At 43.5% G+C, this 72,089-nt stretch overlaps 1 protein-coding gene across 1 annotated transcript; it reads right to left on the minus strand.

Moving 5' to 3' along the window:
- Positions 1 to 36,242: 36,242 nt before the first annotated feature.
- Positions 36,243 to 44,485, minus strand: LOC147718776 (uncharacterized). The gene is made up of 2 exons (XM_086966779.1): positions 43,808 to 44,485; positions 36,243 to 36,963 (listed from the first exon to the last, which is right to left on the minus strand). The coding sequence occupies exons 1-2, from the start codon at positions 44,414 to 44,416 to the stop codon at positions 36,943 to 36,945; spliced, it is 630 nt and encodes a 209-aa protein (XP_086822905.1). The 5' UTR covers positions 44,417 to 44,485; the 3' UTR covers positions 36,243 to 36,942.
- Positions 44,486 to 72,089: the final 27,604 nt, after the last annotated feature.

Here is a 72,089-nt window from a genome sequence, read left to right on the forward strand (position 1 = left end):
CACAGCAATTTATATATCCATTGAACTGAAAATTATTCAGCAGATGGTAATAAATACACTGTTAATTCATACAACAAACAGAAAGAATCATCATTCTTTCTGTTTGTTGTATGAATTAACAGTGTATTTGCAATTGATATACTTTAAAATTGTAGTGCGTTTTTGGTAAACTAGTGGGATTTCCACCAGAAGTTGTTCTCAGAGAGCAGCCACGCCCTGGTGGCTTGGATGTATGCATTCCATGGCGTGGCACTCTGCCAGGCTTGGGGCGCTGCCAACCCGAGGTCAGCAGGGCAGCACGCCCCTTCCCCCTCAGCAATGCATATGACGAGATCACATGTAAGGACTGCACATGTGATAGCAGACCCCCCCTCCCAGCAGATAAACCATTCAGGAGCGTAGCTTCCGTGGATGCTGCAGGTGCAGTGGCACCAGGCCCAGGGCCTCTCTGCACTCTGATTATTACTATATTTCACTTTTCGAACAGCGGCCATGGGTCTCTTTCCGTCCTTGCGGTGGGGTTCATGACACACTGGCTAGCCACTGAACCCAGTGTGATATTGCATGTTTTACTGGTGACTCTGGCCCTTGAAGAGCTCTGATTTAGAGTATTGACATATCCATGTTAGAGGCCTATTCTACCAGAGGAGCAATGGCATCTAAAGCCTTCTCCTTAGGGGCAAGACTAGAGGACATCACAAATGCTGCAGATTGGTCTACAGACTCGAATTTTAAAAGGTTTTACTTTAAGCCGGTGCTAAGAAGTAAGTAAGGCGTTTTTTGAACTGATTTATGGTGATAAAGTGATGAAAGGTAAATGTTTCCTGTTCCTGACCTACATTTTACGATTCTCAGAATATGGCTCATCCGTCCCTTGTATCCTCAGGTTCAGATGCATCCAAATCGGACCAGTAGTAATATCTCTGTGGCATGACTCGTGCGAAGAAAGAGGGTGATCAGCATGGAGAGAGGACTGTTACATTACCAGAGGCATCCTGATTAGACATTGAAAAAACTACTATGGAACTCTTATTGGTTATGTTACAATACCATTCCCAGAGACTTCTAGGTCTGTTTGTTTTTTTGATCTTCGCTTTAATGTTGAAGCTTGAAGAAATATTGTTTTAATGAAAAAAATGCTGCTGTTGAATAAAGCGAAGAGAGAAACGCATTATCCTCCACGTCCTTAATAGAATTGGAACTTTCCTACAGAAGAGTTAGGAACAAGTCTCATTACGCAAGTTAGGCCCACTCCTACTTAACGGTCTAAAGTTCACAAATGTTTAAATGTTCCTGAGGTATTTTGACAGACATAGCACAGAATGGTACTCCATTGCCCCATGGAACAAGATGCTGTGACTTGGGAGGCCCTGTTTCGAACTGTCTCATAATCCAAATATGTTCCTTTTAAGTTTACCTACAAATATTACTAATGATAAAGATGATTAGAATCTTTGCAAGACTGGCGTCTTACTTGTTCTTACTCACAAAGCCATCGGATTGTACCATGGCCATATACAGGATAACCAAAAGGCTCCTTGTATTCAGGACACCTCTTTTTCTGCAGAAAATCAGTGCATTCTGGAATTATGAGTTTGAGTTCAGCTCAATTGAACAAATAAAACTAAAGCATCTGAAAAAAATGATTTGTAAATGGAGAACACAGAACTGGAAATCGTGCATACTTGTGACATAGTGCCGTCTGATATTTAGGGTCTCAAATAAGAAACAATTCCATAAGGCCCCTTATGAAGTCACCAACACAATATAATTGTGAATCTTCATTACAATCTCACGACGAAAGGAAGAATAACTATGCCTGATTTCGAGTTTGGAGAACAGAGTTAACTTCATCAGGATTGTAGAGGACAATACCACAGTCTTTAGGAGGGGTCTATGCCCACCAAATTTAGGGTTGTCCACCGCCCCTGTGGGCAACTCTCTACATAGAAAGGAAAGGCTGTCATAGCGGTTCCTGTCTATGCAGAAAATGTTTTGCTGGACAATACTGTCAAACATGATGGTCAGCTGGAAAACATTTCAAATGTTTTTTGTCTTTCAAAAACAAACTCCCAAAGCTGGAGTTTGTTTTTGTAAAACAATAAACTAATGGCCCACAGATGCTGGTAGTTTATCCCAAGGTGTCAGGCTCTTTATGTGCTTTCCTGTCCTTTACAGCCAGGTTTTACCCTAAATTGGGTAGATGATTAAAAGTCTGTACTCCTACGTCCCCAATTCTTTCAGGCTGATAGAGGAATTATTCCATTGAGGAGCCACAAGCAAAGGAATAGGACCATAATTAGTTGTACTGAATATTATTGGAACATAAATGAATAGCTCCAGTAAATCAGAAAAAGACAATGTTGGATTTGGCCATTCACACTCCTGATTTCTGAACTGGTTTTGCTGACTTTTAGGACTCAGCACACTTTACCACTGATAACCAGATCTGTAATGATAGTGCTCTCTCTTCTAAATGTGGTAAAATTGTCTTATGCCAATTGGCATATTTAATTTAATTATACATCCCTAGTAAAGTTGTACTACATGCCCCCTGGGCGTGAAAATTAAATGCTACCAGTGGGCCTGCAGCACATATTATGCTACCCACTTAAGTAGCCCTGTAAACATGTTTCAGGCCTGCCTTTAAAACCTGTGTGTTCCATTTTGACCTGGTAAAATAAACCTTTTGCCACATCCAAATCTTCTTTTTTAATACATATAAGTCACCCCTAGGGTAGGACCTGTACAACCCAGAGGGCAGGCTGCAGTGCAGGATACAGTGTATTTAAAATGTTGGACATATACTTTTTAGTTTTACATGTCCTGGTTGTCAAAAACTCGTAAATTCGTTTTTCACTACTGCAAGGCCTACCTCTTCCTCAGGCTAACATTGGATTACCTTATTACATTTAATACATTATATCTTCTAATTGGGAGTAGATAGACAGGTTGAGTTTGGTGACTAAAGCATTAACTGTAATTACAAGCCGTCTTTAATGGCTAAGTTGATTGGCTGTCACAGTTCTAAACATGCCAATTTTTAGCATTTTCTTGTCCTAACCATTTGGTGCTAGCAGCCTGCTTCTGGGTCACATGACTAGGTGTAGCTGGCAGTTGGCATTTGTTTATTGCTTCCAGACAGTGAGACAAAGAAAAGCTAGGTGTTGATAGGATTAGCCATTCTGAATAAAGAGGGGGAGGAGCTGTCAACTTCCACATTTGCTCATTGAAAAGGTTCTGCCTGAGCACTCTCCCACAGGGTTTGACAATGGTCTTTTGTGACCCCAGACAAGCTTAGGCCAGGAAAGAGGATGCCTGACACCTCAGGGGGATGGAAACCTCTAGAAGTTTGTCCTTCTTTAAAGTGGGCACCAGGTATGGATATTGGACACCATACACCAACTCCTCAATACACTTCTGGACCTGTGGACTCTGCCAGGAAGGTTGACTGCTGTGCTTCTGAAAGGACTTCCAGGACTGCCCGGAAAGACTGCTTCCCTTGTCCATCAATTGTGTGTCCTGGGCTCACTGTGCCACTGAAATCAAGCTATCCTGGCTGAAGAGGGGTGAAACCACGAAACCGGCCCTAGGAGGCTTGTTTCCGGTCCAGGGAGGACCTGGCTTGGCAGTTCAGGCTGGACTGTTCCCATGAGGTACAGGGTCAAGACTTATTTGCATATGTCTAAACAGGGGGGTGGTATGGTGAGCAAAAGAATGATGGATTTAAACCAGATCTCTTGACTGGGGGTGAATGTTTTGATTTGTTCTGCATTTTGTCCATCAATCGTGTGTCTTTTGCTTTCTCGCCCTAATTGCGCCAGGTATGCCCAGACGTGGGTCCTGGATTCACTGTGCCACTGTAATCAAGCTATCCTGGCTGAAGAGGGGTGAAAGCCCGAAACAGGTCCCAGGATGCTTGTTTCTGGTCCAGGGAGGACCTGGCTTGGCTGTTCGGGCTGGACTGTACCTATGAGGCACAGGGTCAGGACTGATTTGCATATGGCCAGGTCTAAACTGGGGTGGCATGGTGAGCAAAAGAATTATGGATTTAACCCAGATTTCTAGACTGGGGGTGAATGTTTTGATTTGTTCTGTATTCCGTCCATCAATTGTGTGTCTTTTGACCTGGTGTGCCACCCTGCTGCCTTCTTGTCTGGTTGAGAAAGGACTGAACCTGCATTTCTAAACCCAGGACCCCAGAGTGACTCCAAGGGCTAGTTGGCTGGCCTCCTGATCAGAAGCCTAGGGGACAGAACAGGCTTTCTAGAAACAGTCCCCATTTTCAAATTTTCATCATATGAATTGAGATCAGTGGAATTGGAAGTATTGACTACTGTTTTGTCCTTTATACCGACAAGTAAAAATTATACTTTTCTAACATAGATTGAGCTTTATAAGCTCTTTAGAACTTTGCGACTGAAGCAGTTTTTTGTGACAACTCGTGTTAATGTATGCCCAGACACTACAGGTCTACAATGATCTTCCACTTTCATTCCACCGGCTAACTTGATGTCAAAGGAACTGTTGACTTTTAAAAATGTGTTCTTGACCAATGTGGAACAAATATTACAACAGCATAAATATATCAAATTCACAATCTCACGAAAATACAGAATGATACCTTGAGCTCCCTAGCAAACCATAGGGGAATAATAATTAACCCAGCTGATAAAGGTGGAAGTATTATTGTGAAAAATAGAACAGACTATGACAAGGAAGAGTTAAGGCAGTTGCAGAATCTGTTGCATTATCTGTGACTACCAAAATATCCTACTGGTGCAATTAAAAAGGAGATTGCTGATTTGACGGTGTCTGGTCCTAATGGACTATGGCTTACCCAGAAAGAATTTGACTATCGCAACAAAAAAGTCTTTACCATCCCGGTGTTTTAGACACTCCTAAAAATCCACAAAGATGATAAACACCCTTCTGGTAGACCTATAGTTGCAGGATGCCAAACTATCTTACAACCTCTGGCAGAATATGTGTTTTTTTAATAAAACCGTTTGTCCTCCTCACTAGGTCTTACACCAGAGATAGCCTGGCAGTCATTACTAAAATAGAAGGATTTTGATTCGATGCCCAGTGTGAGATTCTTGTAACAATGGACAGCAAAAGTCTTTATACAAACATTACCCGGACTGAGGCGTTAACAGTTCACATAAGGTACCTCCAAATTTCTTTGTACGCTGTGCAAAAGATTGCCTTAGAACAAAACTATTCCATCTTTCATGGTGAGTTCTATGCTCAGATAAAAGTAGTCATAATGGAGCAATTCTTGCCCCAGACATTGCTAACCTGTATGTCTCTGTTTTTAAGGACGGCGTCATCTATTATAATAACCCATATGGTGATATGGGGCCTTTTTTGAAGGCCCTCAAAATAGCGCAAATGCCCATCTGCACTAGAGCCCTCTCTATTACTGAGTTTAAAGCTTGTACACACTGCAGGTTTCACTTTACTCCCAACTTAGAAATCTTGGTCACTAATGCACCGCGCGACATAAACCCCCCAAACTTTTACAATAAATCCTACACCTTGACTGCTATTAACTGTTGCTCGCTTCCCAAACATAATTCGGATATTTTCCACTTACTTTTTAATGATCAACCCGATGCAGTCTTTCTCACAGAGACTTGGCTCTGTGAGAGCTCAGGCCCAGATATTGCAGCAGGGTTACCCTCCAACTACGCCATAGTAAGAAAGGATCGAGATGTAAAAATAGGAGGAGGGATAGTTATTATTTTAAAGAAGACTTTCAACTGTAATTTTAAGCATTTAGCCATACCTGCATGCGAAGCTGCTCTATTTAGGCTGACTCTTTCCCCAAATTTTACATTCTCGGGCCTACTTGTTTACCGGCCCCCAGATTCCCCTGCAACTTGGGCTTCAACTCTCGCGGAATTTATTGCTCCATACGCCATGAAAACAGCTAATTTGACCTTGCTAGGCGATATAAATGTACATCTGGAAGATATAAAATGCAAAAATAGCATGTTTTATTTCTGATATGGCTTCCCTTAATTTAGATTTGCTAAAGTCTGGAATGACGCATGTAGCTGGACTGTTTTTGAATCCCATTTTTTCAACTCTCACTACGATTTTCTGCACTCCCGCCTTTCCAATTAGTTGGTCTGACCATTACCAGATCAATTTCATCCTTACATTACCATCAGACAAGGACACCTCGATCAGTTCACGGATGGCAGGGGAATCGAAGAGAAATTGGAAGAAATTAGACATAAACAGACTTAATAATTGTTTGGACGCCCACAAGCCCCCCTTAGAGCATAGTGTAGATCACCTTGCGGGCTCAGTACAAAGATGACTTACAGAGGCCGTTGACATCTGTCTCCCAATGACAAATCAAAAAAGTAACAACCAACGTCCACCAGCGACATGGTACGATGAGTCATTAAAAATAATAAAAACTAATTGCAAGGTCTTGGAAAGGAAATGGAGAAGGGACTACGCCCAAGCATCCAAACAGGTCTATAAAATTGCTTTTAATAAATACCATAAATGTTGCAAACAGGCTTGAGCTAATTTTGTCAATACGACTATTTCCAATGCGACAAATTGCGCTAAAATTCTTTTTAACACATTAAAACAATTAGCGGGATCGGAAACCTCAATGAAGTCCCCTGCACTGACTCAGTCTAAATGTGAGGAACTAGCTTCCTTTTTTATCCATAAAGGAGATCAAATCTATCAAGAGATTGTTTCGGAACAAGAAGTACAGGAGACCTTAATCCATTCTTCACCACTCTTTTCCAACATGTCGCACTCCTCCGCTAAGCAAGCAGAAAATCGAAATGAATCAGACTGTCCCCTAAAAACTTGGCCCAATCTCACAACAGATAGTGTAGCCCTACTTCTAAACAACATTAAATAAGGATCGCCAAAAGATCCTCTACCGGCCACTATTTTCAAACAGTTAAACAACTCAGTGCTATCTGTGATAACACATCTTCTTAATACTTCAATAGATGAATCTGTTATTCCATTGACATGCAACAATACAGCCCCTGCTGAAAAAGGCAAATGCGGACCCAGGGTTATCCAATAACTATTGTCCCATATCACTACTCCCGATACTGTCTAAAATTTTGAAAAAACATATTTACACGCATTTGACTCATTATGTCACACCACCTACTTCATTCCTCACAATCGGGTTTTAGAGCAGGCTTTTCAACCAAGACCACCCTCCTAGGGGTTACGGAAGGCATTCACCACCATCTCGACAATGGAGAAACAGTTGCGCTCATTCTGTTAGATTTGAGTGCCGCGTTCGATACTATATCCCATACTGTACTCATCAATACACTGAGTTCACAGGGTATAGGTGGAGCGGCTTTGAACTGGATAAGAGCTTACCTCTCAAATAGAACCTTTCAAGTTTTCTCTCAGAATGCCTGTTCGAAAGTCCACTCTTTTGCCCATGGTGTGCCACAAGGGTCAATTCTCAGCCCGCTGTTATTCAATTTCTATGTAAGACCACTTGCTGAGTTGGCTGAGAAATCTGGACTGTCCATTTACTCTTATGCAGAGGATTCACAAATCATGTTCTCGTTATCTGCTCATAACACTGCTCCCACCTCTGTACTAAAAACCGGCCTAAATAACATAGCAGCTTAGATACAATCTAGTTTTTTTTAAATTGAATGGAGAGAAAACAGAGATACTGGTACTAGGAAAACAGAAAAAACTATGGAGCCAGCAACATTGGCCGAGAAAAACGGGTGTTCTTCCATCTCCCTCACCGCAAGTACGCAACTTAGGTGTGCTAATTGATGAGACTCTGAGGAAGCATTCCCAGTCAGTTAAAGTCGCAGCCACTTGTTTTACCATCATCAAATGGCTGCGAAAAATCTGCTGGATGCTACCAAAAGCGACCAGAAAAACCATAGTCAATGCCTTGATTACATCAAGGCTAGACTACGGTACTGTGCTTTATGTGGGAGCAAACAAATCTGTAATCCATAGATTACAGGTGGCTCAAAATGCTGCAGTCAGGCTACTATGTAGAGGTCCTAAGACCTCATCTATTTCAACGCACCGACGTTAACTTCACTGGCTGAAAATTGAGAGCCGAGTAAAATTTAAGACACTCACCTGTATGATTAAATTAAATCAGGAATTGCCCCATGTTATCTTCTTGCTCTGGCTAAACCATATATACCATCTCGTAATCTATGATCAGCCACGCAAGGAAGATTTGTCGTCCCCAAATTCAAACTGGTCCGGATTGGTGAAAATCCTTAGTACATTTAGGGCCCGCACTCTGGAATTCACTCCCTGTCACACTCCAAAATGAGACAAATTACATCACCTTCCGCAAGTCACGTAAAACCTGGTTGTTTGATAAATAGAATTCTTTGGTTTCCTGCTGCCTCTACTATTCTGTCTGCGCCGGGAAACCATTTTTGGGTAGCTGTCGCGCAATACAAATTCCAAAAACTAAACTAAGATACATAGATAATATTTTTAAGATTTGGCATGGTTCTGTATCTGAACAAATTGCGTCCCACTATTTACTCAATACACAGGACAGTAACCTTCAATTTACTATTGAACTCAATAACTACTAATGTTCTAGACTTAAGACTTTGGAACGACAACCAAGGTTTTTTAACGATAAGCTGGCTAGAAATACACTTTTAAAATATACAAGCCACCATCCCAGGAATTTGAAAGATAATCTCCCTTTTGGGCAGTTTTTAAGGATTAAACTTAACTGTACCAAAAGGGAGGATTACTTTACTGAAGCAAAAACGATGATGTTTAAATTGATAACAAGAGGCTATCCATAATGTTTAGTAAAGCATTCATTAAAATGGGCTTGGTACTATAACTGTGACACTCTACTTCAAATAAAGGATCGGCAACAATAAAAAATACTGACTTCGGTACAGAGTCCAACATGATAAAAAAAGACCACATTAAAAAATTGACATCCATTGGACATGGCTGATAGCAAGTGGGAAAGACCAATGTTCTCTTTCAAAAAGATTTGAGAGATCACCTGGTTAGGGCTTACAATGATCCAGAACCTATGTCAATACATCAAATGTGGGATATGAAGCCTTTAATGGGGCATTATCCATGTAGAAACTGTGCACCATGTGCTATGTAAGTTTAGTTACAACGTGTACACTGAATGAAAAGTAATCTATTGTACTAAATGCCCATGTTCAATGTATTATATAGGCAAAATGACGCAAGAAGTAAAAATACATACTATTGAACATCAGTCATGTATGTATACGCTGTAAAGTGGTGAATGCAATACTCCGACCACAGCCTTTCCCGCACCCTGGCAGCAATTTAATCATATGCTAGGCCGGACACGCAGCAGGCGTGCCGAAGGCAAGACCGTCCGCGCCAAGACCGCGACAAGGGCAGGAATCTTTGTCCAAATTGACCCTAAATTAGTATACTCATCTACTGCACTGAAAACCGTTAAAAAAAGGGGGATCAGGCAAATGCCTGATAGAACCTGAGAAATTAAAGGGAGCTTGCACATGTCACCACTGCAAATTAGAAATTCCGATTGCAACTGACAAACACAAACTAGTCGTACCTATTAACACTACCCAAATTAAAGGGGGACTAATCAATGCCCGCTCTAAGTGCAAACACAGCCAAGATATCAGAGACATATTAACAGAGCAACAACTAGACTTCCTATTCATTACAGAAACATGGCTAAAAGAGTGGTGCAACCCAGAAATCGCGATAGCCGTACGACCACCGTACACGATCTGTAGAAATGACAGAGAAGACACTAGAGGAGGAGGTCTGGCCATCATCCTCAGAGACACATTTCACTGTACTAACTTGGAAATAGACACGCTAACGGGAGCAGAAAGTCTTGGATTCTGTACCTCGTTAAATGCCTAGGTGTCCTTCTCAGGAGGCCTGATCTATTGACCACTGGGTCTTAGCACCATGTTCACTGGCCCTTTAGGGAACACCCTACGTAACCTCCTACTCTGATATGCAAACTTCACATTATTAGGTGACTTTAACCTACACCTAGAAGACAAGAAAGAGCCAGGCGTAGATAACTTCCTCCAAATAACAAAAATGTTAGGACTAATCCAGATGGTAGATGCCTCTACACATCGAGCGCGCCACTCATTGGATGGGGTCTGCTCTAACTTTACCCTCCTCTCTACCGACCCACCCATCCCCCAAATATGGTCAGACCATAACTTTGTGCCCCTCACATTAAAGATACCTTTGACAAATAATCGGGATAAACAACCAACTTACCTGAAGCCCAGACGTAACTGGAAACAATTAGCAAACAATCCTAAGCTGGCTAATACCACACAAGTATCTGATGCCTACCCTGATAGGGAACTCTGCAGCAGACTCATTTCTCTTCCATAAGTGGATGACTGCTATCAATGATGAACTTATCACACAAGCGGAAATCAGAAAAAAAAATGATAGAAAAGATCCCAGCAATCCCCCTGGTTTACACCTACTCTGAAACAAGCACACCTCCAATGTAAATACCAGGAGTTTAAATGGAGAAGGTGTTATAACACAGCAGAAAAACAAGCGCAAAGAGTTAGCAGAAAACCCTACCATGTTCAGATCAAACTAGCCAAAAAAGAATACTGTTCAAATCGAATACTAGAAAGCAAATCTAGACCAAAAAAATCATTTTTTTGGTCGTACAGTCTTATACCAATCCTAAAGCGCTCCAAAAAGAAATACACCCGTCCCAAATGTTATGTGATCAAATACCACTCTATTTTGAAGAAAAAATGATGAACATTAAAAAAGGACTTCACTACGGACCCTGTCCCGACCAAGTACGCAGTTCCGGAACACGAACCGGAAGCCACCAAACACTCCATGTGTTCATTTAAATCATTGTCACTGGATCAAACTTGAGAAGCAATCCTAGCATGCAAATCAGACTCTCCCTTGGATGCCTGTCCCCCTACAAACCTCCACCGAATTGTAGACACAATTAACCCAGTCATAAACCAGATTGTTAACTCATCCCTAAGCGCAGGGATTATGACTGGAAACTACCAATTGTGACGCTCCTAAAAAAGAAGCCAAACATTGATTCAGCCATACTCTCTAACCTTCCCAGCTTATCACTGCTTCCCGTTTTAGGCAAAATCACAGAAAAATGTGTTCATAAAGAATTATTCAACTTTATAGAGACAGCCAACATCCTCCACCCCCAACAATCCGGGATCCGTCCAAAACACTCCACTGAGTCTGCTCTTTTGGAAATAACCAACATTTTAAAATTGATATAGATAGAGGTAGGAAGGCTGTATTGATCCTACTCGACCTATCGGCCTCGTTTGATACCATAACACACTGCATCCTCCTATCCAATCTCAAATCCAGCGGGATCTCAAATACCGCTTTAGAATGGATAAAATCCTTCCTTTCCAAGCGCAGACAAGTCGTGTCCCTGGAAACTTTCCTATCCGTCGTGCGGAACATCACAACTGTGGTGCCTCAGGGGTCCTCACTGAGCCCATTGTTGTTTAATGTTTATATGACTCCACTTATCTCACTGATTACATCATGCGGGATCGAAGTAATTTCCTACGCAGACGCTACCCAAATTATACTATCTCTGGATCAGAACTCCAAGAATGCAGAACTCAATTTAAAAAAATGTTTGACCAAGGTCCTTCAGTGGATGAAGGACAACCACCTTAGGTGCAACACCAACAAGATGGAGATCCTACCTATAGGGAAAGGAGTCTCATTTCTACCAAGCGAATGGTGGCCAGAGGATACTACACCCCGCTGGAGACAGTGGAAGTAGTGGAAGTGGAAGTAGCAAGAAATCTGGGAGTTCAATTTGACTCCGCACGCAGTGAAGGTAACTGGGACCTGCTTTAGCATTATAAGATCCTTGGGAACATTTTTCGACTTACTCCCTCTCGCAGCAAGGAAATCAGTAGCAGTCGCCTTAATTCTTTCGCGACTGGACTACTGCAACAGCCTCTTGGCAGGAGCCAGCAAAACAATAGTAAAAAGACTCCAAGTGGTCCAACACGCAGCAGCACAGCTTGTTTTAAGACTTCCTCGAAGGTCTTCGGAATCTGCAGCCCTCAAAACCCTCCATTGGCTCCCATTACATAAAGGAATCCTGTTCAAAATCCTAATCACCTTCAGAGCGTCACTTAAGACAGGACCAAAATATCTTTAATCTAGATTCACCCCCTATATCACAAACAGAACTCTCAGGTCCTCATCAGCTAACCTGCTCAAACCTCCCAATTTTAGATGCAAAACTAAATAAGTAAAACAATAGCAGTTTTAGGTTCCAAAGCTTGGAACCTACTGCCTTTGCAACTAAGAATGCAAAAAACTGAGACCTAATACAGAAAGGCTCCAACAATCTGGGTTCCGTCCAAAACACTCCACTGAGTCTGCTCTTTTGGAAATAACCAACATTTTAAAAATTATACAGATAGAGGTAGGAAGGCTGTATTGATCCTACTCAACCTATCGGCCGCGTTCGATACAATATCACACAGCATCCTCCTATCTAGACTCAAATCCAGCGGGATCTCGAATACCGCTTTAGAATGGATAAAATCCTTCCTTTCCAAGCGCAGACAAGTCGTGTCCCTGGGAACTTTCCTATCCGTCGAGCGGAACATCACAACTGTGGTGCCTCAGGGGTCCTCACTGATCCCATTGTTGTTCAATGTTTATATGACTCCACTTAGCTCACTGATTACATCATGCGGGATCGAAGTTATTTCCTATAGACGATACCCAAATGATACTATCTCTGGATCAGAACTCCAAGAATGCAGAACTCAATTTAAAAAAAGTTTGACCAAGGTCCTTCAGTGGATAAAGGACAACCACCTTAGGTGCAACACCAACAAGACGGAGATCCTACCTATAGGGAAAGGAGTCTCATTTCTACGAAGCGAATGATGGCCAGAGGATACTACACCCCCACCGGAGACAGTGGAAGTAGCAAGAAATTTGGGAGTTCAATTTGACTCCGCACGCAGTGAAGGTAACAGGGACCTGCTTCAGCATTATAAGATCCTTGAGAACATTTTTCGACTTACTCCCTCCCGCAGCAAGGAAATCAGTAGCAGTCGCCTTAATTCTTTCGCGACTGGACTACTGCAACAGCCTCTTGGCAGGAGCCAGCAAAACAATAGTAAAAAGACTCCAAGTGGTCCAACACGCAGCAGCACAGCTTGTTTTAAGACTTCCTCGAAGGTCTTCAGAATCTGCAGCCCTCAAAACCCTCCATTGGCTCCCTTTACATAAAGGAATCCTGTTCAAAATCCTAATCACCTTCAGAGCGTCACTTAAGACAGGACCAAAATATCTTTAATCTAGATTCACCCCCTATATCACAAACAGAATTCTAAGGTCCTCAGCAGCTAACCTGCTCAAACCTCCCAATTTTAGATGCAAAACTAAATAAGTAAAACAATAGCAGTTTTAGGTTCCAAAGCTTGGAACCTACTGCCTCTGCAATTAAGAATGCAAAAAACTGAGACCCAATACAGAAAGGCTCTAAAGACTTGGGGCCAGATGCATCATGCAAAGAAGTAGCGATTCCTTAATTGTGATTTTTAAGGAATCGCAAATAAGGACTCGCTATTGGCTATGCATGATGAGGATAACGAAGAAATAAGGAATCGCTAAAAATCGCTAAATACAATAGCGATTCCATGTTAAGGAATCGCAATTGTAAAAAAACTCCTATCTCGCATTTAGCGATCGCGCAAATTGCGATTTCCCAAATAGCGGGACCGTGAAAACTACAGAGTCGCATTGGGAGCAGGCTGATCACATCACAACCAGGAAGTCAATCAGACCATGCTGCCACCTGTGCACAGAGAAACACAGAGGCAGAAGCTGAGTGCAGGGAGTGAGAGCAGAAGAACACAAACTGAAGTCTGCTCACAGGTGGAGACAGCCATGTCCCAAACAGCTACAGAGGAGGGTGCAGTGGGCAGGAAGCGAAAAATCAAGTTCAGTGAGGGTGAACTTGACCACCTCATTGAGGAGGTCGCAAACAACCATGAGAAGCTATTTGGGAAGCTCTCCCTTGAAGTGCCAGAGGCAGACAAGAGAAGGATCTGGAACAGGATCAGAGACAAGGTGAATGCTGTGGGGGTCACACACCGCAGCATAGATGACCTGAAAAAACGCTGGTATGACCTGCGCAGTCGTGCCAAGGAGCGGGTAGCGGAAAGGCGGAAGGAGGCGAAGGGGATTGGAGGAGGAGGCCCAACAGTCCCAGACAACACACCCCAGGAGGACATGGTAGAGGGCACAATTGAGCCAGAAGCAGTGGTTGGAGTAACGGACCTGGACACATCCGGGGCGGCCTGTAGCACACAAGGTAAGATTCATGACTATCAACAGAACAATGTACATACTGATAGTGCCCAAATGTGATTCAACCTGCAAAATAACAGCAAAAATAGTCCAGCACACATTTTACATAGGGACACCAATGCATCATGGGACTTGTAGTCAGTAGAACCCAATTGCCTGTTAGAATCCAACACAGTAAGCCCAAATGCTAACAAAATGCAGTACAGTGATAGATGAGAGACAGTGAGAACATAAATGTATATTTTTATTAAGGTTGCTTAACTCATGCAACAACTTTAAATAACATTGCACTTTTTCACATCACAGATGCAGCTGAAGCAAACACTGTGCCCAACCAAGAGTCTGCGGTGTCAAAACCTGTGACACCACTACCCAAATCCAAGGCGCCAGCAAAACGCAGGGCCACAGTTACACCACTGCAGCCAATGGAGACAGATCAGGAAACATCTACCGCACCTAGTATAAGCCGTCAAAGTGCCAGCAACACAACTACACCGCAGGCACATGTCCGGCCAGGAACAAGACGCAGGCCAAGGACCCATACTTGGGCACAGGAAGTCCCAATCAGTGGGGTGGCATGGAGTCACAGATGGTGCGGGTGCAGCGCGAGCAAGCGAGGCACATGGGAGCCATCAACCTGCAGATGACAAAAATGAACACAAACATTTCTGCAATGGCTGACAGTGTGAGGGAGCTCACAACTGCACTAGTGGAGGCTCACAGAGAATCCAACAACACCCTGCTGGAGGTGGCGCGTGTGATGCAGGAGGGACACACCACACAGAGGAGGAGGCATCACTAGATTGTCACATGCATAGGTGCCTATACCAGGTCAAACAACAAGATCTGCGCAAGCGTGTCACAGCTGTCACGTCGGTCTGTGGGTATGCAGATAGATATGGCCCATTGTTGTGGGGATGTGTACAAGGCACTGGGGCAAATTACAACTGCCGTTGAACTGATGCAGGCTAGCACTGGTGTTGAAGGCGATGTTACAGCGGAAGAGGATAGTGAGGCTTCCAGCCTCAGCAGCATCACTGCGCCGCTCACCACTGTCAGGAGGAGCAGTAGCCGTAGACAGGCACCTCCCGCTGCATCCGGGAATACAGATGCTGAAGCAGGAGAAAGACATTTGGGTCTGAGAGGGAGGAGACGCTAAACCTAATCAGAGGGGTGTAAGACTTCATGGTGACGTAACCATGCACAAGACTATCTTTGTGACTGCATTACAAGTCCTTTGTGTGTCTCTTGTGTCCTTCAGTGCATGGAGTTAATGTGCTAATGGACACCATCTCAGTTTAATTTCACACCCCTACCGTCTGCCGTGGTAATAAATAGTTCACCTTCAAATGCAAATGAGTGTTGTGTGTCATTGTTACATACCTTAGAAATAATGCAGGTGATGTCAGTACGTTTTCTCTGTCCCTCCGCTGAACTACCAAGATGTGCCCGGCGTGGTTGTGCTGGGGGCTGGTTGCCCTCTGTGTCGGATTCCTCAATGGGGATGCCTCTCCTTGTTGCTATGTTGTGCAACATTGCACATGCCGCAATAATCCTGCAGCAGGTTTCCGGTTGGTACAGCATTGCTCCTCCAGTTTTATGCAGGATGCGAAAGCGACTCTTGAGCAATCCAAATGTCCGTTCTATTACATTACGTGTCCTGATGTGGGCTGCATTGTACCTCTGTTGTAGTGGGCTGGCTGGGTTCAGGTATGGAGTCAAGATGTAATGCCTCACCGTGTATGCACTGTCACCTACAGAGTTACAGACAGTATGTTAGTGTCAGGTATGCATTGCCATAACCTAAGTCAGTGATGTGTATAGTATTCAACTTACCTAGCAGGTGTCCATTGCCAAAATCTCCCCTGAGCAGACGTGTGTGCAAGCCACTATGGCGGAAGATGTATGAATCGTGAGTGCTTCCAGGGTATTGTGCTATGAGGTCGGTGACGATGTTCTCAGCATTGCACACTGCTTGGACATTGATTGAATGATATGCTTTCCGGTTGCGAAATACATACTCATTTACGGCAGGGGGACATATGGCTACGTGGGTGCAATCAATGCATCCAATCACGTGTGGGAACTATGCTACTTGGTAGAAATCCTGTTTTGTTTGGCTCAATTCCTGTGGGGTGGTGGGGAAGGTGATGCGGTTGTTGATCACAGTCATCATGGCGGCCAGGAAGGATTTGAAGAACCGCGAGAGGGAGCTCTGTGATACCCCTCCTGCTTCTGCCACTATATCCTGGAAGCTACCTGACGCAAGCAGGTGCAGGCTACATAGCACCTGGACATGAGTAGGGATAGCCTGGGTCCTATGTTTTTGGCGCTGCAATAGTGGGTCCAATTCATCTATTAAGTCTAGTATCATTGCTGCATTCATCCTGTATCATAAATTTGCTCACAAGTCTGTCCTAACAATGTGATGCGCAGCCGGAAGATTCTCTCCTGGATTCTCCTTCTGGCCTGGCCTGCTGCAAGTATCCTCCTCCTCCTCGCAAAAATGTAGAGTCCTGCCATTGTGGGAGGCCACTAGGGCCTCCTGGTTCTGTTTAAATACACCTCTGATGTAAGGCAGGTGAGTGGGAAAAGATTTTTTTTTTACCACCTGATTGTGATTCCCTTTAAACTGCTATTGCAAAATAGCGATTTTTGACAGATTCGCAATTTGCGATTTTTCATGCATAGGATTAGCGATTTTATTGCGAAATCGCTATTTGGATATAGCGATTTTGCAATATGTTTCGCAGAATCATTGGTTTATTGCTACTTGCGATTCGCTAATGGGGTTCGCCCTTGTTTCTGCGAATTCGCAATTTTGCCTTTGCGAATTCGCTTTTTCCTGCGTTTTCACTTCATGCATGCCATTTCTTTATTTTGCAATCGCAATTGGTAATTCGCACCAGTTGCGATTGCATTTTTGGTTGATGCATCTGGCCCTTGGATCTTCGGAGCAACAAACAAACTCTGCTTCTCTCTCATTTAAGACCTTAAGAGCTTCACCTCACCTCAGTATCAGTGCCAGAATGCTCCCTTCGGAGTGACAGCTAGCGCTCTAGAAATACTGCTTTTCATTTAATTTTCATTTTATTTCAGTGGATCACTATGTTAACTTGGCACATGCTCCGAATGAAATAAATTGAAATGGTTTATTTTGGAGGTGGAGGGGATCTATACGCAGACAGATGTGGATCACCCGCTAACAATGAATGAAAATAAATGGATCCTGATGGCTAAAACAGTGGTCAAAGGGCCTAATCAACACATTGAGGGGCACACATTGGCCACACTTTAATGTAATGTAATGTCGGCTGCTTGATGTTTACTGTATAATGTGACTTTCTATATAATGAAACTTGACTTAGATATTTTCTTGATGAAGTATGATATGAGACTATGTGTGTGTTCTATGTAATACAATTTGATTTATATGTTTCCTGATTAAATATGGGCTTTTTGTGTTTTAAGATATCTGAAGCCCTCCTGATCAGAACTAGGTTACCCGAGTGGGTAGATATGTTGAAAAGTGAGTGTTCTTTTGTAGATATTATGAATTATATCTGACGTTATTTTGAAATTCCATGATTGAGTCTCTTTTCTCTGATGTATTTGTTTAGTTCGGTGTGATATGATTCACCTGTGGGTCCTTCTGAGGGTCTTCTCCTGCTTCAGTGGGCTTCCCTGCTTGTTCGGGCTTGCTATGACTCTCCTTCTTGTGGTGAGTTCCTTGAACCTTGCCGGTCCCAACTTTGCTCATTCTTCATTCTCCACGTCAATTGCCGCTATCAACGCTTGTTGGTACTCTAGCCGGACACCCACCCTGTGCTCCTCACCTCCAAAGTGGGATAATTCGTACAGGGTTCATGGTCTTTCTCGGCATCACCTCGTCCTCACAGCTGCAGCAAAAAGGTCACAGTCAGTACTTCTGATTCTTCTGACATCGGTGGGTATGGCTCTTCCGTGCACCCTGGTCACCTCTGAGTGGCATCTCCTCTGCTTGTACTCTTGGATTCCACCAGACTCTTGCATAGTCTTCTCCTTCGGCATCTTCTTCGAAGTCCTCCATTGTAGTCTACGGCTGTTTCTGATGTCACTTCAACCCTTTGCACCTGGCTTCCCTGGTGCAGGTAACCTGGTTCCTGGGTCTTCCAGAGGTGGGTGGCTCTCCAACATTCTGTCCTCCAAAGGGTTTCTTCATGGACCTCTGGGAAACGTCCTTTTTCCTTAAAAGTGCAACTGCGACTTTCCATAAACTTTAATTGGGCATGCAGCTGTGTTTCCACTCTGCACACAGCCTCCCTCTGGTTCCTGGGTGGTGTTATCCCAGCTCCTTTGAGTCCTTTGGTTCAAGTCCCGTTCTTCTTTGCATTACGTATTCCACTGCTTTAGTAAATGGTTCAGTCTTACCTGGAGACCTGTGTATATTTGTGCTACTTCCCTGATTTGTTTGGAGTATTTTCATGTGTATTGTTGATTTCTCTGTCTACGAGATATACCAATGTGTTAGTGATTGTGTTATGTAATAAGTTGACTTATTTTTCATACACACTGTGTGGTTTCTTTCATCTAATCTACACTACTAATCAGGGGCCAGATGTAGGTAGCCAAATACCGGTCGGTAACGGCCGAAAATCGGTAATTTCGGCCGTTACCGACCGGTATTTGGACATTGAGATGTAGGGCACACAAAAACTACCGAATCAGTAAAATTCTCCGAATCAGTAGAATTACCGAATCGGTAGAATTACTGAGTCGGTAAAAATACCGAATCGGTAAATATTCCAAATCGGTAAATTTTCCGAATCGGTAAATATTCCGAATCGGTAAATTTACTGATTTGGAAAATAAGAAATGGAAAAATAAGACTTTTGAGATGTAGGTGACCCCTAAAATACCAAATTTGCTTCAAATTTTGTATTTAAGAGTCGGTAATTAGCATGGATTGAAAGCAGGTGGTAACCAGGTACAGGCTATAAAATAGGGCCCCAAAATGCAACAGTGTAACCAGAATGGCGGCATTCTACTACGTCATAGCAAGGCGGCTATGGCTACAGGCAGCAGGAGAGAGGGAATGGAGAAGGGAGGAGCAGGTCTACAGGCAGAGGATCACACTCTTCCAACTGACTGAGCCAGAGATACTGCAAAGGTACAGGCTACACCCCCAAACCATCCTGGACCTGATTAGGGACCTGCACCCACTCCTGGAGCACCCAACACCAAGGGCGCACGCCGTCCCATCCCATGTGCAGGTGCTCTGTAGCATACACCTGCTTGTATCTGGGAGTTACCAGAGTGTTGTTGCTTCGGTAGGTGGGGTGTCTCAGAGCTGCCTGTCCCGTTTCTTCAGGAAGTTCCTGGATGCCATGATTCAAAGAATCGAGCATTACATCCGCTTCCCAGACACTGATGCGGACCTGCTCAGGACCAAGACTGCCTTTTACCTAATGGCACATTTTTCACACGTGATTGGCTGTATTGATGGAACCCACATCCCAATATACCCACCTGCTGCCACTGAGCACATTTACAGGAACCGGAAGTCATCTCACACAATAAATGTACAAGTAACCTGTGATGCCAAGTACATGATCACAGACATAGTGGCCAGGTACCCGGGAAGTACCCACAACTCCTACATCTTCCAAAACAGTGGGATCTACACCCGCCTGACAGCAGGGGAATTTGGCGAAGGATACCTGCTAGGTAAATTACTGTGTGACATTGCCTTGATAGATAATGCCGACGTATGTATATGTGTGCCTGTGAGTAAATGTTTTCTCATTTCACATTAGGGCAGAGGTCTTCAATCTGTGGGGCGCGACCCCCAGGGGGGTCGTGGAGTCCTGGGAAGGGGGTCGCAGAATCTGTCGGAGCGTGGCTTGCCTTAACCCATAAGTTCAACGAGGGGTGAAAAACATCAAGCCTCATTAACACGCAGAAGGTCTTTTAAATACCTGTGAAATACTCTAGTGCGGTTGTGAGTGTCCCCGGGAAGCTGTCTCAGCCCGGGCTGACACACACGAGGCTTGGGGAGGGGGAGGGAGTCCGAAATCCTTTGAATTGGATAATACATTTTAAATTTAGGATTCCTGAAATGAAAAATGAATGTTCTGTTTTTGTACAGCGTTAAAATGAGGGGAATACATTTGAGAGTTTACAGAAATCAAGGAGATGCATTGAGCTCTTTGAGTATACAAATGTATTCCCCTCATTTTCAAGCTGTAATTTAAAATGCATTATATATATCGAGTGTATGTTGATCCTTGTAATTTTTCATAAAAAAGGAAATTAATTACTTTTGAAAACACGTTTACCTATATACGTTGCGTTCATTGATGTTTAAAGAAACATTTCAAGTTTAGTTATGTGAATGAGATTTCTATGGTATTTTTAGATTAGTTTCATTTACCAGTGGTGCTAGAAGATTAAAATTAATATCTGATGTAAGGTGTTATTTGTAATACATTGACTCCACACCAAGCCAAGTTATTTCACAGCAGTGTGCAACTGCAAGCAGCTTTTCTTTTGATGCACCTCTCAATGGGCTACAAAAAAATTCAGTGCCTTAAACAGAAAAGAGCAGCAGTTTGCTCAATGGACGCATGTACATTATTGTCGTTATAATCCAGTTTTCTCAATTCTGGATTACAATTAAATATAAACGGCAATCTTATCTATAAAATGTAGAAGGTATTTGTTTCTGTCATAGTTGTGAAAACAAATGCAGCCCAATACCAGGTTATTTAGAACAACTGTACAAATAAATGCGTATTCACAAGTATATTACTATAGTGCAGAGGCCAAAATTAAGTTTATGGTAAAACCTTCATGATAAAAGCATTTCATACTGCTTCACAGATTGCTTGTAACATTTACTTTGCACAGGGAAACAACGCTCCTATAGTCAATACATCTCTTCAGTTTTCTTTTACCTACTTCAGAAATTTACCCCATGCGTCCTGGTTTTGGTAAGATAAGCAGGGCTTTAAGTGGGACAGTTCTCACCGGGGCCTCGAAACGGGTCTCTATTGGGCTTTGTTTTGTGCCCTGGCACAGGCGGTTCATTTTTTTCCCGACTGCAGTGACAGCAGGCACACTGATGTGCGCTGCTCACTTCTCACTATTGGAGAAGTTACGGCATGACGTCATGCCAGGTGAGCACATCGATGTGAGCTGCTCACAATACTCACTTCTCACTAGTGGAGAGGTTACAGCATGACATCATGCCAGGTGAGCACATGGATGTACACTGCTCACACTACTCACTTCTCACTAGTGGAGAAATAACGGCATGACGTCATGCCAGGTGAGCGTTGTAGGGGAAGGGAAATCCTTTAAAGAGAGTCATGCTCTCTCTGGATTTCCCTTCTCTTTTCGAGACTCAGGAGCAGCAACATTGTTGTGGTGTTAACAGGGCTTTAAGTGGAAGCTTTTTCAATATTAAATACATCAAGCCAGAGTTGCTGCTTATTTATCTTATGCAACTAACAACCATTGACAAAGCCAATAGTCCTAACTTGTTGTAGGTATGATGTTACTTGTTGTATTATATATCTGGATGAAATGACAGAAACAGCAAAATACAAGTTGGGTGGCACACTATGCTAAGCACAGATTTTTAGCTTGTGTTTTTAAGCCACACCCTTAATTACATTGGCTACAACCCTTTGCGAGACCCCCCCTTCAGTTTTTTCATCCCACTTAAAGCCCTGGAAAGTTTTGTAAAAACCAGCACACATGATTAAAAGACTATTGCATAAAACGTGTAAGCAGATTCTCTGACTCTCGCTCTTCCCCCATTGAACGCAATGAAGTGTGTAATTACTATTCTAACCCCACACGTTTTGATAGTAGGGTAGATTACTTCTACTTTTGGTGCAGGAGGTTGATAAACCATTTGCTATAGCTTGTAACTTGCATTACCATAAGGCAGAGGTCTTCAATCTGTGGGGTGCGACCCCCAGTGGGGTCGTGGAGTCCTGGGAAGGGGGTCGCAGATTCCCCAGCTTCACTTGTGCCTGCAAAAAGACAGCCCTACCTCCCTGGGAAGGCTAATTTAGATCATTATCAGCTGCTTTGCCTTCCTGAATGAAAAAGGCAAATGTGCCTTATCAGGTAATCTGCAAGTGTTAAGGATGCTTGGGAGCAGTCTAGCTCTTTGTGATGACAAAGATTTGTTCAGCCCAGTGACGGTCATCCAGCGACATCGGTGAGACCAGAGCTGAGGTGCAGAGTGAAGACGGTGCTCTTTGCTGTGCTGACAGATCACGGTGCAGGTGATAGTGCCAGTTGCAGGGAGCTGGTGTTGGTCAGTCCAGACTGTGGTGTGGGACGGGACAGTGTGTCGAAGACTTGCGAGCAGTGTCCCCAAGCCAGGGTTGCTGTGTGAGATGCAGCAGTGCCCTCTGCGGTGCCTTCAGGACATGGAGCCAGCGACAGAGCTAACCTTAGAGTCTGTGACGGAGTAGGTTGCTTTCACCCCTCTATGGCAACTGAATCCACGGTTCCAGAGGCGGTACCCAGAGGTATGTGAAGACTTTGCAGTCCCTTTGACTTCAGAGCAGGAGGCAGGCTCTACTTCAAGCCCTTGGAGATACGCAGCAACAAGTAAAGAAAGTTTAGTCCAGTCCTTTCAGTGCCCAAGGCAGAAGCAGCAACTGCAGGCCAACCCAACAAAGCAACAACACAGCAAAGGGGCAGTACTCCTCTTGGCAGTTATTCCAGCTCTTCTTCTTGGCAGGTTCCTTGATTCCAGCGAGTTCTAAAGTTCTGGGGTATGGGCCCCAATATTTATACTCTGTTTCTCTTTGTGCTTTTGAGCAAAGAATGTCTGTGCCAAACCCAAATCAGTTCCATCCTCTCTGGCCCAGCTCCCTGTCAGGAGGTGGTGACAGTATTGTCCAAGGCAGACCAGGCCCATTCAGGTGCCAGGTAATAGCCTCCTACTACTATAAATACACCCCAGGTCTATTTAGCACAGCCCTGACTCATCCAGGAAAGGCTGGACACACTTTGACCCCCCAGTGGCTGTCTGATGAAAATCCATATCCCCAGCCCCTGTCACTCCAAAGCCAGACTGTCAATCCAGAAACCCAGCAGAGAGACACAGGATGGCTAAGAAACAAAATACCTACTTTCTAAAAGTGGTATTGCCAAACACAGAACATAAAAATCATCTTTACTAAAAGATTAATTTTTATATTCTGAGTTCAGGCATACTAAACTCATTTCTCTATCTTGTCCCAATGGGAAGATATGCTTGTAAAATGTTATAAGTAAACTCCCATTCTATCCTACGGGACAAATAGTCTTTCCATAGTGAAACTTGAAACACACTGTAATTCACTGCCAGGACATGTCACACTAACCAGTACATGTCCTAACTTTAATATACATGTCACCCTGCCCACAGGGGTACCTTGGGCCTACCTTAGGGGTGACTTACATGTAAGAAAAGTGAAGAATAGGGCCTGGCAAGTGGTTACACTTGCCAGATCAACATGGCAGTTACAAACTGCATGCACACACTGCAGTAGCAGGTCTGGAAACCCTTTTCAGGGCTCCTTTAATGATTGTCACAATCAGTGCTACAGGCCCACCAGCAGCATTTGATTTACAGGCCCTTGCATCCTCAGTGCACTTTACTAGGGACTTACTAGTAAGTCAAACATGCCAATCATGGAAACACCATTCCATAATACAATTTACAATAGGAGCACTTGCATTTTAACTCTGAACAGCAGTGAGTAAGAGCGCAGAGACACTAAACCAGAAAAAAAAGAGTCAAAACTTGGACGTCAGAAAGGAAAAAAACAGGGGAAACATGCCAAAAGATGCCGGGTTTAACATGCGCATTTATGGTTGTCGATAGTTGTTGATGAGGAGTACCAGTTTCTAGAAACTTTTGTCAGAAGGGGGTCCTTACGCCTAAAAAGGTTTGACAAGCATCAAAAAGTTTGAAGACCTCTGCATTAGGGGATAGTGCATATGCCTTCCGTTCCTTCGTCCTGTCACCCTACCTCAACCCCACGACCCCCAGCCAGAGACGATACAATGTGGCACATAAATCAACCCGGAACATCGTGGAGCGCACCTTTGGCCTTCTGAAGAGCAGGTTCTGCTGCCTCCACAAAAGTGGAGGGGCACAGCAGTACTCACCAGTCATATGCTGTAAGATAATTGCAACTTGTGCTATGTTGCACAACCTCGCTACTAAGAAGGGCACCGAGGTGGAATTGAGCGACTATGAAGACCATGACGATGACCAGGCACTACCTACAGCCAACACAGTAGGAGTACCAACACCAACACACGGCAGACAGAGATGGGCAGAGATCACAAACAACTACTTTTGAGTAAGTAGAGAGACACAGCAAGGGTTTAAATGCAATAAACATAGTTTATTTGGCACTACGGTAAATGTCTGAAGACATATTTGTTACATCCTAAGTGTGCCTAGCACAACTGGGCGGACAGGGGTTACCTTACCCTCACATGTCCACTCAAATTTGGCAGCCTTACTTCCTGCGCCCATGCACTGCACTGCGTGATGCCTGTGGTTGGGCATGATCATTGTCTGCTGTGCCAGCGCCTGTAGTCTGGCGTCTGCTGCTCCTCCGGATTTCCGGGATAGGGGTGCTGCCTCTGCTACTGGTGTTGTTTGTGTCCCCTAAACCTTCACCTCCTGTGGTGGCTGACTGGTTAGTCAGCAGCACTTCCATTGCTGTAGTGACTCACCCCATCCCCCTTGTGAGGTCTGTGCAGCAGTGCACCAGCCCTTCCTGCATAGCAACAGAACGGCGACACAGCAGTGAAGTTGCTGTTGCAAGACGGTGCATGCCCCTTGTCTGCTGTTGCATGCGCTGCCTCTCCCTGCGCCTTTGTGTGCGGTCCTCGTGGAGTTCATAACAAAGTGACATCACACACTGTGACATGTCCCTGACCCCATAGGCCATGTCCCTCATGCTGTCCGCCATTGATGTTATCCCCCGGTTCATGGTGTCAAAGTTTTTGTTCATATGGCACAATTGTCTGTGCGCTGCACTAATTGCTTTCGCCTGCAGGCGCTGCACCTTGACCATTGTTGTCTCGAGGCCACGGAAGACACCGTCATCTTGGCCAGTGAAGCTTGCCTCCCGGACCCTCATGGTGGCTGCCTCTGCTGTGGGAGATGCTTGTGTGCAGGGTGCTGGAGGTGTTGCTGTGCTGGGCACTGCATCCCTGGCTTCTTCCTCACTCCTCTCCCTTTGGGGTGGCCTCTTCTCCCTCTCCTGCATTGTCATGCGCGAAGCCTCTCCTGTCGACAGATATGGACAGTGGCTTAGTGGTGCTTTCACCCTGTATTCCTATAATAAATCACATATCATTTGCACTATTTCCTGGTCCTCCCCTGTCTCTAATTGTATTGTGTGGCATGCCTGACATTCTTTCATGTTGCCTGCTCTGATGTGAATTCTTAAAACTACAACTACCATCATGCATTGCAGGTGGATACAGAAGCCTGTACTGGAGTACCTCAACACACAGCCACATTGGGGGAGGGAGACAGGCAGGGGGTGAGGAATGATGGACATGTCCCTTACCTTTCTTTGATGCAGCTCGGGCTGAGCTGTCTGCATCACCAATTCCTACAACGCACTCTGGCTCCAGTGTGGACTCCACGAGCTCTTCAAGATCCGTGAGAGCAGGTGCCCTGTTCTTTCCTTCACCAGTAGAATTGGCCTCTTTCCTTCTTGCCGCCAATTTCTTTTTGGTAATGATCCTCAGATTGTACCATCTCTTCTTCAGATCGTCCACTTCCCTGGCTGTCACTCCAATTGCGTTCACTTTGGACGGGATCCCCAGCCAGGTGTTCCTCTTCACAGCCTCTGCTACCTGCAGAGACTGCTTTCCAAAAATCTTGGAGTAGTGCTTTACAACCTCCTCCACCAGCACCTGGAGTTCACCTGTGCTGAACTTCATCTTCCTCTTCCTCTCTGCACCTTCCCTCTGGGAGTCCTGGGATTCCATTTGTAAGTCCTGCACAGCTCAGCTTCACAACAGCCTGTCAGTGTGTAACTGCTCTCCTGGGTGATGAGTTACTCTGCACATGCATGGGTGTGGCCAATTCCTGGTTGTGGGGTGGGGTGGATGCACAGGATTGGTTGCTTGCTCTGTTGGTTGGCTGAGGGGCGGGGTGGAGGCACCTGATTGGTTGGTAGCTCAACTGCTTGCTTTTTTGTATCCCCGAGTCAGTATTTACCGATTCGGTAAATACCGATTCGGTAAATCCCATTCATTCCTATTGGCATCCAGGCCCATAGGAATGAATGGGATTTGCCAATTCGGTATTTGCCGATTTGGTAAATACCGATTCGGAAAATACTGACTCGGGATTCCGATTTTTACCAAATCAGTATTTTTTACCGATTTTTTTCTTACATCTCATTTCCCTTTTCTAAAATACCGAATCTGTAAAATTCGGTATTTTAGAATCAGTAAAAATTAGTTACCTACATCTGGCCCTAAATGTGGTAAAACACGCTGTTCTACACTGCGTCAAGATAAGCTTGAAGGCTGTTCTCCACAGCTACCACTTTGATAGCTTTCAAAGAATGTCAAAGACTACTAAAATCACCATAAACGTTGTCAAGATTAGTGCAAGGTGCATTAATCATTTAAGCATGCACCATATACTAAGCTAGCCTCCTACACCCGCCTTGAAAATGAGAAGTCTGGGGCACGTAGTCACACCCCAAACCGATGCATCACCCAAGGCTGCGGGACCGGAAAGCACTTTTCAACCATGTCACCTCCACTCTGCCCCACCTTGAAAGTGAGAAGTCTGGCGGATGTAGTTCCACCCCAGACTGATGCATGCAAAGTTGCTGGCTGGTAGGTAAATGCTATGCAACACCAACGCTGTGGGACCAGAAAGCACTTTTCAAGTTCGTCACCTCCACACTGCCTGGCCTTGAAAATGAGACGTATGGGTGACATAGTCCTACCCCAGACCAAAGCAGGCACATTTACTGGCAAGCAAGGAACTGCTATGCAACACCCAAACTGCAGACTGGAGAGCCCTTTTCAAGCACATCGCCCCCACTCTGCCCCACCTAGAAAGGGAGAAATCTGGGGGACGTAATCCCAACCAAGACTGATGCAGGGAAAGTCACTGGTGGACAGGGAACCGCTCTGAAACACCCTTGCTGACGGCAGGGAACTGCTATGCAACACACTGTCTCATTGCAGACCTCCACAAGATGTGGTTTGGCCTCCGGTTCTGTGGGTGGGTGTCGATCCTATTGCCAATCTGTGGGCTCTGGTTCAAGTCAACACGACCTTTCCACATGCTTTCCGGTGAAGAGGTTATGTATAAGGTGGTCCCAGTTAAAGCAATATTCAAAATGCACAATCACAATTCTCATGCAGTCAGCATATTTCGAAAAAAGACTTTTTGGACAAATTATTCTTGAGTGATGTTATTTAATATACATCCTCAAATGCAGATCAGTTGTCAGAACAATCAACAAAAACAATAATAGACATTCAATCTTATTGCCCAAAAGGGGGGGCGTGGGAAAGGAAGGACAGGTGAGTGAAAGGGACCGTGATCAGGATAGTGAGAGAATCAAATAAGTTGTGAAGTAAATAAACCGTGGTCTTATATACATTTTAAATTCAGTACCACATTGACATATGTACATTGTCATTCAAAATAATTATACATTTGATATTCCTATCCCAATATCACAATAACACAGCCACTTAATGTTCTGTTGTCAATGGGTGGGAACAAAGGAAGAAGGTGTGTCGACGTTTCGACCCCAAAAGGTGTAGGCTGAATCCTGCCCTACTGCGGGGTCTTCTTCAGGACAAGTGGGGGATGGGGTACCGGGGTGGTGAAGGAGGGCACCTAAGGGTTTAAGACAAACTGTATAGTTGTAGAAAATCTAATATTATTCCTAATATGTGCAGTATCAGTCACACCATATTACCTAAACAAACCACATCTGTATCATGTGGCATCGTCTACAATATATGATGGGCTGGAAGGCTCCTATGAAGAAGGAGAGCGCATGAACCTAAAGAAAATAGGCTTAAATTAGGACTGTGGGCAATTGTAGAAAAGCGTCCCACATAACAATCACGGTCCCTTTCACTCACCTGTCCTTCCTTTCCCACGCCCCCCCTTTTGGGCAATAAGATTGAATGTCTATTATTGTTTTTGTTGATTGTTCTGACAACTGATCTGCATTTGAGGATGTATATTAAATAACATTACTCAAGAATCATTTGTCCAAAAAGTCTTTTTTCGAAATATGCTGACTGCATGAGAATTGTGATTGTGCATTTTGAATATTGCTTTAACTGGGACCACCTTATACATAACATTGAATACCAAGGTCCCAGTACCATTGGGTCAACCCTTACTTTATAATATTCCGGTGAAGAGGGGCACTCGCCAGGGTTCTCTCCTTTTACCCCTGTTGTTGGCTCTAGTAATGGAGTCCCTGGTGGAGCTCATTTGGATCGACGCCAGGTTCTGTGGCTTCAAATGTGGGGGGGTGAAGAGGAGGACTGGGTCTCCCTGTATGCGGATGATATGCTCCTTTTTGTTCAGGAGCCCAGCTATACTCTCCCAAGACTCATGGAGATTCTGAAGGTCTATGGGATGGCCTCGGGTCTAAGGGTCAATTTGTCCTGATCTACCCCTGTACCCATCCACAGAGCGGTGCAGAGAGATTGGATGGATTTTTGGTTAAAGATAGCAGGGGACAGTTTCAGTTATTTGGGCATGTCAGTCATCCTTTCCTACATCGACAAAATGAACATCTTGCTTTCATCCACCAGACACTACAAACGGATAATGAGAAGCCCTGGTTGAGGCTCTCGTGGACGATGGACACATTTGCTCCAAAGAAGCGGAATATCTAACACCTAAATATACTCGCATGCCTATCATCTAGGGGGTGCCAAAAACGCATAAGGATGTGGCCGACCCTCCCTTGAGACCCATTGTGTCGACCATAGATGCGGCCACAGAGATTCTTTCTAAGTATATTGACCGCTTTCTAAAACCGCTTATTTGCAGACTGGAATCCTTTGTCAAGGACACAGTACACTTCATATCTAAAATAGAATAAATGCCGTTTGACAGCGATAAAGAGCTCCTGGTCACTATGGACCTGGAAGCTCTTTATATGAACATCCCGCAAGATGGAGCAATTCAGGTCCTCCAACAAATCCTACTGGCTGAAAGTGAGCTTACCAACGCCCCTTTCATAAATGAATGTCTTAAGGTAGTCCTAGGAGAAAACTACTTTGAATTTAATAACAACTTTTTTCATCAAGTTCAGGGCGTCAGCATGGGGGCCTCGTGTGCCCCCAGTGTTGCATGCCTGTACATGGGGCATTTTGAGGAAATCAATATTCACAACGAGATAGCCCCCTTCTATGAAAATGTTCGAGACTGGTCTCGATTTATCGATGACATTTTTTTCATGTGGGAGGGGGACCAGACATCTCCTAATGAATTTGTGTTCTGGATAAATGCAGCAGACACCAATTTGAAATTCACGGCCAACTCAAGTAATTCCAAGATAGAATTCCTTGATGTATGGATAGAACATGCGAACAGGGAACTTTTGGTCTCCCTTTACATAAAGCCTACCGCCAGGACTACCCTCCTCCAATATGGAAGCTTCCATCCCCGATGCCAACGGGATAGTATTCCTTTCAGACAGTTCCTTCGCTTGCGAAGGAACTGTTCTGAAATGAGAGACTTCCTCATGTAGGCAGATATCCTAAAGGAGAAACTATCAAACCGAGGATATCCTCACAGACTGATTCGGGATTCTTTCAAACGAGCGAGGTACTTTAACATGATTCCATGTTTCAAGACAGAACCACTCCTATTTCTGACAGGTTGTTGTGCACCACCAAACACTCTACCATCAACCACAAGGTGAGACAAACCATTAACTCCCTTTGGTATTTGCTCAACATTGATGAAAGTGAGGAAAAAATCCCCAAACCTCAGGAACCATTTGGTGAGTGGCAGAATATCCAACCCTACCAAGCCCCGTCAAACATCTATATATGGCACTGCCCCTATATTGGGCAACCATCGGTGCGGCTCCTGCCAAGCCTGTCCTAATGCTATTGTGGGCCAATATCTTGAGGTCAATGATCAAACTGTCACACTGTGCGAAATGAGCAACTGTTGCTCGTCCAATGTAATATATATCATCTTCTGCCCGTGTGGGCTTTTATACGTTGGGAAGACAATGTCGCGAGGTCAGAACGAGAATTGGAGAGCACAAATCGAACATTCAAATCAGAAAGAATGTTGCCCCATTGGTCCAACATTGGTTGGACAAAAATCATGATGAATTTGACGTTAAGTGGTCCATTCTGGAAAAAGTGCGAGCTGTCCTGGAAAAGATCCCACTAGCATAAGAAAGAAAAGAGAGGTATTCTGGATCTTCCTCCTTAATGCTGTACGCAAGGGACTTGACAAACATTGCCCGTGGGAAAGTGCCATTACATGAATGTTAGTGGCCACTGCCATTCTGGCTCCACTTACAGTTCGAACAGCTGGCGGCTCCGTGAATAAAGCAGTAACTGTATTCCCCTCCTCGTTATGTTCAGGGTCTTTAGAATTGTGTGTGGAATCCAACAACTGCTGCTTGGAGCAGTGTTTCAATGTCCCCTCTGCTTGCCCTGTTATTGATTTATATCTCTGGGCAGATCCTTTTCCTCTTTTGGAACTCGTGCTGTTTATTAAGTTGTAAGAGATTCATTCTTCGGTACTGACTCCCCGGATTATGACTAACCTGTTCAGCCAACTTAATGTTTTGGGTATCGGATGATTGATATCTTTCCTATCTGGCCTCCTAAATGCTAAGCGCCGATCGGCTTTACCAGCCGTGATATGTTGTCCCTCGTTTGTTTCCCTCTTTCTGCCACCCCTGCTGAAGCTCCACGCCTTGCTGGGCGGGCTGATCGTTAAGCCGGTCTCGTGGGATCTTTAAATTGCGCCCACTGACTTCCGCCGCCTCTGAGAGCACCAAGCTGCGGGAGAGATGGAAGCCGCCGCCCTCGCTTGAGAACACCTAGGAACTAAGGTATGCAATGTAGGCTATTACGCCGGCTCCGTTTTGTCAACCAACAGCGGAGGTTATAGTGCGAGTCAGTCTCTAAGCTAGCGGGTGTCATTCGTACTGGCCTCTGCATTTACATTGGTGCTTTGTCCTCTTTGTTTTTAGGTCTCGCTGGTGATGCAGCGCGAAAGCGCTGTCGCCAGCAAGATCTATTGTGGTTGTCTTGCCTGCCAAGTGGTACAGACTGGGGCACGCGCCGATTGATGTCTGTGTACGCGCTTCTAAAGAGTCGCGCTTGCGCAGATGCTCTTCCATATACACACACAGCCCCTGCTTTCACTTGGCTAGTATGCACTAACGGCGCGCACCCACACACATCCAGATCCCCCCTTCCTTGAACACACACACAGACATGCGCGCACACACACGCGCACACATACACAAGCACATTGCCCCTCCCTGCCCCACCCGACTCACCGCATCGACGGCCTCAGCCACCACTCCTGACTTCTGCAGCCACCGCGGGGCTCTCCCTCAGGCATGGGAGCCCCGTGTCAGTACTGCTTCTCTGGGCCAGCCACTCCGTGGGCGCGGGCTTCCCATAGAAGACAGAAGTCCCACCCCACGACAGGCGTGACGTACCCGAACTTCCGTTTTCGGGATGTGCACACTCACGGCTGCACATCCCGACATCACGGCCTCTGGCAGGCAGTTTTCATTTTTACTGAACACGGGCACGGGAGCTCGCACAGAGGAGCTGGGAGCAGCATCCGCGTGGAGTCCCTCCCTGGACAGCCAACGCCGGCCACTGACCGCTCTGACCCGGGCACCCGCGAGCACCCTGTCCCGGAGGCACCATGGGCGGGTCATCATGCAGCGAGCTGGACGAGAGCAAGTGCGCCTACATCCGAGGTACGGCACTTTCGGGCTGGTGGTGGGGAGATGGGACTAGTTCTTAAAAGTCATCACTAGTGCCCGTGCGTAGCTCGCAGCATGACTCAGGAGTTGGTCGCCATGGTAATACGAACACACTTGTTCAATAATTGCGATGGTTTTTAATAACCGCGCGAATAAAGATGTGACACATGAAAATGTTTAAGAGCACACACTAGAAGCTGAAGCAGGCTGGGTTCCAAGTGTCTGCCTAGCAGGGCTTTAAGTGGGATGAAAAAAACTAGGGGGTCTCTCAAAGGGGTGTAAGCCAATGTAACTAAGGACGTGGCATAAAAAACACATAAGCCGAAAATCTGTGCTTAGCATAGTGTGCCGCCCAATTTGTATTTTGCTGTTTGGAACACGCTTGTTCTTTCTTTTGAATGACATGTGGGTTGGCATGTTGGGAGTTGCCATGAGCAGAGTGCCTGGAAGGGTGAGGATGGGCCCTCTCGGTGCTCCCTGTCTGTTCACCCCACCCCACCCCAGTGACTGATCTTCATGTGCGCGGGCCCTGAACATCTTTAGGGAATCCTGATCCTGTGCCCACCTCGTCCTGAAACACTTGAGTAAGGTAAGTCCCTGCGCATGCGCCCAGCCCTGAAAAACCGAGTGAGGTGTGAGCCGGAGAAGGTGCTGTCAAGAGTGCAGCAGGCGTTGTGGCACCGGGCCGACACTTTGACTCTTGTACTGCCTCGCATGTCCATGGCTAATCCATTGGGTCACACCGCTTTTCACTCAGGAACCGCTGTCCCGACTTGAGTAGCGCACCTGCCGGACCGCACCCCCAACCCTTCACAACATTAACACTGACTCACCGTGAGTCACGTGGAAAGGCAATCCGTTTACGCCAGAGTGATTGCTTCACCCCCAGCCCCCATCACACCCTGAAGTACTTCCTCTAATGACCTGACAGATTAACCCCCCTCCCACCTTTCCTGCAATGCACCGACCGGCAGGGGCAGAGCTCCCACTCCATTCACTTTGATGCTGGGTGGTAATTACCACACTTCTTGTGAGTAATCCGGGCTGACCTTTCACTACAGTGACAATCATCAGGACTTGCCCATTGAATGCAATGGGCACCATTAAGCACCCTGTGTATCAGCATGGCAGTGAAGTCTACAGCTGTGTGTGGGGGTGTAATACAGTATTACACCCCCACAGACAGCTGTAGACTTCACTGCCATGGATGGGATCGTTAATCCTCCCCAAGTGGCTAGTACCGCACCCAGGGATGGGGGGAGGATGCTTGGTGCAGTGCGATGACTCGACAGTGAAGGGTCTGTCTCTTACACCACTAAAACGCACATGCACTATGTGAAAGCAGGCCAGAGGGAGACTTTGAGAAAGCATTTTGAACATAAATTCATGGAGGGAGGGGTGCATTTTTGCCTCGTTGACGTCTAATTTACAGCGCTCTGACATCTTCGGGTACTGTCTGCGTTTTATAAAAAATACACTAAATAAATAAAATTGTAACTCATGAAATTGGAGGCCTTGAGTATTGACGGCTAATGTTTGCAGTCGGTAGCGGCAGCAGAATGAGGCCTGCGTGAATGATGGTTGGAGGATTTTCTTTTGTATTCTCTTTCCCAACCATTAATTTAATTTATCGTGAATGGGCCCTGGCTTCCCGCATGTTAACAATACCTGGTTCATGGTATTGTGTTCTGTGCTGAAGCATTGCCATAGGCTATGGGCTCCCCTTTCAGCCAATGGCAGTCTCCTGCTGCTACTGTGTGAAAGGTCATCCCATTGTCTCTTGTTTTCAAAAGGGACCAGCCCGACCTCTTCAAATTTCTCCTCACTCAGTTTAGTAACCGGAGCAGCCAATAGGAAGACAGTTTTGTCAATGCAGCAAACGGGAGGACACACACACACACCACACACACAACCCTACACACAACCACACACACAACTACACACAACCACACACAACCACACAGACAACTTCACACACAACTGCACATACAACTGCACACACAACTACACACACAACTGCACACACAACTACACACACACAACCACACACACACAACCACACAAACACCTCGTCAGTGCACACTTTCACCAGGCACAAACACCATCAGTCGTCAGTGCACGCTTTCACCGGGCACAGACACCACCAGTCGTCAGTGCACGCTTTCACCAGGTACAAACACCACCAGCCGTCGGTGTACACATCAATTGTTAACGCATCCACAATTAACTATTGTAGCAATTGCAGTATGGCGCACTTTACTTTTAAACATATTCATCTAAAGCGCAGCATGCCACCATTGCTACAAAAATAAATACACATTTTTTTGGCCTACAATTTATAGACTTTTGTTCGAATTGGTGTTGCATATTTAGCAATGCCAATAGCTCAAACTTAATGAATGCAGTATGCCTCCATTCCTTTGCACTTATCGTAAGGCAAGTTTGTTTTCTTTGTTGAGATCGTCTCAACTTTGTCAAATACAATATTCAGTGTCGTCAACGATAAACCATCAGCTCACGCACTAAGGTAGCTGGCGCTCTACCTCCTTTGGGCCCCCCCCTCTTTGGATATCTTTAAGGCAGCGCTTGTCACTGATGAGAGTTGAAATGATTCGGCGCATGTTTCTGCCTTTAACGAGCAAGGACATGCGTCAGCCCCCTCCATTCCGTCCAAGATATCCCACCTGTGACAAGCCCGCCCTCTATGCTTTAGAGCTAGACTAGCCCTGGACCAGGTGCCTTTTCTTTCGCCGTGTATCGTTTATAAACTATTTTGCATGACACTAAAATAGGGGGGCCGTTTTGTGTTATTTTTCACATTAGAATCTTTTATTGGTTGTGCCCATTCTGAGATTTTCTACTGTTCAGTCATCGTCCAAGCCTCTTTTACATATCCAGGTAAGCGCCCCTCTTTCCTGCGAGAGCGAGGTTTATAAAAAACAGATGGGGTATGCTTGAGATAAATGACTGTGCCTGAACTTGATATCTATTTTCAGATTTGTACCTAGAAACGTGTCGAGGCCCATCTGGAAATTCTATTTACCCTAACCTAAAGAAATTTTCATGCGGATACGTGTGAAGCACTCCCCGCGTTGCCTGGCGAGTTACCGGTACATTTTTTAACTCTAGATTTGTCGAGTTTGCCTGAATGGTATAGGTATCACCGTATCGTCACATTACCTCGACGCTATGTTAAATCCCTGGCCTTTCAGTGTACACTTTTCATTGAAGTCGAGATTGTTGCTTTGATTCCTACCTGATCACCGTTAGGATATCCCGGTATGTAATAAGTTAATTGATTACTCTTTGTATCCCCTGCACGGATAGACATTCCCTTGCTGAGTCCTCCTATGTGCTTTACCTTTTGTACGTGAATATCCACTCTCTACCCAGCATATGATTTGGACCCGTTCATATGAAATGGACACCCGTATTCTGATTTTATCCTGATTTTTTTAGTTTGAGATATTTAAGAACTGGGAATATCTCTGATTATTGATGCCTCTTTTTTCTAGCTCTTTTGTATTGCATGTTGTATAGTGTTTTAAAATGCAAGTATTTGGGGTGATCCAGCGGGCCTAAAGAAATTCTGTCTCAAAAGCATTAACCTACACCACGATACTCCCCATTATTCATAAAATCATCACAAGGCCCATAAATGTCTGAGACAAAAATTGGCCAACTGAATCATGTGACCTAATTAATCAGCACTATTCACAAGACTATTTATATTTGTATACAACTGCAGTTTATCATTATCATTTTTTATAAAAATGTACATTTAATTAAGTCACCTAGGCAATGGATTAACTAATGGTAACTAGACTTAAAACAAACAAGACCAGCTTGTCATTTCAAAATCTATTTTATTAACTTTATTATCAATTTAAGAGCATTTTCAAATATTACATCTTTTATTAGCATTTAATAAGCATCATTTTATTAAGTAAAGGCACATTAGACTGTCAGTTCAAATCAAATCAGCATGAAAAGTATTAAAGCCAAAGAAATCTCATTCCCTAAACCCTTTTTCCCTGTCTAAACTTAATAGGAACCTAAAATAAAAGCATAAGTTCATTCTCCCTTACGTGAGTCAAAAGTCCGTCAGCATCTCACGCTCTCAGGATTCAGAAACGAGCCAGCAAAGCTCCTCCCAAGGGGCCAAGTTTTATACCTTTTCTCTATCTAAAACTAGCTAAAAGAATACTTTTAAAGAGTCATCCTGCGATCCAATTGGCTGACAGCCGTCAGTCCACATGAAGTCATTGCCTCTACATTCCAAAACCATGCTCTTCTATAATGTCTTTGTTCATTGTCTGCGAGTGACATTAGCTTCCGAGGTCTTTGCAACAATTTATTGAATAACAGTTCGTTGCTTCCTCAGCTTTTGCTTTTCTGCCATATCCTGTCCTTGGAAAATAATACAACACGGAGCACATCCTGCACAGTTCCTCGTATTTGTTTACTGATGATTGTGAACGACAACCTTTTTTATTCTTTGCTGTGCTCAGCTCATCATGACAGGACTCCAAAACATCCATCTTAAAACTAGGCCTCAGGCCTCTTTTTCGTAGCACTTGTATGCAAGGAAACACAAAACATTAATTAATTTGAGTAATGAAAGTCATTCTGTTACCCACCCCCTTCACTAATGTTAACCCATTGGTTTATGTTACCTAGCTTTAAGCACGGAGAAAGCAGCAAACAAAGAGACTTTTCACACGAGCCTCAGGATTCTCCACAAGCTTTTGCCACATAAAAGACACGACATAGACGAAAGCACATTTAAAAATAAGCACATGCCATTATTTAAACAGCTGTAATTAATGTTGACAAAACAGAAAGACACAGTTAATTTATTATTTTTGAACGAACTGGCAAATGCAACAAGAGCCTATAATGTTAATTCCCTCGTGTTCATGTAAATGCACATTATTCTAGGTTGAATTAATATAAATCATGCAAAGCTCATTAATATTATTATTTTATTATGGAAGTTTAACTCAGCGAGTAAAAACAAAATTGATTTTAAAAACTCGCTTCATCAACTCCCTCATCTGGTGATTTCAAAATCACCAAACAATACCCAAAAATGTTACCAAAATTTTAACTTTTTGTAGAAGTCACATTTTGAACACTCTCTGTGTTAGTAATTCTAAACCCCTGTCTCGGCAGTTTGTCTGGAGCTCTCATATTGAGCTCTACGAAACTCTTCCATTTCTATCTCCTTCTCCTGAGCCTTTCTGAGTTTGTAGATCCTTCTCTTTTCCCTCACATGCTTCTTTCTCTTGTGAATCATGCAACCCATTTTTAACAAAAGTGTCACTATAACAATGATTATTACAGGATAAAGTACTTTGCCAATGATTGAACTGCCAATTTCTACAAACCACTTCCCAATTGCCTCAAACCTTTTGCTAAGACGTTCTGAAAAATTGCCGCTTTCCATGGGTTCTATTTCTAAGTGAAATTCAGTGATATTTTTGATAAGCATCTCTATATTCTGGCTCTTATCTGGGATATAAAGATGGTTCTGCATAACCATACTTCTGGTGGCAACAAGTTCGGTGTTAACTAATTGGAAACCACTTGCAGTATCTGTGGACAATCTGTCAACAATTGTGGAGACCTTTCTGATTTTAATTGCATTCAGGGTTATTCCCACCATAGGAATTATTGAACCAAATATGTCACCCATGATCTCAGAGAAACTTTCTCTCTTGTATCTGTTCAGGTGTTTGCCAATTTCAAATGAACCTTCTCCATTTCTGTCACATGAAAATTTTTGGGAAAAAGGAAACCAAGGTAACATGTCCCATACCAATGGTTCGGGAGATTAAAGTAAGCTTTGTTCCCCCTATGATGCGATAAGTATCCTCACACTGGCTGGCACCGACAAAATAATTGTCGTATAAAGTGTTATCTCTTCTAATACAGAATTTCCCACTAACAGGATCATCTATGTGAATAGCAGCATAACTATTTCCACCATTGAGCTTCTCATCCTCGAGCTGCCAGAATTTGGATCTAGTCTGTTTCAGCATCTCATTTCTCTTATAAATCGCCCTTCTCTCCTCAACCAACTTGAGAAAAGATCTTTCTTCATCTCTCATTTTGCAAGTTAAATTGTTCTTGTAAGCGTATTCATAGGTAAGTTCATTAGTCACCAAAAAGAATTCCCTCATCTGCTTAGCAGGTCTGACTTTGTTTAAGCTATTTACAACCTTCAGGTTAGCAAAAATGTCATCGTAGTCTGAGTAATAGTACAATCAGACGACCTGTTTGATAGAACAAGCTAGCTATAACACTGCATGTAATGCCATAAGTAAGGGGAAGCATATTATATTTGACCCCTTCTGAAACTGAAGCAGGAAGCTTCACACAAACATAACAATCCTTCACATCCATGACCGTTACATATTCTGACACGGGTCTTGAAAAAGAATTAGTAGAAAAATCACCAACAGCTCTATCTTGGTGGATCTCTGGTTTGTGCTCAATAACTCTATTAATTTTGCCTGCAACATCATGAACAGCTTGTTTAGATTCAGCTTTGCTTGTCATGTTAGCTTCATAGTCCTCCTTGTCTATGCCAAAAGGAAAGATGACTGCCAATATTAACCAAATCAAAATGATTAGAATCACACAAATAGAAGACATTTTACAACATCTTCTTAAAATAGCACACCTTGAATTGTCTGTATTAGGCATATTTTTTTTACAAAGTTTTACTTATAACAAAAATTTAAAAATAGTACTAGTACTATATACACACCTCCCCTTTTAATTTTTTTTTAGTAACCCTCTAACAGCTTTTCTTCGACCTTGCGTCTTACATCAGTGTTTTTCCAGCTAACACAATTTCTTCGACCTTGTGTCACCTAACACAATTTCTTCAGCCTTATGCCAAAAATAAACCTCAACTTAAAGAAAATTACTCTTAATCAATGTCACTGGTTTCTTCCAAATCTTCCTGACTACTGCTACTGATTTCCAGTACTGGTGTGATAATAATATAGGTCCATTCAGGGGACTTGTACTTTTGATTTGGCCTTAATGGTCTTTTGCTCCTACTGCTAATCACTTCAATTTTCTTTCCTGCTCGACCTTTCTTATCAGAATCACCCTTTTGACTTGATATTTCGTTAATCTGCTCCTTAGATTTGTTCACAAATTTGAACTTTAGATTTTCTCTTGGCCAATTATCTCCTTTTCTTAAAAATGTCTTCTTAGGCTCAGTTTTTCGTTACATTCAACTTTCCAAGCCCTTTTTCTGAATTTTCTTATTCCAGACTCTTCATCACTCTCGTCCGAATCTGTCTCAGAGACTTCAATTCTAAATCTAGGAACTTCTTTACTCGGCAGCTTCACTCCGTTAGGAACATCATCCTTGTAGCTGGTACTCGGTAATTCGTCTTCTTCTTCTGGAATTACTTCTAACTTCCCAGTTTCCAAATTCTTGTTCCTTCTTTCAGAGCTTTCAATCTGCTTTTCAATACTCTCCTGATCTTGAACCTATTTTGACTCAGATTCTTTTTCTGTTTCTTTTTCTAGAACATTTTCATCATTTTCTGAATCTAGAATCACAATCTCTAGATCTTTTTAATTCAATGCCTGATCCGCATCAGAATCTTCCAGATTTCGACCTTCTTGTCGATCTTCAGAATCTGGATTCTCAGGTTCTTCTTCAGAGTCTGAATCAGTTGTTGTGTCGTCACTATCTTCATCAGGATTATCAGGAGGTGGTACACGAATGGTATGACTTGCATACACCCACCTTTTCAAACCTTTGCATTTAACTGCATTTGTTGTGACTAATATCACCTGTCTTGCTTTTTGCCACCTGGGTACTAAGCAGTTTCTTCTCCAGTGAACTTTTGTTCTGACCCTGTCTCCTGGTAACAGATCATGAGCTTGCTCCTTTTCTTTTGAAATCACATCTCTTCCCACCTGATGGAATACAGAAGTTACCACATCAGACAGATTTTTACAATAGTCCATAATTGCACTTTCATTAATGCTCAAAACTTTCCCGACTGGAATAAATGCTTGTCTCATTACTCTTCCCATGAGAATATCATGAGGGCTTAGACCTGTCTTTTTATCTGGTGTGCTTCTCAAAGACATTAAGACAAGTGAAAGTACACCTGTCCACTTCATTCCTGTAGCTAGGCACATCTTTCCAATTCTATTTTTAATTGTTCCATTAATTTGCTCAACAACTCCTGATGCTTCTGGTCTGTATGCACAGTGTAGCGTTTGCTTTATGTTGAAGGCTTCACAAATCAATTTTAGCAATCTGTTTTCAAAGTGTGTGCCACGATCACTTTCAACAGTGACTGGAAATCCATACCTTGGTATGATCTCCCTCAAAAGCAATTTTGCCACAGTAATTGAATCATTGTGACGAGTTGGGAACGCTTCCACCCATCTTGAAAACAGACAGACAATCACAAGGACATATCTCAGTTTATTATGAGGTGGCATGTCAATGAAATCCATTTGCAACCTGGTAAAAGGACCACCCTCCCGTCCTATGGTTCCCATGCTTACAACTGTTTTTCTGTGTGGATTGATTTGGTGGCAGATCAAACATCTCTGGGAAAGTGATTCTGCAATAATCCTAAATTTTGGATTATACCAAATCTGCCTGAACATCCTAATCATAGAATCTCTTCCTAAATATCCTGGACCATGGTACATCCGTGCCATTTCAGCAATCATGCAATTTGGCATTACAGGTCTGCCATCTTTGTAAACCCAAATCTCATCTTCCTCCCTCTGTCTGCAACCTTCTTTCAGCCATGTGTTTTTCTCCTCATCTTGTAGATCTTTTACTCCCTGCCATGTTTCAACTACAGATATTAGCATGAGAGAGATCAGAATATGATTCTTGTCTTTTTCCCGATTAATTGAAAAATTGTTTTTTGCACAGTAACGTGCAGTTTCATCTGCAAAAGAATTACCTTTAGTAATATAGTCTTCACCTTTTTCATGAGCTCCGCATTTTACAACAGCAATTTTCTCAGGTAATTGAATGCCATCAATCAATGTTTTGATCAATTTTGCATTCCTGATCGGTGTTCCCGCAGAAGTTAAATAACCTCTCTGAGACCAGAGCTGGCCATAGTCATGGACTACGCCATATCCATACTGACTATCAGTCACTATCCTTTTTTTCCCTTTGCTCTTTCACATGCACAAATTAAGGCAATTAATTCTGCCACTTGAGCTGAATGAATTCCTTCAAGAGTTGAACCTTCAACTACTTTTGCAACTGTGCAAACTGAATATATATGCTGCTCTCAGAATGCCCTCATCTGTTCTTAGACAGAAGCCATCAACAAAGTAAACAATGTCTGACTCTGGTTAAGGCACATCTTTTATGTCCTTTCTAGGTTTGGTACAGTATTCCAAAACATCCAAGCACTCATGATCAACATCAGTTTCATTTTTGATTTCAGTAATAACACCATCAGGTAATAGTGTAGAAGGGTTAAGATTGACACACCTTGCAATTGGTACATTATCTGATCCCGGAATAACTTTTTCATATTTGGTCAACCTGTTACTCGATAAGTGTTGTGTTTGGCTTCTGGTAAGGAGAGTTTCAACTGAATGAGGTACATACACTTTTACAGGAAACCCCATTATGATCCCTTCACTTTGCTCAAGGCTTACACTTGTTGCAGCCACTGCTTTTAAGCAACCTGGCAATGCTTTTGCAACAGGGTCAAGAACAGCTAAAAAGTAAGCTATTGGCTTTCTCATTTTTCCATGTCACTGAATCAGAACTGACAATGCACAACCCTCCCTTTCACTGCAGTACAGCTCCAATTCCTTGTCATAGTCTGGCATCCCCAATGCTGGAGCTTCACACAGACTTTTCTTTAGCTTTTCAAAAGCCTCCAACTCAGTTTTTGTCAACACAATCAGGTCTTTTATGTCTGCTTTTGTCAGTCTTTGTAGTGGTTTCGCAATTACTGAAAATCCACTAATCCATTGACGACAATAACCTACCATTCCTAGAAACATTCTGACCTGTCTCTGTGTTGTTGGAGGTTGTATTGCTCGAATAATTTTTATTCTCTCAATTGTCACTAGTCTGATTCCCTTTGCAATTCTGTGACCAAGGTATTTTACCTCTTGTTTGCAAAACTGTAATTTTGCAGGTGACACTTTATGCCCTTCATTGGCCAATCGATTTAAAAGTGTAATGGTGTCTGTTACAAATTTTTCTCGTGTTTTTGCATCCACTAGGAGATCGTCAATATACTGGACCAATGTTGATTTCCCAGGCAAATCTAGATCTTCCAAAGATTTCTTTAACAATTGATTAAAGATAGATGGACTCTCAGTATACCCTTGAGGGATACGACACCATGCTAAGATACGATCTTAGAATCTGAACGCAAAAATTTGTTGGCTCTCTGGATGCAGTGGAACTGTAAAGAAGGCATTACACAGGTCTATGACCGTGTACCATTCTGCATCATGCGGAATCTGATATAGAATTACCGCTGGGTTTGGTACAACTGGGCAACAAGGAACAACAATTTGATTAACCTTTCTCAGGTCCTGAACTATTCTGTAAGTTCCGTTTGGCTTTTTGATTCCCATAATCGGTGAATTACATGGGCTGCTCTCAATTTCTTTCAAAACACCTTGTTTTATGAATGTCTCAATCACAGGAATGACACCCTCAATAGTCTCAGCTTTCATTTTGTACTGTGGAATGTTTGGAACATCTATTCCTTGCTTTACAGTAATTTGTACTAGGTCCACATGTTTCATTAAACCCATTTCATCTCCTGTTAAATCCCAAATTTTTGGATTAACTGCCTCTTTCAGTTCTTCAGGCAAATTGTTTTTTTATCAAAAGCAGGAAACAATTTATTTTCTTCCTCAACCATTAACATTGTTAATTTGTACAGACCATCTTCTTCTAAGGTTTGGAGCTCAATACCATCCGGTGAGCAATATATTTTGCAGTTCATCTTACACAATATGTCCCTCCCTAACAAGTTAACAGGACTGCTGTTACAGACAACAAATCTGTGTTTGTCTTTGTAATTTCCAATTTCTATTTTGACTGGATCTGTCAAGTCTGTTTTAATTTGCTGATTTGCTAAACCTACTACTTGGATGGACTCACCAGAGAGAGGAAGGTTTTTAATTTCCACTGATCTAACAGTAGAACGGGTTGCACCAGTGTCCACAAGAAAAGGGATTTCTACATCATTCACTTTACCATTTACAAATGGACCTGACTGATCTACCTCAAGAGTGGCTCCAAGCACACACTCTTCTTCCTCTCTCAGGCACTGTCATGAGTAATATTCTGAGTCACTGCTTTCATTTTCTTTTAACCACAATTGTTGAGAAACATTCAACACATTCATTCTTTGCGATCTATTTACCTGCTCAGCTCCGCAGAATCCCGTCTCAGGACTGAACCTTTGTGCATTCATACAATTTGGAAGTGGTGGCTGTGGAATTTGGCTCTGCTGATTCAATTGGCTCTGCTGATTCACTAACTGTCGCTGTAGCTGTTGCTGCTGACGTATTTCATTTAACTGTCGCTGTAGCTGTTGCTGCTGATTTATCTCATTCTGCATCTGTGGATTTAATGACAAATGTTTAAAATTTCTGGGCGGATTCTTACACTCTTGCTTCCAGTGTCCAATCTCACCACAATTAAAACATGGGAGCTTCTGTTTAAGCTCTTCATTATTTACATTAAAATTTGGTTTGTTAACAAAGTTCCCCTTAAATTTGCCTTGATTCTGCTGAACATTTTTATTTTCTAAGGTTGCTATTTGCTGTTCAGCCACCTTCACTTGTGCCCACATTGCCTTTTCCTTAAGCTTTTTCTGCTTTGCATCTATCTCGTCACTGCAGTATTTTGCTTTTCTCAGGATGTCGTCAACTGTAAGTGATTGCCAGCCGACAATCCCATTTCTAATCATCTCACCAATTTCAGGTCTCAAGCCATAAACAAATCTGTAAATGAAATGACTCATATCCATTTCACTTAATTTTTCGTAACCACTGTATTGTTTAAATACCAGCAGTAATCTTTCATAAAATTAATGTACTGACTCTTTTGGTTCCTGATTTGTTCTGTCAATTTTAACCCAATCCACTTCTTTTGGAGGAATCTTGTTTTTCAGCCACACAATTACTTTGTCATAGAAATCCATTACATCAGCTAAAGGAGCACCTGTTATTTTATTTCAAGCTGGTTCTTCTCTGGGCCAACCTACAGAAATTTTACATTCTGTCCAGCGATCTGATGGGACAACAATGTCAAAGAATCCATTAAAATCAATCCACAGAACTTTTGAAACCTTTATAAATCTGTCTACCTGACGATACCATTCTACTGGCTTTTCTCTCAGCCGAGGAAAATCATTTGTAAAGAGCAAAATGTCCTGCCTTGTCCAAGGAACATGAACATAACCCCCGCCAGCTATTTCTCTCATAGGAAACTCATTTACAACTTCTCCTCTTTCTCTTTTTTCCTCTTCTCTTTTCTTTGTCCATTTCACTCACCATTTACTTAATTCACCTAATCTTTTTAGGAACACAATTAATTCTTTTACATGGGTTATCCTGGCTGTGGTATTCAGGTTTTCAATGTTTTTCTCAGAGAAATCCACTCTGTAATGTTTTTGCAATTGTTTCTGTCTACTCAAATCTATGTCTAATTCAGCAGCCACTTCTTCAAATTGATCAATTTTTTTTTTTCGTTTTCCATTGTATGCTCTTACAGATAAATAACAATTCATCATCCTGATATTGCTTCAAACAGTCAGTTCCAATTGTGCCAGTTATTAATTCTTCTAAATCTGCTTTCAATTTTGCAACATCAAGTTGTTTAGATTCAGGAACTTGTGGAATTAATGGGGTCTGTGTCAAATCTGTTTTATTCATGCTCTTTTCTGAAGATCCAGAATCGAATCCTGCAACTGATGGTATCTGACCATTTGACAAACTTTGATTAAAAGTTAAATTTGGCATTGTTTTTTCTCGATGGATTTCTGATAATTCTGAATAAAAATTTTCTGCCACTTTCTGAATTTCCGCATTTAATGGAACAGTCAGAGCTGAATGTCTATTTTCTCCTTTCTCAAAAACTGGTACAACAGGACCAATTGTTACCGGTACTGTTACTGCTTCCATCCCTTTTGTTAATTGCTGTATTAATTCCCCTTTTGCTCTTAAATATTCTGAAATATTTGGTATATGTTCAGGTACTTCTGCTCTCTTTTCATTTCTCGGAATTCATTTCTCTGCTCTGGAATTTCTGGATAATTTCTGTTTTCTCTTGGAGTATTAGATTTACTTCTTGACCTTACTCTCTCAGGTAATCTTAAACATCTGGGTGAATTTTCATCAGCTTCTCTAGGAGGTGCACTAGGAGAGGTTCCTGAAGAAACTCTTGGGGTAGACTGTGAACAACTTGGCTGATAAGGTCTTGGATTAATAAAAATTTCTTCTAAAACTGCATCATCTAATTCTTCATCAAGATGACCTTTCTTTCGGGTATTCTTTTGACCTGAAGTTTCAACAACCATCTCCCTAACTTGGTACAAACCATCATACATGTCTGCTTTTTTCCAACGACGCACTCTATCTTGATGAGTTTCCCTGTTTATATCTAATTTTGGGCCTCTTGATATTCCCCTATTTTCTCGTTCGAGTTCCATCATTTCAATCTCCCATTCAACTAAAGCCTCAAATTGAGTAGGTCTAGGCTTTTGCATAAGAGCCATCATTTTTTCTCTCAGGTTTTTCAAAACTTTAACATGAAATGATCCATCTTTTGGCCACGCTAATACACCACCATCTTTGGTATATTGCATCCAATTTTCAAACCAAAAGACAGTATGATAACCATATTCACCTTCCATGTATGCTGCGGGTGTTTTGTACTTATGAAGTAATTTTCCACCACGCATTTCAATTTTCTTATCGGGGTTGAATAAATTTTTAAATTTCTGAAACCATGAAGGCTTCTTTTCCTCCTTACCGTACCAATAACTCATGATTTAAAACTATTCTGTTTAATTTGAAAAAGATCGTAAGTATTTCCTTGTTGTTCCGCTACTCTAGCCAATCTGTGCGGGAAACTCATCAACAAGCCAATCAGGTTAAGCCACGTCACTACCTTGCTCAACTAATAAAAATACTGTTTTCAGAAAGGACCAATCACCTAAGAGCTCGTTTTGGTCACGTGAACCAATCAGTGCACTTGCTGTGATTTTTGTCAACCAATCGCAGCACGAACCCTGTGACGTATACTGCCGCTGCAGCTTCGCTGTCTCGGGTCCACAAACTCACCCCTCCTTTACAAAATATTTTCACAGCACCATTTTAAAACAATTCTTTTCAATAAAATTCAGTTAGTAACTACAGAAAAACAAACCATTTGTCTGTTTCGCTAAACAAAGTGATAGTTTTTATCAATCATTCGAGTACACAGTCTTGTAAAATAGACAACGCTATTTTCATAAAATCATTTTACGCATTCAAACGGAAAAACCCTGACCATGTATACATGAAATCTTTGGCAGGACTTTAACCAACTAATAGAAATCCTCAATCGCCAGTAAGAATAGAGGACGCTTCCTTACCCTTCACTCAAGCTTGGAAAAATCCTATTACTCTTTTCACAGCGAGTTTTAAAACGAGCTCCTAGTCCCTATACTCAAAGCTACGATTTCATAGGCAATCCTCACTATACATACAACCTGTCATACCTAAAATCCCTAAACTTGTGCTGTACGTCCACAACACTACTGATATGTCAATACCACTAATTTGAAACAGAACAAATGAACTGTGTAACTTCACCTGTCACACTACTCTGCCGGCAACTTAACCAGGAATTTTCACACTGCTGGAAAAAAACCTTTCGACTACATATAACAACTAAACAAACTTAACATGCGTTAAACATGTATCCTATGTAATTACCATGTAACATGTCAGTTACCATAATAACCGAACTCTGCTACCAGAGAATTGATCCAGCGGGCCTAAAGAAATTCTGTCTCAAAAGCATTAACCTACACCACGATACTCACCATTATTCATAACATCATAACAAGGCCCATAAATGTCTGAGACAAGAATTGGCCATCTGAATCATGTGACCTAATTAATCAGAACTATTCACAAGACTATTTATATTTATATACAACTGCAGTTTATCATTGTCATTTTTTATAAAAATGTACATTTAATTAAGTCACCTAGGGAATGGATTAACTAATGGTAACTAGACTTAAAACAAACAAGACCAGCTTGTCACTTCAAAATCTATTTTATTAACTTTATTATCAAGTAGAGAGCATTTTCAAATATTAAATCTTTTATTAGCATTTAATAAGCACCATTTTGTTAAGTAAAGGCACATTAGACTGTCAGTTCAAATCAAATCAGCATGAAAAGTATTAAAGCCAAAGAAATCTCTTTCCTTAAACCCTTTTTCCCTGTCTAAATTTAATAGGAACCTAAAATAAAAGCATAAGTTCATTCTCTCTTACGTGAGTCAAAAGTCCGTCAGCATCTCACGCTCTCAGGATTCAGAAATGAGCCAGCAAAGCTCCTCCCAAGGGGCCAAGTGTTATACCTTTTCGCTATCTAAAACTAGCTAAAAGAATACTTTTAAAGAGTCATCCTGCGATCCAATTGGCTGACAGCCGTCAGTCCACATGAAGTCATTGCCTCTACATTCCAAAACCGTGTTCTTCTATAATGTCTTTGTTCATTGTCTGCGAGTGACATCAGCTTCCGAGGTCTTTGCAACAATTTATTGAATAACAGTTCGTTGCTTCCTCAGCTTTGGCTTTTCTGCCATATCCTGTCCTTGGAAAATAATACAACACAGAGCACATCCTGCACAGTTCCTCGTATTTTTTTACTGATGATTGTGAACAACAAACTTTTTTATTCTTTGCTGTGCTCAGCTCATCATGACAGGACTCCAAAACATCCATCTTAAAACTAGGCCCCAGGCCTCTTTTTCGTAGCACTAGTATGCAAGGAAACACAAAACATTAATTAATTTGAGTAATGAAAGTCATTCTGTTATCCACCCCCTTCACTAATGTTAACCCATTAGTTTATGTTACCTAGCTTTAAGCACGGAGAAAGCAGCAAACATAGAGACTTTTCACACAAGCCTCAGGATTCTCCACAAGCTTTTGCCACATAAAAGACACAACATAGACGAAAGCACATTTAAAAATAAGCACATGCTATTATTTAAACAGCAGCAATTAATGTTGACAAAACAGAAAGACAGAGTTAATTTATTATTTTTGAACGAACTGGCAAATGCAACAAGAGCATATAATGTTAATTCCCTCGTGTTCATGTAAATGCACATTATTCTAGGTTGCATTAATACAAATCATGCAAAACTCATTAATATTATTATTTTATTATGGAAGTTTAACTCAGCGAGTGAAAACAAAATTAATTTTAAAAACTCGCTTCATCAGGGGCACATTGAAGGTCTGTTTCCTCTTTTCTACACACGTTTGATGCTTTCGCTCTTGCCTTTCTCCCTCATAAAGCGCCTAAGTTCAACTTGGTTCATGTTAAACTGATCTTAGGTATTTCTGTTATTTTGTCTGAAGCTTACTGCTTTATGGCCGCGTTAGATTGTAGGACCATGTGTTCTAGTAATATATCAGGCTAGAATGTGAATAGTTTTAACAAACATTTGAAGATGTTGACTGATTATGTGTTTTTTCTAATAAACTATTCCAGATTTGTGCTGCTGTCCCCTCCCTACTGTGCCCTGATGAAGGTGCGTCCCACGTCTAGGCCGCAATCTCAGAGTGTTCTTTCTTGTCTCTACCCTGCTTGAGACCACATGGGACTCTAGTCATTGCATCATCAGTCGGCAACTTGAGTGTGTTTTGAGAGGAATGAATGAATTGTCTCTATGTATGAGTGCTCTAGTATGATTGTTATCTTGTGTGAAGGGATGAGTGGGACTTTGTTTTAGTTTTGTGATTATTTATTATGTATGTTGAATAATTTTCTCACTAAGATGCCTGAATTGAAAACTTGAAAATAATAAAAATGAAATCTTTTTCTATCATTGCTGTGGCCGTTTGATGTTAATTGTTTGTACCAGTTTGCTTCAGATTTATTTTGAAAAATTCGGGGACTCTAATAGAGCCCATATAATCAGATCTAGGCAGTAGCTTTGTTTCCTTATTCTGCTACATATTCCCCTGTGCTCCTGCCTAGTATCAGTCTTCAGGGGTCCCCTTTGTTAAGTGGTCAGTCACCCTTTCCTAGCCACGGTACGTGGACCTTAATTTGGCCAGGGGTCACCGCGTTCTCTCCCATCAGTTACTCAGGTCCCTATCAGTTGTTGGTACTCGGCACTCTGCCACATGAAGTGCCACGATATGTTCATTGGGGCCACCCCCCTGTGGCATCGGACATGGTTGACTGAAACTGCAAGGCTTAATGAATTTTATTTTTGGGACCGAATAGGCATCTCCACATTGGGAGTTGCTGGAGGGACAGTCACATACGGTCCTTCCAAGAGTTGGCAGATGACTTCAGCCTTCATCCCTGCCAGTTTTACCGCTACCTACAGCTGCGGCATGCCTTAGAACACTGTAAATACAGTGTTCAATACTTCCTGAATTCACCCTACTCAATTGCACGTTAGTGACTGATGTGCTGGGCAGGGGTGGTGTATCTTGACTGTACAGTCCCTTGGTCACAAATGAACCTGACCCCTTACGTGCACCGAGGTCCAGGTGGGAGAAGGATGTGGGAGCCTGAGACTAATGACTGGACGAGGATGTTAGCAATGTCAATCAATGCATCTCCGCTTGGTCCAATTCAAATACTTTCATAGGATTTATTACTCTCCTGAAGCCTTTGGCGTATAGGCCAAGCCTGCGACCCAGTATGTCTGTGCTGTGCACCCACCCCAGGTGAAAATTGCAAAAAACACAGTTGATGGACAGAATGTAGAACAATGTCATACATTCACCCCAGTACAAGGATCTGGGCCTAAATCCATCGTTTTCTTGCACTCCACACCACCCTGGGTTAGACACTGGCTATATGCAAATCAGCTCTGACCCTGTGCCTCATGGGAACAGTCCAGTCCGAACTACCAAGCCATGTCTTTCCCAGACCGGAATCAAGCATCCAAGGACCGGTTTCTGGCTATCAGCCTTCATCAGCCTGGATAGCTTGACTCCAGTGGTGTGGAGAGCATGGGACTCACGTCTGAGTATACCCAGCACACTCGGGGTGAAAATTGCAAAAAACACAGTTGATGGACAGAATGTAGAACAATGTCAAACATTCACCCCAGTACAAGGATCTGGGCCTAAAACCATCGTTTTTTTGCACTCCACACCACCCTGGGTTAGACACTGGCTATATGCAAATCAGCTCTGACCCTGTGCCTCATGGGAACAGTCCAGTCCGAACTACCAAGCCATGTCTTTCCCAGACCGGAATCAAACATCCAAGGACCGGTTTCTGGCTATCAGCCTTCATCAGCCTGGATAGCTTGACTCCAGTGGTGTGGAGAGCATGGGACCCACGTCTGAGTATACCCAGCACACTCGGGGTGAAAATTGCAAAAAACACAGTTGATGGACAGAATGTAGAAGAATGTCATATATTCACCCCAGTACAAGGATCTGGGCCTAAATCCATCATTTTTTTGCACTCCACACCACCCTGGGTTAGACACTGGCTATATGCGAATCAGCTCTGACCCTGTGCCTCATGGGAACAGTCCAGTCCGAACTACCAAGCCATGTCTTTCCCAGACCGGAATCAAGCATCCAAGGACCTGTTTCTGGCTATCAGCCTTCATCAGCCTGGATAGCTTGACTCCAGTGGTGTGGAGAGCATGGGACTCACGTCTGAGTATACCCAGTACACTCGGGGTGAAAATTGCAAAAAACACAGTTGATGGACAGAATGTAGAACAATGTCATACATTCACCCCAGTACAAGGATCTGGGCCTAAATCCATCGTTTTTTTGCACTCCACACCACCCTGGGTAAGACACTGGCTATATGCAAATCAGCTCTGACCCTGTGCCTCATGGGAACAGTCCAGTCCGAACTACCAAGCCATGTCTTTCCCAGACCGGAATCAAGCATCTAAAGACCGGTTTCTGGCTATCAGCCTTCATCAGCCTGGATAGCTTGACTCCAGTGGTGTGGAGAGCATGGGACTCACGTCTGAGTATACCCAGCACACTCGGGGTGAAAATTGCAAAAAACACAGTTGATGGACAGAATGTAGAACAATGTCATACATTCACCCCAGTACAAGGATCTGGGCCTAAATCCATCTTTTTTTCCACTCCACACCACCCTGGGTTAGACACTGGCTATATGCAAATCAGCTCTGACCCTGTGCCTCATGGGAACAGTCCAGTCCGAACTACCAAGCCATGTCTTTTCCAGACCGGAATCAAGCATCCAAGGACCGGTTTCTGGCTATCAGCCTTCATCAGCCTGGATAGCTTGACTCCAGTGGTGTGGAGAGCATGGGACTCACGTCTGAGTATACCCAGCACACTCGGGGTGAAAATTGCAAAAAACACAGTTGATGGACAGAATGTAGAACAATGTCATACATTCACCCCAGTACAAGGATCTGGGCCTAAATCCATCGTTTTTTTGCACTCCACACCACCCTGGGTTAGACACTGGCTATATGCAAATCAGCTCTGACCCTGTGCCTCATGGGAACAGTCCAGTCCGAACTACCAAGCCATGTCTTTCCCAGACCGGAATCAAGCATCCAAGGACCGGTTTCTGGCTATCAGCCTTCATCAGCCTGGATAGCTTGACTCCAGTGGTGTGGAGAGCATGGGACTCACGTCTGAGTATACCCAGCACACTCGGGGTGAAAATTGCAAAAAACACAGTTGATGGACAGAATGTAGAACAATGTCATACATTCACCCCAGTACAAGGATCTGGGCCTAAATCCATCGTTTTTTGCACTCCACACCACCCTGGGTTAGACACTGGCTATATGCAAATCAGCTCTGACCCTGTGCCTCATGGGAACAGTCCAGTCCGAACTACCAAGCCATGTCTTTCCCAGACTGGAATCAAGCATCCAAGGACCGGTTTCTGGCTATCAGCCTTCATCAGCCTGGATAGCTTGACTCCAGTGGTGTGGAGAGCATGGGACTCACGTCTGAGTATACCCAGCACACTCGGGGTGAAAATTGCAAAAAACACAGTTGATGGACAGAATGTAGAACAATGTCATACATTCACCCCAGTACAAGGATCTGGGCCTAAATCCATCGTTTTTTTGCACTCCACACCACCCTGGGTTAGACACTGGCTATATGCAAATCAGCTCTGACCCTGTGCCTCATGGGAACAGTCCAGTCCGAACTACCAAGCCATGTCTTTCCCAGACCGGAATCAGGCATCCAAGGACCGGTTTCTGGCTATCAGCCTTCATCAGCCTGGATAGCTTGACTCCAGTGGTGTGGAGAGCATGGGACTCACGTCTGAGTATTCCCAGCACACTCGGGGTGAAAATTGCAAAAAACACAGTTGATGGACAGAATATAGAACAATGTCATACATTCACCCCAGTACAAGGATCTGGGCCTAAATCCATCGTTTTTTTGCACTCCACACCACCCTGGGTTAGACACTGGCTATATGCAAATCAGCTCTGACCCTGTGCCTCATGGGAACAGTCCAGTTCGAACTACCAAACCATGCCTTTCCCAGACCGGAATCAAGCATCCGAGGACCGGTTTCTGGCTATCAGCCTTCATCAGCCTGGATAGCTTGACTCCAGTGGTGTGGAGAGCATGGGACTCACGTCTGAGTATACCCAGCACACTCGGGGTGAAAATTGCAAAAAACCCAGTTGATGGACAGAATGTAGAACAATGTCATACATTCACCCCAGTACAAGGATCTGGGCCTAAATCCATCGTGTTTTGCACTCCACACCACCCTGGGTTAGACACTGGCTATATGCAAATCAGCTCTGACCCTGTGCCTCATGGGAACAGTCCAGTCCGAACTACCAAGCCATGTCTTTCCCAGACTGGAATCAAGCATCCAAGGACCGGTTTCTGGCTATCAGCCTTCATCAGCCTGGATAGCTTGACTCCAGTGGTGTGGAGAGCATGGGACTCACGTCTGAGTATACCCAGCACACTCGGAATGAAAATTGCAAAAAACACAGTTGATGGACAGAATGTAGAACAATGTCATACATTCACCCCAGTACAAGGATCTGGGCCTAAATCCATCGTTTTTTTGCACTCCACACCACCCTGGGTTAGACACTGGCTATATGCAAATCAGCTCTGACCCTGTGCCTCATGGGAACAGTCCAGTCCGAACTACCAAGCCATGTCTTTCCCAGACCCGAATCAGGCATCCAAGGACCGGTTTCTGGCTATCAGCCTTCATCAGCCTGGATAGCTTGACTCCAGTGGTGTGGAGAGCATGGGACTCACGTCTGAGTATACCCAGCACACTCGGGGTGAAAATTGCAAAAAACCCAGTTGATGGACAGAATGTAGAACAATGTCATACATTCACCCCAGTACAAGGATCTGGGCCTAAATCCATCGTTTTTTGCACTCCACACCACCCTGGGTTAGACACTGGCTATATGCAAATCAGCTCTGACCCTGTGCCTCATGGGAACAGTCCAGTCCGAACTACCAAGCCATGTCTTTCCCAGACTGGAATCAAGCATCCAAGGACCGGTTTCTGGCTATCAGCCTTCATCAGCCTGGATAGCTTGACTCCAGTGGTGTGGAGAGCATGGGACTCACGTCTGAGTATACCCAGCACACTCGGGGTGAAAATTGCAAAAAACACAGTTGATGGACAGAATGTAGAACAATGTCATACATTCACCCCAGTACAAGATCTGGGCCTAAATCCATCGTTTTTTTGCACTCCACACCACCCTGGGTTAGACACTGGCTATATGCAAATCAGCTCTGACCCTGTGCCTCATGGGAACAGTCCAGTCCGAACTACCAAGCCATGTCTTTCCCAGACCGGAATCAGGCATCCAAGGACCGGTTTCTGGCTATCAGCCTTCATCAGCCTGGATAGCTTGACTCCAGTGGTGTGGAGAGCATGGGACTCACGTCTGAGTATACCCAGCACACTCGGGGTGAAAATTGCAAAAAACACAGTTGATGGACAGAATATAGAACAATGTCATACATTCACCCCAGTACAAGGATCTGGGCCTAAATCCATCGTTTTTTTGCACTCCACACCACCCTGGGTTAGACACTGGCTATATGCAAATCAGCTCTGACCCTGTGCCTCATGGGAACAGTCCAGTTCGAACTACCAAGCCATGCCTTTCCCAGACCGGAATCAAGCATCCAAGGACCGGTTTCTGGCTATCAGCCTTCATCAGCCTGGATAGCTTGACTCCAGTGGTGTGGAGAGCATGGGACTCACGTCTGAGTATACCCAGCACACTCGGGGTGAAAATTGCAAAAAACACAGTTGATGGACAGAATGTAGAACAATGTCATACATTCACCCCAGTACAAGGATCTGGGCCTAAATCCATCGTTTTTTTGCACTCCACACCACCCTGGGTTAGACACTGGCTATATGCAAATCAGCTCTGACCCTGTGCCTCATGGGAACAGTCCAGTCCGAACTACCAAGCCATGTCTTTCCCAGACTGGAATCAGGCATCCAAGGACCGGTTTCTGGCTATCAGCCTTCATCAGCCTGGATAGCTTGACTCCAGTGGTGTGGAGAGCATGGGACTCACGTCTGAGTATACCCAGCACACTTGGGGTGAAAATTGCAAAAAACACAGTTGATGGACAGAATGTAGAACAATGTCATACATTCACCCCAGTACAAGGATCTGGGCCTAAATCCATCGTTTTTTTGCACTCCACACCACCCTGGGTTAGACACTGGCTATATGCAAATCAGCTCTGACCCTGTGCCTCATGGGAACAGTCCAGTCCGAACTACCAAGCCATGTCTTTCCCAGACCGGAATCAGGCATCCAAGGACCGGTTTCTGGCTATCAGCCTTCATCAGCCTGGATAGCTTGACTCCAGTGGTGCACCCACCCCAGGCACTCTTTAACACACTAGCTGGACATGTCCAGGAGCTCAGGCCTACTGTCGGCAGTCACCAGGCCCATGTGATGGGTGGTGGGTATCCCTCTGGCCATGGACCCCAACATAAATTTAACAGAGATAATGGACTCTGTGGGATATTCCAGGACGGTCCACTCCCTTCTTGCGATGGCATATATGGTGGCCAAGAGAGAACTTGCTAGACATTGGAGAGACGAGCAGGCCCCATCAATACTAGAGTAGATTCGAGGAATGGATTCATGTGCTGCACTTGAAAAATTGGTATTCATGTAAGAGCATTCCAGAAAAATTCAACCGAATCTGGGGGGCGTGAATTGAGAAGCCTATCTGTGGAGACCAAAGCTATTCATAGTTGTAATATGTATTTCCACTTCAGCGGAGATGCCAGCTGTCATCTTCGATACTGTGAATGACAGCACAAGTTATCTGTATTGGTCGATATTTTCACTCTGGCCCTCGTGGCTTGAGCTTGATGTTTGTACTGATTGTGTTAGTATATCATAAATACAATAAAATTTGTCTTAAAAAAAGCAAAATGAAAAAAATTTGAGCAGTAGCATTCTGGGAAAATCCTGAGAGTTTTGGAAGTTGAGGATACCATACGTGAGCCAGACAAAAAGGAGTCACTAATCCAGGTTAGCTGCAGCAAATGAGTTCCACCCATTTAGTCCACCATGTTTTTGTTGCTTAGGACTACCCAGTTTTTAAGACATTTACTATAGGTGAGTCTCACTACCTGAATCTCACTCACGGTAAATTCACAGTAATTGGAGTGAGTGTTAAATGCCAGCGGCTTCCTTTTAACATAGGAACGCTGCTGCGCAGCTAGAGTAAGAAGCATTGTCCTGGTGTAGTGAAAGAGCCACTTTTGTAGTCTGGCACACTATGATGACCTCCAACTATCACCATTTTAATTGATTTTAGTGTGCTATTTTACCCTAGCCTTAATGTAGGATGGTCCTGCATTGGCCTGCTTCTCTCGTGTTCTGTAATCTTGCTGTCTTTTAGTGGGAGCTGTTACTGAGTGGAACAGTCTTGCCAAGAGCAGAGCGTGTGGGATGTGCATTTGAAGGTGTGCAGTTGTGTAGGAATGTGTCAGTGGTGAGAATTATGAGTTCTTACTATTGGCTTTGATCATTCTGTTTTCTGACTTTATCTTGCTTAATGGCAAGGCTTGCCTATTGGCTTTGGCATAATCTTATGCCACCTTGCATTAGTGGCCTATGCTTAAGCAACTCCATCTTCTGAGCCTTTGTAGGTGAGAAGTGATGTTTTGCTTTCACTTGTTTTCTGCACTCTCTGTGCTGGTAGAACCGGTTCTTATCAGAAGAATGTGCAGGCTCCTTCTCGAAGGCATAGCAGAGGCCTGATCAACCAATACTGTGTCCCCGGCACGGAGTGGTACGGAATCTGATGGGAAAAGGAGGCGTGGGTTGCTAGAAGCTTCGACCAATGTTTCCATTTATATTCAAAGGGGGAGCCTCCACTAGTCTGGTGGAAAGTGGAAGTGGAAGTTTGGGAGTTTGGATTCCGAGTAATGGCAGACGTGTCTATCTCGGATTGAACCCTGATTGCTGAGCTCTGAAGACTTCACCCGGACAGAAGTGGGCAGTGTATGCATCAGGTGATGTATTGAGTTTTGTGATTATTGCCATTGTGATGTGAGCCAGTGGCTGTGATCTTTTGAGGTGTTTTCTTTGTGGTGTGGGAGGTGCACATCCAGGGTGATCCTCTACTCTGTATATATATATCTTTCTGATCTCTTGCAGAACGTTCAATGTATCTTACCTTATATCAGTTATTGCTTGTTTATTGATCAGTATAATTATTGATTCATGCCATTTAGATTATAAATTTGCTCAATTACTGATTCATGGCTTTAGATTATAAGTTTGCTACATATATTTGAATATAATGCAGTTGGTATCTGAGACAGCATTTGTTTAGAGAGTATTATATAATAAACCCCAAGCCTTATTCTAAAAGTGATAGTCTTTGCATTTTGTTAAATAAAACTCCTTTTCAAAATGTGCTGATTGTTTTGTGTTGCAGCCTTGCTGTGCCAGGGGTGGTAAGACATGCCTAAAAGTGTAGATTATTCAAAGTTGTAATGATATATTTGCCTCCCAGGTGGGAGTGCAGTGATTGGGTGTGGCTTATTGGTGAGAAGCCACATTCAAAACACCTGGTTACACATGTGCGCAGCCTGATTTGCAGAAGAAACTCTGAAAGGACTGCTGATAACCTTAACTAGGCCTTATAATATTAGTGTTCATTCAAAGTACATCTGTGTTGCTTTCGTTGTATTATACACATAGGTGAAATCTGCCCAAAGTGCAGTTTCTCTCCACTGGGCCGACACAGACCAGCAATGTGTCAAACTAGGGATTTTGCAGTTCCCAACACACTAAATCCACATCGTAGTGGACATCAGGACTTTTCATATTTCTCTGGCTCAGCTCATAAATAGATTCCAGTCCTTGGCCCAGTCCCCTTCACTGGGCCATGTTAATTGTTCTGCTCCCAGGCAGATGGAACAAAGGCCTATCTCACAAAAGGAGCAACTATCAGTGTTTAACCCAGTTCCAGAAAGAAGGAAGGGCATCTGTATCTGATAATTAGCTTGTCCTTCTGAATCTAAGCTGGAACAGCCCAATCTCACTTGATCAAAGGGGGAGCTGCTGACCTCTAGAGCCAACACAGGAGGGGTTCGCCTTTCAAGTTTTTTTTTCTTTAAATTATTTTTTTATTAAGCACTGCACCAAGGATATCCATAATAGGTGTCATGCACATACATCTATATTTCAATAATTGTGTAGTTACAGTAAAATAAGGAGCTGACATCTCTTTTTCCTTCGCCCTCACTACCCGTGAGTCGACTGGGTTCGAAGAGCAGTGCATTTTGAACATGCGCTCAAACATGCATACAACAATACAATAATAATAACAATAATCAAGAGGAACAAGATTCCCCATCCCTTCCCATGTTGGTTTTCAAGTTTGCTGAGAAGAGATGATGTCAGCTAAGGGTTGATCTGAGGCCCTCAGAGGAGCCTCTCCAAGGGAAAATATGGAAACAAATGATATCCCTGAATCCTGTGCAGGAGGGTTGAAACAGTGGTCGATTAATGATGTGGTATCATAGGACTGACCAGGGGTGCCTGCCTTCTAGAACTTTCCCTCCCCATTTAACCTGCTAGGCCTTCCTTCCCCTGTGCGTAGCGCTTTTTTGGCTATTTGGGGTAGTTTGCAATTAGGCCCCTGTAACATTTTGTCCACATAAGGTATCCAAACGAAATTTGCATCCTTTTCGTCCAAATTCATGGGAATTTCAAAGGTACCCAGGGTTTGTGGATTCCCCTGGAGGGGACCCAGAAAGTAACTAGAATACAGCTTAATTTTGTTTTGTTTTTTAAAAATGGGGAACAAGTGCTGCAGAAGAAAGTGTCTGATTTTTCCCTGCAAATTGTATCAACAAAGGAGTTGTGGTGCGGAAATCACCATTTCCCAGCTGTTAGGGACTGGCTACTTTTCTCAGAAAACCAAAACTTTCTACACAGTTTTGGCATTTTACAGGGATATAGCCTATTTTTGCTACTTTTTGTGCGTTCAACCTCCTTCCAGTTAGTGTTAGAGATGTTTATGAAAACAATAATGGATCCAGGAAAGCTATACATTTCTGAAAAATAGACAAAGGTCTGAATTCAGCAATGGGTCATTTCTGTAGATCCTTCAACGTTTTTTTAAAGAAACTAACAGTTTAAAGTGAGAAATATTGAAAATGTTTTGAAAAAAACAGCCATTTGTCCCGTTTTCACCTGTAGCTTTTTTTTTAAGTATGACAGATTTTTTTAAAGCGATCTACCTTTACATCCGCTGGATGCTTCTGGTTGTGAAGATATATAGGACTTGGAGCTTCATCAAGAACCCATGGAATCCAGAGCCAATAACTGAGCTGCGTCTTGCAATGGTTTTTCATTCCGTACCGGGTATATAGAAGTTCATTTGGTAAAATATAAAGAGTGAACAATAGGTATCAAGGACACCTATGTATTTCCAAAATAGGAACAAAATATAGAGTTTAAAAGCAGTAGTTCTTTTAGCATCTCTGAAACTGTGGGTACCCATATTAGATGTGAATTATAGGACATTTTTCCAAGTGACTTCTTTTTTACACATTGTCTTATATTTGAAGGCAGAAATGCATAGAACATCAATATGTAATAACAGTTGCTCTACAATTCTTTGTTTCACTAAGTCTCCCAATAACAATGGTACCTCACTTGTGTGGGTAGGCCTGGGGCCCGCGGCTGGAAACAGCCCAAAACGCAACGTGGACACACCACATTTTTACAGTGAAAACAGACCCTTTTTTTGCAATGTGCCTAGCTTTGGATTTTGAACCCTAGCTCAACTGGCACCTATGGAAACCTAGCAAACGTACACATTTTTTAAAACAAGACACCCAGGCAAATCTGGGATAGGGTGACGTATGTGGCTCTCACCAGTTTCTGTTACCCAGAATTCCTTGAAACCTCAAACTTTGTCAAACAAAAAACACAATTTTCTAACATTTCTGTGATGGTAAGTGCTGGCATCTTTGTGATTCCACAAACTTCCACCTATCCCGCATTCCCCAAAGTCTTCAGATAAAAATGGTACCTCACTTATGTGGTAGACCTAGTGTCGGGGACAGGAAACAGGCCAAAACGCAACATGGAAACAGAAATGTTTTATAGTGAAAACTGACCCTTTTTTTGCAAAGTGCCTAGCTGTGGATTTTGAACCCTAGCTCTGGCGTCACCAGGTTCTGTTACCCATAATCCCTTGCAAACCTCAAACATTGTAAAAAAGAAAAAAAAAATCCTCACATTTCTATGACGGAAAGTTCTGGAATCTGCATGGATCTACAAAATTCCACCCACCCGCTTTCTCCAAAGTCTCTCGATAAAATGGAACCTCACTTTTGTGGGTAGGAAAACTGACCCTTTATTGGCATTGTTCCTAGATATGGATTTTGAACTCTAGCTCAGCTGGCACCTAGGGAAACCTAGCAAACCTATACATTTTTGGAAACCAGACACCCAGGGGAATCCAGGATGTGGCGACTCTTGTGGCTCTCACCAGGTTCTGTTACCCAGAATCTCTTGCAAACCTCTAACTTTCTAAAAAAAAACAATTTTCAAACCACATTTTCCTCACATTTCTGTGATGGAAAGTTCTGGAATGTGCTTGGATCCACATAAATCTACCCACCCACATTCCCCTAAGATTCCCAATACATATGGTACCTCACTTGTGTGGGTAGGCCTAGTGTCTGTGACAGGAAACAGCCACCAATGCTTGTGCACACATCGCATTTTTCCAGTGAAAATGTACCTTTTTTTGCAGATTGTCTAGCTGTGGGTTTTGAACCCTAGCTCAGCCGGCATCTAAGGAAACCTAGCAAACCTACACATTTTTTTAAACTAGACAGCTAGGGGAATCCAGGATGAGGTGACTTGTGTGACTCTCACCAGGTTCTGTTAACCAGAACCCTTGTAAACCTCAAACTTTGTGCCACCACATATCCCCCAAAATCTCCCGATACAAATGGTACCTCACTTGTGAGGGTAGGCCTAGTGCCAAAACACAAAGTGGACACACCACATTTTTACAGTGAAAACTGACCCTTTTTTGAAAAGTGCATAGCTGTGGATTTTGAACCCTAGCTCTGGCAGCACCCAGGGTAACCTAAAAAAGCTATACATTTTTTAAAACTAGACATCCAGGGGAATCCAAGATGGGGTGACTTGAGTGGCTCGCACCAGGTTCTGTTAGAATCCCTTGCAAATCTCAATCTTTGTAAAAAAACACATTTTCCTCACATTTCTGTGATGGAAAGTTCTGGAAACCACTAGGATCCACAAACTTCCACCCACCCCGTATTCTCCAAAGTCTCCCATTAAAATTGGTATCTCACTTATGTGGGTGGGCCAAATGCCCGCGGCAGGGAAGGTCCCAAAACATATTGGGAAGACATCAAATTTACTTTTCACAAAATGACCTTGTTTTGCAAGTAGGGGCTCCTGGGTTTTGGCCCCGGGCCCGGGGGCCATCAAGGGAAACCTACCAAACCCACACATTTCTGAAAACTAGACACCCGAGTACATCCAGGGAGGTATGGCTTGCGTGGACCCCCAATGTTTTCCTTCCTAGAACCCCCTGCAAACCTCAAATTTAGCTGAAAAAAGTCTAATTCTTCTCAAATTTCTGTGTGGGAAAGTTGTTGGATCACCGGGCTGACACAAATTTCCTACCACCCAGCGTTTCCTCAGGTCTCCTGATAAAAATGGTCCCTCACTCATGTGGGTGGGCCAAGTACCCACGACAGGCAAGGGCCCAAAACGTATTGTGGAGTAATCAAAATTACCTACCACAAAACAACTTGTTTTTCAAGAGGAGCACCTTGGTTTTTGGCCCTGGCATCCGCGGCCATCTAGCGATACCTACCAAACCCACACATTTCTGAAAACAAGGCAACCTGGGGAGTCCAGGGAGGTATGGTTTGCGTGGATCCCCCAATGTTTTCCTACCCAGAATCCCCTGCAAATCTCAAATTTAGGGGAAAAAACTCATATTTTCCACATTTCTGTGTGGGATCACCGTGCAAAATGTCCTACCACACAGCATTCTCTTCAGTCTCATGAGTAAAATGATACCTCAATATTGTGGGGGGCCAAGGGCCTGTGACTGGGAAGGGCCAAAAACATTGGGATTAAGGGTATAGCACAGCAAATTCTAAGAGCTACATTTTTAACAAATTACTTTTTGAGCCGATTCTGCATTGGACAGCCTCACAGGTGAGGTATCATTTTTTGTTGGAGACCAAGGGAATAGCTGGGTAGTAGGACATTTGTGCCGGCATGTTGATCCCACACAAAAATGTGTAGAAAAAGTGATTTTTATTTTAGCTAAATTTGAGGTTTCAGGGGATTCTGGGTAGGAAAACATTGGGGGATCCATGCAAGCCATACCTCCATGGACTCCCCAGGGTGTCTAGTTTTCAGAAATGTGTGGGATTGGTAGGTTTCCCAAGATGGCCGCCAAGCCCAGGGCCAAAAACCCAGGTGCCCCCCTTGCAAAACCATGTCGTTTTGTGATAGGCAATTTTGATGTCCCTACAATACGTTTTGGGCCCTTGCCTTTCGCAGGCCCACCCACATGAGTGAGGTACCATTTTTATCCGCCTGGTGATCCTATGACTTTCCCACACAGAAATTTGAGAAACATTTGATTTGTTTCAGCTAAATTTGAGGTTTCCAGGGGATTCTCCGTAGGAACACATTGGGGATCCACTAGGGAGGGGTACTGTTGGAAAGGGAAGATTCTCCCCTTTTTGGTTTAAATTTCTTTTATTAGTTTTATCCACCAAAAAGAACAAAAGAGCCATTATGCTCCTCAATCAACGGGTCGCAGCCCAGAACCTCAAGATCGTATTTATCAGGCCTGAACAACAAAAAATGGGAACCAAAACCCCCCTCCACCCCCACCACACTCCTCCTCCTCCTCAACAAAAGTGAACCAAAGAGATCAAAAAGTAAAAGGGAAATACTTCAGTCTAGTGGACTAGTACATTCGTTTCTGAGAAGTGGAAGCCATCGAGGCAGACATTGGTGGTGGATCTGCTAATCTTAAAAGTCTAAGATATTTGGGGCAGGTAAGCTCTGTAAACTCAGATGTCAAAAGTGCAATAAGGGGTGCCCACAACTCATGGAAGGAAGCTCAAGGATTGGTTAAGGACAGAGAGATCTATTCTATCCCTAGAATGGACCATAACTTATGCAGCCAACCCAATCGTGTAGGAACCGCTGTGGAGCCCCAGTGTGCTAGAACATTCTGAACCGCCCCTCCCAGAGTGAGCGCTATTTGATTGCCTCTCCTGGAAGCAAGCAGGAAAGTGATGGCATTGGGTAGGCCAAGGAGGACATACACTGGGAAGCGCAGAATTTGAGAATCAAGGTGGGAATCGACCTCATCTAGGACCTGTCGCCAATATGCCCCAGAAGAGTGCATTCCCAAAGTAAGTGCGTAAGAGTACCGGGCAAGCCACAAGCGCGCCAGCATAGCAGACTACGTGAAGGATTTCCCTTATGGAGCCGCACTTAAATAGATGAAACATTGCGGGACGTGCAGTGCGCCCGGCAGAAAATATCTTTCCATTGTTTCGGCGAAAGCTCTTGTCCCAACTCGCTATCCCAGCGCAATTGGCCGGGGGACTTCCCCGTGTCGGAGGAGCTTCAAGTGAATTCATACAGATCGGACATTAGGCGTGCGTCACTGTGCCGTGTGATTACCCATTTCTCAAACGGTCTAAGCAGCCTCCCTGCCCCCTTCCGGACCCCCCCACCCGTGACTCCCAATGGCGAATCTGTAAATATCGGTACTGTTTCGTCTCGGGAAGTCCGCAATCACTGTGGAGTTCTACGAAGTGGAGCAGTCCGGAAAGGTCAAAGAAGTGCCCTATGGAGCGGGTAGTTTCTGTCGTCCAATGGCGAAATTCCCCAAAATCCAGGCTGGGTGAAAAGTCTGGGTTCTGTAAGATGGGTGTAATGGGGGATGGGAATGTTGTGAGCCCCCTAGCAGTCGCTGTTCTGTCCCAAGCTAGCATTAGTGTAGTAATTAGTCCAAGGAAGCAGAAGAAAGTTGGAAGTAGTTTATTCTGAGAAGACAGCTTAACAACCACCTCCAGCATAACACCAGTAGTAACTGACCAGCTAGTACAGATTAGAATGTTAAGCCAAGAATGTACAATAACAATTCTGAGAAGGAATGGTGCACTAAGATAGGATAACATGGGATACTACACACCTTCCCCCCTAAAAAAAATAAAAAAAACACAAAAAAAAAAGAATTCAACAAAGCAAAGAAATTCAACATAAGTAATCATGTAGCTTTACAGGTAATTGCTTGACGCGAGAACTTTTCCTTTGCGCTGTGGAAGGAACAACACTGTGTTTGAGAGAAGCACTTAAGGAATCAGGAACACTTTCCAGAGCATTGGAATTATTGACAACACAATCATCAGAGGACGGGGAGGATTGAGGAAGCGAAACATATGCAGGAACACTGGGAACCGGACTTTCCGGTGCAAAGGTGTCAACCATGGCAGAATAAGAGGTGTCATCTTCAACTGTGGGATGACTAGGTACAGAGATAGGAGGACACAGGCTGTTATCTTCCAAGCTGGGGTTCTTGCATAGAGACACTCTCCTGAAATTCCATACCTTCCCCCCTTCAACACGAATAGCTTTAGAGAAAATTTCAGTCACCCTACAAGGATCAGACCATTTGTTCCATTTGTTCCCAACAGACCTACCCAACTTGACTCGTACAAAATCGCCAACTTTGATTTTAGTACTTTGTCTATTTAATGATAAAAAACTGTTTTTCATCTTCTCTTGATATTTCAAAACCCTGTCTTTGACTTCATTACAATCAAAAGAAGATTCAAATGGGAGTTTAGATTTTAACCACCAAGGGAGCAGCTTGGAACCAGGTTTCCTACCCCTGAGCATTTCAAAAGGAGATAGACCAGTGACGGAATTAGGAGAGGTACGGTAAGACAAAAGCATAGCACGTAAGGATTTCTTCCAATCAAGGTTACTCTTAATGGCCAATTGGATAGATTCTTTGACGACCTTGTTAAAGCGTTCTGTTTGACCATTGGCCTGAGGGTTATAGTTGGACACCCTCTTATGCACAATTCCACACCTAGCAAGAAAAGATTCAAATTCCCTACTCACAAATTGTGGCCCATTGTCAGACACAATTTCGGCTGGTATTCCTTCCTTGCAAAAAACTTCATCCAGAAACTGAATAACCTGTGTGGAACCAACCTTATCCACAACTTTAAGTTCAGGCCACTTAGAAAAATAGTCGATGAGCACTAAAGCAAAGACCTCCTTGTTGGGAGACAAAGATAAGGGACCAATAATGTCAATGCCTAATTTTTTCCAAGGACAAGCTACAAATTCAATAGGAGAAACACCCGTAGACAAAGGTTTGACAGTCTTGTCGCTTTTAGCACACGGGGAGCAGGAACTAACCCACTTATCCACCATCCTGTCAACCCCGGGCCACCAGTAGAATTCACGGATGCGCCTCTTGGTGCTGGACATGCCCATGTGGCCTTCATGTGCCATCGAAACAATTCTTTCTCTCAAAGTAAGGGGAGGAATAATTTTGTCACCTCTGATTAGAAAACCTTGGTCAAACATAAGTTCGTCCTGAATTTTAAAAAATGAGAGGATGTCACCGGAAAGATACCTTTCTTGAGGCCAACCATGTTGTAAATGATCCACTACACTTGACAAACACGTGTCCTTGGTCATGGCTTCTCTCCAAACAGTCTCAGATATGCTATCAGCAGAGCAAACAGTGGCACATTCGTTAACATCATCGATGTTGAACACAACATCAGAATCACACTGTTCACACCAAATGGCATTAACTAATGGTAACCTGGACATGCAATCAGCGTGCACGTTAAGACGACCAGGAATATACTCTACAATGCACTGAAATTCTTGTAGTTTTGCTGCAAGACGGGCTAGACGTGCAGTTAACGTTCTACCGCCACCAGCTGCCAACATATTTATCAAGGGCTTATGATCAGTTCTTAAACGGAATCTGGTTCCCCAAATAAATTGCCTAAAGTGTTCACAGGCCCAGGTGCATGCTAAGAGTTCCTTTTCTATAGTAGAATAGTTATATTCAGCGCCACGTAGTGTCCTAGAAGCATATGAGACTACACATTCATCCCCTTTGTCTTTCTGGATTAGGACGGCACCCAAGCCCACATTGCTTGCGTCCACACAAACTATGCATTCATTACCCAAGGTGAATGGTTTGAGAAACGGGGCATTTGCTACTTCCTGTTTCATCAAATCGAAAGCTAGTTGTTGTTCGTGACTCCAAACAAACTTTATATCTTTCTTTAGCAAAGATCTTAATGGATGTACCTTTGATGCATAACCCTGGACAAACTTACTGTAGAATTCAGTTAAGCCCAGGAAAGACACAAGTTGTTCTTTATTCAACGGTGCTGGTGCCTTTAAAATACTCTGTATATGATTGAATTTAGGCTTAATGCCTTCTGAGGATATTTCGTGACCCAGGTACTCGACCTTGTTTTGCCTAAACTTGCATTTAGATAATTTTAAAGTTAGACCTTTCTCTTGTACACATTTTAAAACATTTTCTAAGTTAATATCATGTTCTTCATAACTTTTCCCGTAGATAAGGATATCGTCTTGGAAGGCGATAGCCCCAAAACAACCCTCAAGAACAGTCTTCATTAGTCTTTGGAAGACCGAAGCCGCACTGGCTAGGCCGAAAGGCATCCTGCAATACTGGAACATGCCTTCTGGCGTAATAAATGTCGTCAAAAACTTTGACTCTTCATGGAGCAACACTTGGTGGTATGCACTGGTTAGATCTAGAGTTGAGAACACAGTAGCTCCTGATAAAGTGGAAATGAGTTCATGGATATGGGGTAAGGGGTGTCTATCAATCCAAATTTCCTTATTTAAACTCCGAAGGTCAACACATAAACGGAGTTCGCCGTTACTTTTGAGCGACAAAACTACTGGCGAAACCCACGGGGATGATTCTACTGGTTCAATGATCTTTTTGTCAACTAAATCTGCTAAAATACCCTTTAATTTTTCACGGTAGGCTAAGGGGACGTTCCTTACTCTGTGTCTGATGGGAATAGCTGAATCTTTGAGTATTATGCGGTGTTTAAAATTTGTGAAGGTTCCCAAACTGTCCGAAAAAATAGATGAAAATTTTTGCTTCAACTGAAGGATGAAGTCATTTTCAGGAGGAACAACATAGACAGGGGGTGAAGCATTTGGATCAAGCTTAATACCAAGGTCATGTTGGTGAGGCCAACATAACAATGACGCACCCTTAGATGAAACATAAACTTTCCCTTTTATGGACCGGTCTTTAAATTTGATGTCTGCCCACATGTAACCTTCCATGTCAATCTTCTTGCCCGTATACCCACCTGGATTTACGTCAGGTGGTAGTAATTTAGTAGAAGGCCAGTGGCGATCAAAAACATTTTTGCCAATTAGAGTGTACCAAGCACAGGAATCTATTAGCATAGAAATATCCTTACCATTGATATTGATGATATCAGAGGGAAACCCTTCACATTTTGTGTCACTTACACATAACAAAGTGTTAATTTCAGAAGGTTGTTCGACCTCTTCACAATCTTCATAGGGCAAAAAGTTAACTTTTTGAGGAGACCTACACATTTTACTGAAGTGCCCGGATTTTTTACACTTGACACAAATTTTGTTCCACGCAGGACAACCTCTATAATTGCCTACGTGGTCATTTGCCCCACATCTATAACAAATAATTTGACTTTTCCTAATAGGAGGTCTATTCTCCCTTCCTGCAAAATCTTTTCTGAAAGGGACGGTAGTTTTCTTAAAATTGTTGACATTTTTGACCAGAGAAACTTCAGGAATGACTACTTTACTTTTAACATCCTGGTTTCTAATTTCGTTTACAAATAGTTCAGACTGTTCGATGCCCTTTGCAATGTTCAAAACAGCACTGAGAGAGGAATCCGTCCCCATCCAGAGACGTTCTTGAATTTTTTTACTTTTAGTGCGCATCATAATTTGATCTCTAAGAACCTGGTCAAAATTTATAGTTTCAAAAGCACAGGATCCAGCTAAAGTGCGTAAAGCAGCTACGTAATTTTCTATGGACTCATCATCCTTTTGTATTCGAGAGTAAAATTTGAATCTCTCCATAACAATGTTGATCCTTCTTCCAAATCTAGTGCTAAGCTGTTTTATGACTAAATCAAATACATTTACATCACCAGAACCAACATTTTCAATGGGAGGTAAGTTTTCCAATTCTTTAAGTCCTGCACCGCCTAAACAGTTTTTTAATAGTGCTAGCTTCCTTTTTGGGGAACAACCATCTTCTTCAATAACATCGACATAAGCAAGGAAAGTGGGATACCAGAGATCCCATTCTACCTTTGGATCTCCAGCAGTAGGTAAAAAGTGAGCAGGGGAGATAATGTTATTAGACATACTAAGTTATAAGGTACTTAAATTAAGGTAAAAGACAAGATAAGGTTAGTAGAAATATGCCAAAACAAAAAAAGTAGTCACCGTTGTCTTGTAGTGAAGAATGAGAGAGAAGAAAAAAAAAAATATCCACAGCGAAGTCTTCAAGCTTTGTTCTTCTTTTTTTTTTTAAAAAAAATGAGAAAAGATAAATAACTGTTAATAGTGTGGTCCTTGCGAAGAGCGGAGGTTGAACGCAGTGAGAACGAGCAAAAATGGTGAAGTAATCATGGAGAAATGCTTTGAAAACAAGATCGTGGTTCTGTAGTCATGGAAACGAGGAGTTGATTACAAATAAAATGGCCGCTGGAACGCACACGTTGTAGCGTGATGCGTGGTGACGTCGGAATGACGTGTGAAGTATTCCTTCCTTCGTTCGGAGAGGACACGGGACAGTGCAGGCGCGCGTTGGTGAGTTTATCTTTGTATTTTTTGAAAGATGCTGTGTAGTAACAACAGCATGAGTGGCGCGCGCTGGGGAAAGGTTAGCGAGTCCGCTTCAACAAGAAAGTCAAATGTTTTAAAAATACCCAGATCGAAGTGGCGCGAAGGAATAGTAAATGAAGCGCACTCCACCAAACGCGCTCAATGGTTAAAATAAACAATGAAGGTCTTTAAATAAGACGCATTTGAAGATAGCGGTGCAGAGAAAAATTATAATAAAACTCCCGCTGGTGCAATCAAGGCACTTAACATGGAAAACAGCCGCTGGTGCAATCTTACACACTTGAACATATATAAAAAAAAAAATACCTGGAAACTTTTAGCTGTAGAGGCGAACGCTGTCAATTTTTCAGAATTTTCCAAATGTCTTTAAAGGTGGAGATTCTTCTCTTGAAGTAGGGTAGAAGCAGGGTAGTGAATCCCGTTCGTCGCCAAATTTATGTAGTAATTAGTCCAAGGAAGCAGAAGAAAGTTGGAAGTAGTTTATTCTGAGAAGACAGCTTAACAACCACCTCCAGCATAACACCAGTAGTAACTGACCAGCTAGTACAGATTAGAATGTTAAGCCAAGAATGTACAATAACAATTCTGAGAAGGAATGGTGCACTAAGATAGGATAACATGGGATACTACAATTAGGGGTCGAGTCACTTCTGAAAGGTACAAATTGCGAAGCCGCCCCTTATGGGAAAGAAAGGGGACCACCACAGCGGTTGAGCAGCCAGGGACCTATCCATTAATAGCGGATTCAGGATGTTACCACTCCACCAGTGCCCTCATCTGAGCCGCCCGCCAGTACGCCAACAGGTCGGGAACACCTAACCCCCCTTATCCCGGGTCTCTATAGATAAGATCATGACGCATCCGCGCCCTCTGAGCTCGCCAAATGAATCGTTCAACGTCCCGCTGAATGGCACGGAGCACACCAGAGGGGGGGCATGAGCGGAAGAGCGTGGCATAGATAGAGGATCTGGGGGAGCAGCACCATCTTCACCGCAGTGATCCGGCCAAGCAACGAAAGGGAATATGGTCTCCATTTGCGGAGAGAATCTCGAACCTGTTTCAATAATGTGGTATAATTCAGCTGCCGAGTGGCAGAGATGGTAGGAGCCACCTGCAAACCTAGGCAACTAATGGCATCATGGACCCATTGGATCTGAAAAGTACGCTGCAGATATTCCAGCGTCGCGGGCTCAAGCGATAAATTCAGGGCTTGCGACTTATGCATATTAATCTGATAGCATAAGGCAAGGGAAAACTGGTCCAATTCATCTAAAAAGGCCGGTAGGGATTCCCGAGGGTGTTCAAGGGTCGCCACCACATCATCGGCATATAGACACAATTTGTGCTCCGACTTACCGAAATGTGCTCTTTTGATGACTGGATCATCATGAACTCTCTGAGCCAGCGGCTCAATATAAAGGGCGAAGAAGAGCGGCGATAGCGGGCACCCCTGCCTGGTGCCCCTACAAACAGGAAAGGGTGCAGATGCCACAACGTTCCCCTGTACTGTAGCGGTTGGATCCACATAACTCTGAAAGATCCACTCGATAAAGCAGTCCGGTAGGCCAAAGTGGACCAGTGTTGCACGGAGATATGGCCAATGGACCCGGTCGAGTGCCTTTTCGGCGTCGACCGAGAGGATCATGCGTTCCGCCGGAAAGCGTTCTGAGCGATCCATGAAGGTGAAGGAGCCGTTTGGTATTGTCGGAGCACTGTCGCCCAGGAACAAAGCCGGATTGTTCCGGATCTATTAGACCGGGTAGATGGCGTGAGAGTCTGGCCGCTAAGATGCCGGTAAAAATCTTGAGGTCTACATTAAGTAAAGATATAGGACGGTAGGATGCTCAGAGCCGAGCATCCTTCCCTGGCTTAGGAATAACCGTTATTAAGGCCTCCAACATAGAGGCTGGAAAGATTCTCCCCTTTTTAATGATACCTGTATCCTGTCTTTCAACGTAACTGGGGGCTGAGATAGGTTAATTTCAGTTTCACTTTCTACAAGGCAGATCGGCTCATTTCAGTTTTGGTTTCTCTGAAATGACATCTGCGCGACGTGCATGCTGATCGTCATTGCAGAAAAACCAAAGATATAGCCTCAGGAGTTGGGGAAGCCCTTCCCCAGCTCCCGAGCCTTCTGGGCAGAAAAAGAAATCCCTCTGGTGCCCGTACTAGAGGAATTTCCAGTGCCATGTGCGCGGATTGTTGGGAGCCGTCTGATGCACCATGAGCACTGATGCGTCAGATGGCTCCTGGCCGTCCGACACACCGAAGCGGTTAAAAATGCCCATGCACAAAGGAGCGACAGTTAAGAAGACTCTGGAACTGGGAGGTGACAATGGCAGAAAGGATGCCCAGTCTGAAGGAGAAGCCACTTGATGCTCTGCAAGGATGAACTAAGGACTTTGACGCCAACTGACCCCCAGGACTAGTTAGAATGGGTCTCTCCAGGGCCAGTGGTCCTAGCCCCTCCTAACATCTCCAAGGACCATTTGGGGGATAAACACCTGTCCTCCATTGCCCCTCTCCAGGTGCTCTGCAGGAGAGCCAGGATACAGTGGGGTGTGGGGAGTGCAGGCAGCAGAGTGCTCTGCTAGCTGGTTGTGGAGGGTCTGCTTAAGATATTGCGACGCAGGAGAGGAGCCCCAGGAACCAGGCAAAGGAGAAGGGTGGCACAGTAAGCCAGAAAATATAGCTCTCCACAAAATGCACCAATTTATAAGCCAGGAGGCCAGATGAAAGTGCTGCTGGTGGCTAGGCCTGGTCACCATTAGCAAAATGAGCCCAACAGGAAGAATATCGGACCAACATATTTGCCTTCTAAAAGAAAATGAAGAAAAATTAGCATGTGCTGGTCTCCCTTAGTCTCTCTAATTACCTCTGGGTGGGCAGGGCTTGGATCAGCGCATTATTAATTATTTAATTGTTTCCTCCCTAAACCCAAC

The sequence above is a fragment of the Lissotriton vulgaris genome, chromosome 4_1 (assembly GCF_964263255.1).
Source record: "Lissotriton vulgaris chromosome 4_1, aLisVul1.2, whole genome shotgun sequence".
Taxonomy (NCBI): domain Eukaryota; kingdom Metazoa; phylum Chordata; class Amphibia; order Caudata; family Salamandridae; genus Lissotriton; species Lissotriton vulgaris.

Coding starts and splice junctions, on each gene's coding strand:
- LOC147718776 (XM_086966779.1), bottom strand. CDS start 44,416: ATGGATATGAGTCATTTCATTTACAGATTTGTTTATGGCTTGAGACCT. Junction 36,964..43,807: donor GATTCTGCGGAGCTGAGCAG/GTAAATAGATCG, acceptor CTTGCATACAAG/TGCTACGAAAAAGAGGCCTG.